We start from the raw sequence: 69,820 nt of genomic DNA, 5'->3' as shown, positions 1-69,820 counted from the left end.
TATCATAATGAAAATCTGACTTTTTTCACTGAACAATATTTTATTAGGATCTCCCCCTTGTGCTGCAGAACCGTAGCACATTTATTTTTACAACTGTGTTATATTCCATCATGAGGATATCTACAATTTGATTATCTATGCTCTCATTCATGCCATTTGGGTTATCTCACTTTTTTTATTATCACAAACATTCTTTTGTATCTTTTCATTTTTCTTGCATACCTAGGAATTGTTAGAGTCAAGGGTGTAATAAAGAGTCTGATCCCACTGTTTGATGTTTGACGTTTTCGAGCCTCACTCCTCCCTCTTCCCTTTGTGCCTCTATATGGACAAGCTGATAAGAAATGCCAGTGTCGGGGCTCCTGGGTGGCACAGCGGTTAACCGTCTGCCTTCGGCTCAGGGCGTGATCCTGGCGTTCTGGGATCGACCCCCACATCAGGCTTCTCTGCTGGGAGCCTGCTTCTTCCTCTCCCACTTCCCCTGCTTGTGTTCCCTCTCTCGCTGGCTGTCTCTATCTCTGTCGAATAAATAAATAAAATCTTTAAAAAAAAAAAAAAAAGAATTGCCAGTGTCCCCTCCTTCAGTGCAGGAGAGACATTCAGGTCACACGGCAAGATCTTCATCTCAACTCCAACCCCAAGCCCTAACCATCATAAAAGCTCTAAGCCGTGCTTGGACCAGCTTGGGAAGCCTTCCTTGCTTTTTCCGGAAAGTCTCATCTAGAAGTATAAACCTTTTCGTACCCTCTTATGTGTGTGTGTGTATGTGAGTGTGTGGTGTCATCACTTTTGACAATCGAACCAAACTCTGGGTAGAAATCCATTCTGTCTCTGCAGATTGTTGAAAACCACTAATGCTGCGGGGCACCTGGGTGACTCAGTCGGTGAAACATCTGAATCTTAATTTTGGCTCAAGTCATGACTCAGGGTCCTGAGATCAAGCCCTGGGTCAGGCTCCACACTCAGAGGGGCGTCTACTTGAGATTCCCTCTCTCCCTCTCCCTCCATCCCTTCCCCCACTCATGCACACACACGCTCTCTCTCTAAAATAAATAAATAAATGGAATTTTTAAAAAACATGCCATTTTACGTGGCTTTTATGAAGTTAAAGTGAAGAAAGCCAATATAAGTTCTCTAGCTTTGTAGGTATCCTGTATTAAATCTTGGTTTGCATGGCCTTTCCTTTGCTCAGAGACACGCCCCTGAGCTGGTGCAGAGTAGACTCACGAATCCACAACTCTGGAAGGACTCTCAGTTAAATGTTCTTTCTTCCAAGACAAGGAAAGAGATAGCAGAAAGTGTGTGCCCTTTTACCCGTGAGCCTCATACCTTGTAAGGCTAGGTGAACTGCAGAAGTCTCTGTCTTTGAGCGATGTGCTTCTGATGGCCCCAAATAAGATGAGCCCACAAGAGCGGCCACCACCAACCCCGCAGCCAGCAACTTCCCGGGACCCCGTCCTCCCAGTGCCCCCTGGCCGCGCGGTTCCTGCTTCCTCCCACCGGCACTTGCTGACAATGAAGGTAACACCCACCATTTCAAAAGTTTGTGGCTTGTCCTTACTCCATTATTTCACGCTCATGAAATGCACAAAGCAACAACAGCAACAAAAATCAAGAGAGGACGTAAATGGAAAAGCTGTCTCTGTGTCATAACAGACTTCTCAAAACCAAAGAAGGGTAATAATAGAAAAGAACTGTTTTAATTCAGTGTCAGGTTTCTTACAAAGAAACCCTGCGTTACTGGGTGTGAGGATGAGCTCCATAAAGTAAGCGGAACGTTGGCGTAAGAGGGTGAGATTTCAGAGGTTACACCTTCAAATTTGTCTAATGCATCGTATGACTACTGAAGACTAGAATATAGATTTTTTTCATTATTTTCAAACTATTCTTCCTTCCAAAGCCAAACTTACTGATCCTACTTTCAGTATCTACAGTATTACAGTCAGTTAATTATAGGTTATTAATAAATACAAATTATTTTGCAAAGTTCGTGGCACCAGGGGTTCTTCCCAAGGAAAGTCCTTGCTTGTATTTGAAAACGTGAATGGGTCGGGCCCCTGGGTGGCTCAGTTGGTTAAGCGTCTGACTCTTGGTTTCAGCTCAGGTCGTGATCTCAGGGTCCTGGGAACGGGCCTCATGTCAGGCTCTGCACTGAGTGTGGCGTCTCCTTCTCCCTCTATCTCTGCTTCTCCCCCCACTCTCTCTCTCACCCTCTCTCTCTAACAAATAAATAAAATCTTTTTGAAAAAAGTGAAGGGGTCATGCCTCTGTAAGTATTACACTGGGAATCATTATTATTGAAATTAATAAAACATAATATGGAATTTTTGGTTGACCTCCAATAAGACTAAAACATATTTTCAAACTACATAGTTTTAATTAAACAAACAAAACACTGCTTCTGCTTCATGTGAAAACAAATCAAAGAATAGCTTTATATATCACATTCAAAAATTTAATTCTAAATGCTCGTTTGTTATCTATTTCTATAATTATTATATATTTGTAATTTTGTATTTTTTAATTTTTCAGAAATATGGTGATGCTCCAGAATTCCAAGGATCAAATGATGTTTGTGTATTTTGGACACCAGCCCTTTATCAGATACATGTTTTTGCAAATATCTTTTCCCAGACTATGGCTTGACTTGTCATACTGTTAACAGTGTCTTTCTCAGAGCAGAAGTACTTAATTTTAATAAAGTTCCATTACATTTTATACTGATTTCTATGATCTATTTTAAGTTAATATATGTGAAAGGTATGAAGTCTTTGTCTAGATTATTTTTTTGCATTTGTTCCAACACCAAAACTCACACAAAGAGAAAGAGACAATCTGAATAGGCCTATGTCTGTTAAAGAATTTGAATCAATAATTAATAATCTGCCAAACAGAAAACACCAGGGCCAGATGGGTTCATTTTACCAAAACATTTTACCAAACATTTTAGGGGATAAAGTTATGCTCATTCTATAAAATCTCTTCCAAAAAATAGAACCAAAACAAATACTTCTAAATGTAATTCTGTGAGGTCAGCATTATCCTAACACCAAAAACATAGAAAATATTATTTAAAAAGGAAACATTCAGACAAATATCTTTCATGGGTATAGATACCAAATTCCTCAATAAAATATTAGCAAACCAAATCCAGTAATATATGTAAAGAATTATATACTGGGACCAAGAAGGATTTATTCCAGGTATGCAAGACTGGTTCAGTGTTAGAAAATTGATTAGTTAAATTCACCATTTCAACAGGCTAAAGAAGAAAAACTGTATGATCATATCAGTAGATGCAGAAGGAGCATTTGACAAAGACATAGAAAGTATATAGATTGGAAAAGAGGAAATAAATGGTCTTTTTTCCCAGATGACATGATCGTCTCTGCAGAAAATCTTATAGAATCAACAAAAAATTCTGGTAACGAAAAAACAATTTTGGTAAGATCGCAGGGTATATTTTCACATATAAAAGTTGATTACTTTCCAGTATATCAGAAATGTACACTTGGGGTTTAAATTAAAAACACAATATCCTTTACATTAGCTCCAAAAGAATGAAATACTTAGGTATAAATCTAACAAAATAGCTATAAGATATACACGATTAAAAGCCACACACCTCTGATAAAAAGAAACAAAAGGATATTTAAGTAAATGGAGAGATATTTCATCTCTTTTTTATGGGAAGATCAACGATTGTTAAGATGTCAGTTCTCCCTAACTTGATCTATTGAGTCAATGAATTCAAATCAAAACCCCAGCAAGTTATTTTTCAGACATTGACAAACATATTCCAAAGTTCATAAAAAACCAGAATAGCCAACACAATATTGATGGAGAAGAACAAAGTTGGAGGACTGCCACTACCCAACGTCAACGCTTACTATAAAATTACAGTAATTAAGACCATGTGGTATTGGCAAAAGAATAGACAAATAGATCAATGGAACTGAACACAGAGCCCAGAAATAGAACCACACAAATACAGTCAACTGATCTTTGACAAAGGAGCAGAGGCAATGCAGCCTTTCACAAAAATTAACTCGAAAAGAATCAAAGACCTAAATGTAAAACATAAAGCTATTTAACAAAGGAGAAAAATCTAGGTCACCAGGGGTTGGGCAATGACATTTTAGACACAACACTGAAAGCACAATTCTTGAATGGAAAAATTGATAATGTGGATTTCACAAAATTAAAAACTGCTAGAAAACCACAGGCTGGTGGGCATGCAAAATGGAACAGCCACTTTGGAAGACAGGTTGGCAATTTCTCACAAGATTAAACATACTTCAGTTGATATGATGCGGCAATCACACTCCTTTGTAACTACCTTCAGTAGATGAATGGATAAACCAAGGTGATAGACCCAGACAACAGAATACTATTCCTCAATTTAAAAAAAAAAAAGAGCTATCAAGCAAAACAAAACAAAAACAAAAGACATAGAGGAACCCTCAAAGTATACTGGTAAGTGTAAGAAGCCAGTCTGAAAAGGCTATGTACTATATTATTCCAACCATAGGGCATTGTGGAAAAAGCAAAACTATGAAGAGAGTAAAAAGATCCGTGGTTGCCAAGAGCTAAGGACAAGGGAAGGAATGATGAATAGGTGGGTTGCAGGAATTGTTAGGGCAGCGAAACTCTGTAGGAGACTATGATGGTGGACACATGACATTAGACACCGTCAAAACCCCTAGAATGTACAACACAAAGAGTGAACCCGAATGTAAGTTTTAATTAACAATAATGTTTCGGTATTGGCTCATCAACGGTAACAAATGTACCACTAATACACCATGTTAATAATAGGGAAAAGGAGATGGGGGCGTTGTGAGGGTGAGGGGAGTGTATGGGAACTCTGTACAGTCTGCTCAATGTTTCTATAAACCCAAACAGCTCAAAAATAAACTTCTTAAATTCGAAAGTGGTGGCAGAGAGAGTTGGAGATGTACACGGAAGTGTTGACTCATGAAGATTTTGGAGACTTGAACAAAGTGAATTAGTGGTTGAGTTAGGCTCAGGGGCTTGGGGAGATGTGGGGTCATCGCACAAGGGTATGGGATTCCTTTTTGGGCTGATGAAAATGTCCTGAAATTAACTGTGGGGATGATTGCCTTCTCTGTGAATATACTAGAAACTACTGGATTGTTCACTCTAAGTGGTATACTGTGTCATATGTGAATTATATCTCAATAAAGCTGGTGAAATAAATCGAAGGGCCTAGATTTGTATTATAAAGTTAAACCAATAGCATTTAATAGTTTGTCTCTCACCAGAGTGCATGCTCTAAGGTCTTAACATCTGACTTCTTACCAGAAAGTCAATAATGTTTAAAAGTATAAAACTCCAGAGTGAACGTCAATGTTTTACTGATTTCAGTGAAGGTTAGGAGAATCACAGGAGGAAGAGACCCTTAAAACACTTTCCTTCCAGACCACAGGCTGTTCCAACAAGATTTTCAAATGTCATTATTAATGGCACGGAAACTGTATACAGTGTTAATTTGGGCTGAAGTTTTGAGCATTTACTTTTGAATAAAAACAATTACAGTCATCCCCCCTCCCTAAACACACACAGACAGAAGAGCACATCCTCCTTCATGAAGCAACCAACTCAACTGAACGCCACTTCGAATACAGAAGACAGAGTGCGGTACAAACACCCAGTATTGCCATCAGCTCGGTCACAGCGGCGGCTTTGTCATCAGAAGTCATGGGAAGAAGGAAAGAAGAGATGAACGTTCGGATTACAGGCATTCACAAAATAAGCTCTGTCTTACATGGAGGGCTTGCTGAGAAGAGAAATTAGACAACAGAAAGAAGTGTGAGAGCCACAGACAGGAAGAAGGTTTGGAAAATGAATTCTCCCAATTATTGGACCTGGTTGTTTAATTTCGTGGCATGTATCTGACAATTTGTTCTGCATTGTGTGCAATTCACTCTCACAGGAGTGCAACTGAATTAGCGTGATTGTTTTAAATGGAAGCTATTTTATAAAAGAGTGTAAGACCTAAAACTGATAATATGATTACTTGCTGATGATTTTTAAATATCACGTGGGAACCTGTGAATAGGGATGCTTAGCAGCTGATATTTCGCGGTGATCTGATATGCTTTCTCCTACAGTCTCCAGTTCATCTCCGTATCATCAGGTGAAAATCACATCTCAGTGTACCCTCCAGCTCTAGACGACACCCCCTCCCGAGTGGGGATTAAACTTCAGGTCCTGGGGGACTTGATCTAAACTTGAAGAGTCACACGTAGATGGTTTGGGGGCATCGATCAATTACTTGTTTGAATTTAAAAGACTAAAATAGCCATCGGCAGTAATGTCACTGGGACAGGACGTCCATGCTGGTCACTTCTCACACGTACGTCTCACAGGTGTGACTTTACCCAAATGTTATGAGGAAGGCATGTAACCACCTGACCATAGAAATCTCTGGTATTGTGAATTCCAGTCATACTCATCAAACATATTACCCTAAAAACAAATGTATAGACCGCTGAATTTCAAAGGCACCTTTTAAAAAGCTTTCTTATTTTATAGGCATATTGATCAATTATTTATTTTCTGAAAGGGATGGAGGAATTTCTGCATATAAGTGCATACTTAATTTTTTTTCTTAGACACATTGGAACAAACACTGCAGGCGAAAATGGATAATGCTTGTGCATGGACAGTCCACACAAGGCAAAATGCAGAGTTTCATGTGTTTTTATATCTTATAATCTGTAAAAATTGAAATAAAAAAAACTAGAAGGTAAACTCAGAAAATATTAACTAAATTATGTTTGTAACACACTGAATATTATCTATTAGCATATATTTTAAGAACCCTGACTCACATAGGAAATATTTCCAGAGAAAAGACATGTACATAATGTTTTAAAGACTAGAATAAAATTATTTTCATTATATATATGTAAGTGTACTTGTTAGCCAAAATCCATTTATAAACCTTTATTTTATTCATCAGACTCAGTACTCCTCTTCCAAAAAGATATGCCCATGTAAAGTCAATAAGGCTCAACTCTTAAAATAAATAAAGATGCATTACAAACCATATTCAATTATTTAAATTTGTATTTCATCCCATAAATTGGACTATATTGTGTTACATAATATTCCATAAGTACTAAATACATACTAAAAATTGGAAATTTTTTATCTAGATGATACATTTGACCAGAAGGAATAATGTGAATTATTACAAATATTTCAAAAAAGAAAGATTATTTATAAAGCCTTTTTCATCTGAAGTCCAGATCTTACGATATGGATAGACCTTCATTTAACATGTTTATAGTTTTTTGGTTTCCTTTGAAAAAAAGATAAGAAATTCCTCAAAGGAAAAAAAAAGGAAACAAAACAAAACAAAAACAACGCACAAGTTAATCCTGTTTATGTTAGTCCTTGTTTTACTAGACCTTACTTAATTTAAAATCAATTTGAAATCTGTTGTGATACGTACTGCTTAATTAAGTAGAAGCAATTAGACAAATAATGTTTCCAGTACAGGTGTGCCCAGCCATTCTGGTAAATCTATTTAAAGATGCATTAAGACAATAGGCTGAGATTCCTGAATAGAATTTAATTCAAGGAGTTCTGGCTAACAAGAAAGGTCACTTCGAAAAGCTTGTGCCTGATACTATAAACACGAATTCGAAATATTGCATGGTATCTTTGGGTCTAAATTTGCCTCAACTTTTGCAAGCATAATATTGCAACTTTTAGGACCAGCAAAATATAATGGAAGCAAATAAATCTCTATTCAATTAGAATTTTAAAAAAATTTTAGTCACAAAATAATACAGGCACGTAGTTTAAAAAGTCAAATAGCTAAAATGTTTACTCTGACAATTAACTTTTCACAGCAGGTGTGCGACTTTGGACAAGTCACTTAACCCCTCTGTGTGTCAGCTCCTCCTCTGTCAGATGGGGATAATAATGTATCGAACTCATAGGGATGCTGTGAGGATTCAAGGTGTTGGTATGTAAAGCACTCAGGACATCTGACCACAGCAGGTGCTTCCTACGACCCACCATTATTGTCAATGTCCCCACCCGCAGCCCTCAGCAGTGACCTCTTGACTCCTCTAAATAGCCCTCATCTCTCTTGGAACAGACTTTGAGTTCCTTCTTTCACTTAAATGTGCTCTGTTAAAATTTTAAAATTTGGAAAGCACCCGCATGCTTTCTTCTTCTCATCCTCCTGGGGAGAATGTGGAATTCTTGTTTCCCTGAGGGTTTGATCCAAAACACTCAAAACACCTTCAATGTCTGAATCATCATCCTTTGGGATGGAGTCTGAATTTATACCTGGATGTACACATGGATCTTTCTAGCTCAGAACGTAGGCTACAGAGTAAGCCCCTGCTTCTGTCTCATGGCTCCTTCTAAAGCTGTGTTTCTCTAGAATTTATAAAGATACAGAAATGCATGCCTTGTGATGCAACTGTCTATTTCACACCCTAGGAGGTGGTCCTTCTGCTGGGAAGAGTGTAAAGACTCATCGTCGCCCCAAATCCTCACCTGACTCAACTCATGGGTATTCCAGCATCATGCTCAAGGTTCGCGCTGTAGCATACTCAGGGATGAAGGACAGACGCAAGAAATCACATCCCACAAAGGCACCTGCTAGCGCAGGATCTCGGGATCCCACCCACACTGCTCTGGATGAGAGGTACTTTTGTTTCAGGGAGAGGCTGGAATTGCCTGGAGATGGGAGTCTCAGGCTCAGAAAGTTCCTGAAAATGAGTAATACAGCGGCATGACAAATTTCCCAATTGAGGATGGGGAAGGCCATGTCTGAAAATGTGCTTGGGACATTATTGAAATTCTTTTACGCACTTTGATGTCCTTCAGGCTTTTGAGGTGTTTATCAAAACCCCAGAGCCACGAACTCCTCTTTGTTTCCATCATCACCCAACTCAACTTCTGTCTTAAGTTACAGATCTTTAAGGGCATACACCACGATTTCCTTAGTAATGACCTTGCGAGGCCAGCCCCAAATCCCATCCACAGTAAACCCCGGACTATAGATGTCGCAATTCCTTGTGGCAGTAAGCGTTCTTAGATGTGGACAACAGAATTTGACAATTTTTCTTAATAAAAGGAGGATTTATTAAAGGATACACTGAGCTCACAGAATCAGTGGCGGGGCTGAAGGGCTCTTCTTGGGAGATTAGTAGAAACCAAACAGCCCCTGAGTCAGGGCTGGAGTGGGTACGGAGGCAGAAGGATCATATTTGCCTTTTAGTGGGAGCCTGACACTCTCTTTATCTCTGCCCAGTCAGCACCAATCCGGGGCTATTTTTCATTTATTGAAAAAACTTGCGAGTGCACAGCCAAAGGAATTGACCTCAGGGTCTCGTAAAGATATCTGCATTCCCACATTAATTGTCACACTATTCACAACAGGGAAGACATGGAAACAACATAAAGGCCCATCAACGAAAGGGACAGATAAAGGTACGGGGTATGTGTATCACAGGATGCTATTCCGCCTTCACAGGAAGGAAATTCTGCCATTTGCAACAACATGGGTGAACTTGAAAGACATCCTGCTAAGTGAAATATGCCACACGCAGGGAGACAAATACTGCATGACCTCACTTGCATGAGGAATCTGAAATAGTCAGAAGCAGAGGGTGGAATGGTGGATGCCAGAGGCTGGGGGAGGGAGAACCAGGAGGATTTAGTCAAAGGTACAAGGTTCAGTGATGTCAGATGAACTGAGTCTAGAGGTCTGCTGTAGGGCATCGTGCCTATAATTAAAAACATTGTGCATTAAAAGTATTGTGCATTTACAAATTTGCTAAGGGGATGTATCTTATGTCAAGTGGGTTTTTTTCTAATTCTATTTATTTAATTTTTTATTTTTTTTATTATGTTCAGTTGGCCAATACAGAGTACATCATTACTTTTCCATGTAGTGTTCAAGGATTCATTAATTGTATATAACACCCAGTGCTCTTATCACAAAATAACAATAAAAAGTAAAGAGGGTGAGAGGGAAAAAAACAAAACAAAAAAAGCCTCGCCTAGCACGGAGTGTGGGCCACCCCCCCATCACCCCCCTCCCCACCCCGCAGGCAGACACACATACACCTGGAGGGGGAGGGAAGCTCGCTCATAGTAGCAGGCAGCACATTGCTTCTCAATAGAAGATCACATCCGGGAAATTTCCTCCAAGCCAGGAGGTAGGTGGGAACGGAACAGTCAAAAAAAATAACAAGCATGGCTTCCCAAAATTCATACACATTCTTATACACACTAAGAATTCCAGAAATTATAAGTGTTCACGATGAACACCGTACAGTTATCTTTCAAACAGTAAAGACTACGGCACTCCTGCTTCCTGCCCCAGTCCTAGCATCACTGGGCACCACCCAATTCTCTCCTCCAAGATGGTCACAGGTCCATCTCCACACTCTGAAACCCACAGAGTAACAGTGAGTTTAACCATCCCCAAAGAAGTCGGTATAAATGGTTTTACAAAGCAAGGTGAGGGGGCAGGGAAGATAGTTCTGGAGCCAGGAAGGAAATATGAGTCAGCACGTGCTTCGGCAAAGGTCCTGGCATCGTGAGGTGATGCCCTTCAGCCACTCCCTGCACCATGCTCACTTTGCTCTCAGGCCGCACTTTGCTCATTGCCTTCTTTACCTGGTGACCCCACCCGACCTTCATTTCTGAGAACACTGAGACCTTCATGGTCCGGCCAGTGCGGTATTGCTGCTGCTTCATTAATTTTGACAAGATACAGAATGTAAGGAGGCCAAGACACAGGATCCCTTGATATTTAGGGTGGATTCCTCCTGCCCATCCCATGACCCTTTTCCCCCCAACTTACCCAGTGATTTGCAGAGACTGGGATGCCAGGAAGCAGTCTCCGCCTCCCTGCAGTGGAACCACCGTTGTGCCTGCTGATGGACGCAGCCTTCTCGTGGGTCTGACAATTTCTAAATCCAGAGTCCCCAACTTAGTGGCAAGAAGAAAAGTGTTGGTGAGCAGGTTGTCACACGGTTCGTAAGTGAAAGCGAAAGCGGTTGCTAGTTCGAGTCATAACCGGGTCCTATAAAACAGTACGCGGGGGGGATCAGCCAGGATGCAAGCCTAAGCACTGACCGGTGCCGCTCAGCGGCCCCTGGACACGTCCCCCCTCCCATCCAGCCGGAGAGGCCACTGTCCGTGCGCGCTACGGTAGCCACTGGAGAACAGCTGCCATCACCACGACAAAATCCAGCTGCTCCTTTATCTTTACCCACTTGTTCCTGATGGCGTCCTGGGTTGGAGGACCCGGTGGGCTGAGTCCAAGGCTTCTGCCTCCTCCTAGCTGGCTTCCAGAAGCACCAAGAAGGTAGGCTGTGCCCCCTTCATCCATCGTAGCATGCACTCAGGACTCCAGCCTCTACCAGCTGATGGTGCAGCTGACATGCGCATTCCTGATTCCCAAACACTTCCCAGAAGCCCGTCGGGACCTCCGGGAGCTTCCGGCCATGCGCTCTCGATTTGTTTTTTAGTGCGGGCGACACAGACTCCGAGGGGCTCACGTGGTCCTTCCCGGCAGCACTGGAATTAAGATCACACCCTGAGAACATGTGAATACCACACATTCTGGTTATTCGGGTCATGTCGCAAAAGCAGAATCGTTACAGGGTTTTCTTCTATGACACTTGGCGGAGAAAAAGCGCCCGGAAGCCGCGCACGGCGTCTGCCCCTGAGCCAGCCCCTCCGGGATGGAGCGCGTCCTGGGGAAAAGCACCTGCAAAGCCAGACAGCCACTGGTAGGTATTTTAGGGATAGTACTCAAAATAGGGAAGACTAATCCTCCCGCATATTAGGTCAGGCGGAGTTTTCTTCGTAAGCTACTTTTTAAGTCGTTTTTATCCCCCTCAGAAGTAGTGGGACAGAACCATAGCACCTGTGAGCTGAATGGACTCTGGGCCAAGCCGGTAATGACACAGACGAAGGGCGCAACCCCCGAGGCCGGCTGCCCCGGAAGCTCAGTCTAGACCTGGTGCCCAGGCACCGTCTCAGGCCCGCACTAATCAAGTGCCCACCACTTGCCCAGCATCACATTTGATGTTACAGAGAAATAATAGTCACAGCTCCTGCCCTATTCTAGAAGGTATTATCATGACTTTATTAGTGAGAGTGCATTAAAACTGCATTTTCAAAACGGTTTTATTTATTTATATGAGAGAGAGAGCATGAGTAGAGGGAGAGGGAGAAGCAGAATCCCAGCTGAGCAGGGAGTCTGATGCAGAACTCGATCCCAGGACCCTGAGATCATCACTTGAGCCGAAGACAGATGCTTAATTGACTGAGCCACCCAGGTGCCCCTAAAACAGCATTTTAAAAGTAAATCTTCCCAAATGTGAATTTGAACATGTGAATGTTTTTGGTCTTATACACTCAATAATATCAACTATGAGGACCAAAGGGGTACAATTAAAGTAGGAAAAAAACAACCCTCTCCTTTCTCGGTAAAAATGTGTCTCAGAATAACTGGGCTTACAAAAGCTTGAAATACAAAGGCTGATGATGAAAAACATGTGATTGGGATAGCTCCAATTAGACACTTTCTAAAATATTTTTCTTTCTTCTGACTGAAGTATTTTAAGCTGCAGAGAAGCTCGTTAGCTGTAATGGGAATCATCGAGGGCTGATTCTTGAGAGAGAGCACAGAGCCAGCCTGCCGTCAGGCACGTGTGTGGGGGATGCTGTCCAGAGCCCCAAATCTGGCAGAAACCACACAGGGTGAAGCCAGTGTGTGAGGACACAGTGGGACGTGGGGGAAAGAACAGAAGATGGCTCTCAGGCAAGGTCTCGGGTCAGGGGCCGAATAGTCTTGGACTTGGCCCAGTCCCCAGTCCTGGGCAAACTTGGAAATGTCACCAAATCTCTTCAGAATCTCTCAGAAAATGTCTCACCGTGAAGGTTCAATTCTCCACCAGCTCTGCAGCTCTGTTTCCATCGCTGAATCCGTTTGCCACAATTTACTATGTAAACTTTTTATATTCTTCATTAAATCTCAGGAGCATTGGACTTGTCACTTATCTTGACATCAGAGCTCCACAAAATTGCTTAAATTAATGAAAAATTCCATATAGCATGATATGGTGTATCTTAAGAGACTGCTTTTCTGTCCTAACATTATTCATTGATTACTAGATTTATCTGCACATGGTTAACCTATCTCGAAAGTGAGCTAATATTATTCAGCAGAGTAATATTTGTAATACAGTGTGTCAAAAGTTACATTAAATTCTCCCTGAAATACAGTCTCCTTATAAAAATTGTGCCTCTCTTATTATGTTACCAATGATAAAATGCCTCAAAGTTGAAATGTCTTGAACAAGTGAGCATTCTCAAAAAAAAAAAAAAAGCCACACTTCTATATAGACTTTCTCTTATTTTAGCACATTATTTTTTAAATGTTTAGTTTTGAAATAATTAGAGATTGCCAGAAAGTTGCAAAAATAGGGCAAAGAGGTTCCATGTAATTTTCATCCAGTTTTCCCACTGGTTACATCTTACAAAACAATAGAATACTATCAAAACCAGGAAACTGAAGTCCGTACAATAAATGTGTGTCGTTTTAAGACATGTATACCCACCACCACGTCTGGGTACTTCTCCATCACCACAAAGATCTCCCAGCTGCCTCCCTTTCACAGTCACACACACCGCCTCCCCAGCCTACCCCCAACCACCATCCCTACAACCTGGCAACCACCTACCTGTCTCCTTTTCTGTCATTTTGTCATTTCAAGAATGCTATCTAAACGTACTCATACACTAAGATTAGCTTTTTTCATTCAGCATAATGTCTTTGAGCTGCGTCGGGGTGCCTGTGCGTAGCAGCAGCGGATCCCTTTGATTATGGAATAGTAGTCCACAGTACTGCTATACTACAGCTTGCTTAACCATTCACTTATTCTAGAAAATTTGCTTGATTCCAGGTTATGGCTATTACACATAAAGCTGCTATAACCAATCATGTGCAGATAGGTGCATGGACTTCAGTTTTAATTTCACTTGGGCAGATGCCCAGGAGTGCAATCACTGGCATAAACCCCACTTGGACATGGTGTATAATTCTTCTGATATATTGTCAAATTCTATTTGCTAATGTTTTGTTAAGGATTTGTACATCTATGTTTATGAGGGCTATTGATGTACAGTTTTCCTTTTTTGTACAGTCTGGGTTTTTTTTTAAAGATTTTATTTAAATTCCAGTTAGTTAACATGCAGTGTTATGTTAGTTTCAGGTGTACAATGTAGTGATTCAACACTTCCATGCAACACCTGGTGCTCATCACAAGGGTACTCCTTCTTCCCTATCCCCTGCTTCCCCCATCCCCCCACTCTCTACCCCCTGGTGACCATCAGTGTGTTCTCTGGAGTGAAGAGTCTGGTTTTCATATCAAGGTAATATTAGCTTTATAAGATGAATTGGGAGCTACTCCCTTTTAGAATTTCTGGAAGGCATTTTGTAGATCGGTGCTAATTCTTCCACAAACATTTGGTAGAATTCTCCAATGAAAACGTCTTGGCCTGGAGATTTTGCTTTTGGAGGTTTTTTAAAATTATGAATTAAATATCCTTAATAGGTTTTGGGCTATTCAAATGATGTGTTCCATATTGGATGAGATGTGATAATTTCTGGTTTATGTGGGGGGTATATTGTAGAATTGATCCATCTTCATTAAATTACCAAATGTATGTGGGCGGAATTGTTCACAGTATTTTCTTATTACCACTGTCATGTCTTCAGGGTCTGTACTGATGCCCTGTATTCCAGACACAGGTAATTTGAGATCTCTCTCTCTCTTTTTTCCTGCCAATTACTAGAAGATTTCTAATGTTACGGATCTTTTCACAGAATCAGCTTATTTCCATTGCTTTTCTCTATTTTTTTTCTTTTTTATTCATTTCTGCTCTTATTATTCCCTTCCTTCTGCTTGCTTTGATTTTGTTTTGCAACTATTCTTTTAGTGTCTTGATATGATAGTTTAGATTTTTTAATTTCAGACTTTTCTTCTTTTCTAATTATATGTGTTTTATAAAAATAAATTTCCTTCTCAACAAAGGCTTTACCTCTGTTCCACAGTTTGATATATTATATTTTTATTTTTATATAGATAAATGTATTTTATCATTTCCCTTGGAATTCCTCCTTAGAGGTGTACTGTTTATTTTCTAAGTGGAAATTTTCCTGTTACCTTTACTTTGTATTTCCAGTTTGATTCTATTTTGGTTGAAGAACACATTCTACATGATTTAAATTCTTCTAAATTTGTTGAGGTTAATTTTATTGCCTAGGTTATGGTCTGTCTTGGTTTATGTTCTGACAAGAGTGTCTTTTCTGCTCTTGACAGGTGGAGTAATCTATAGAATCAATCAAATCCTGATTGATTCATGGTGTTGTTGAATTACTCTGTATCCTTGCTGATTTTCTGTCTGGTTTTTCTATCAACTGTTGAAAGAAGGATGTTGAGGACTCCAACTATAACTGTTGATTCGTATATTTCTCCTTTCAGTTCTATCGGTTTTTGCTTCTTAGCTCTGTTGTTTGGTGCATATACAGTTAGGACTGTTACGTCTTTTTGGTAGAATTGACCCTTTTATCATTATATAATGTCCATCTCTGTTGAGGGCTTGAATAGAACAAGAGATGGAGGAAGGAGAAATTTACCCTTTTTTTCCTGTCTCATTGCTTAGGCTGGACATCTCATTTCATTTTCTCCTGCCCTTGGGCTGGGACTTGTACCAGCATCTCCCCTGGTTCTGAGGGGTTTGGACTTGGACTAAATTATATCACCAGCTTTCCTGAGCTTCCAGCTTGCAGACAACTAACTGTGGAACTTCACAGCCTCCAGAATCATGTAAGTCAATCCCTCATAATGAATTTCCTTTCATATATACGTATGTGAATTTAATCATATATATATACCCTATTGGTTTTATTTCTCTAGAGAAACTTGATTAGCACAGATTTTGGTATTGACAGTGGTTCTAGAGAAATGGAGTTAAAAGGATAAGTTTTCTGAGTTGTTTCTAGAGTTTCTGGAATTGGTTCTCTAGTCTGATTAGATTTTAAGATGTGAATGTATCTATTTCTAGTAGTAAAGAGAGCAGTGATAGTCCATGGTGTGAAATATTTATGGAGGTGTGCAAAATATCTGCACTGGATCCTCTTAATATTATGAAGAGCTAAAGGACTTTGTGTATAATACTTTTGAACATTTTTGGGAAACTAATGTATATGATTTTGGTTGATTGCTCCTAATGTCATTGGACAAGATGCCGAAAGAAAAGAATGAGCTTAGGGATTTGAATTTCCAGTTCAAGTGCCATATAAATGACCTAAGAGTGTCCCTGTGTGTCCTAAAGGAGACCATTACTTCCTGTTGCTACAGAGCACAGAACCTCATCATGCACCTGGCTGAATTACAATGCAAGTTGAACTCCCAGGCTTAAAAGGTGTCTACTGTTAAAGTGAGGGCATTGATTGGGAAACAGTGGGATCCTATAAGCTGGTATGGGGACTTGTGGGAAGATTGTGATGAAGCTGGGGGCATTAAGCCTCTATATTGTGGTGAGGCTCTTTTACCAGCAGTCTTGTCCTCCCCATGCCCAGCAGAAGTGACTCAGAGGAGGTGTGCCACACTCCAAAATAAGAACCTCAGTCTCATGATTGATATAGACACAGTCTGGAGGGACGTGTGTGGGAATGGGTACTAAGGATGTGAGATACCGGAAGAAGGAACTTTTTATTAAGGTTGGATCTGAACTTACGGGCAGACCTGTAAACAGAGCTTCTGCATTTAATGCTGCAGTCAGGGAATTAGAAAGGGCTCTAACTGGTTCATTGATTGACTGAAACATGGACCAAAAGGTGACCCACTACGAGTACATTGGAAGTGCTGGACATGCCTTGGTTTGATTTAAAGGGAGAAATTCAATTCTTAGAGAGATTGGATGTTAGGGTGGATTTGTCATGTGAGACCTACTCATCCAACCAGAGGGATCCAGGAGACATACTGTCCACCAATACTATGAGAAATGCATTTGTGAGGGGCGTTCTAGTATCCTTGAAGAGTTCTGTGATGGCTTTCTCTGGAGGTTTGCCCCCCCCTTGTGTGAATTGCAGTCACGGGATTGGGAAACCTAAATGCAGTGGAGTAATTGGGTCCTAGGTTGGAAGGGACCAAGTGGCAGCATTCAACCACCAAAGGCAGAGTGTGGCTACCTTAATGGACAGCAGAGGCAAAGAAGGAATCAGAATAGTCTGACCCAGGCAGACCTATAGCATTGGCTAATTGATGATGGTGTTTCTAGAAATGAATTGGATATAAAGCCTACTAAATTCTTGCGTGATTTGTATAAGCAGAAAAGTTTTAGATCAAGTGAACAAAAGTCCAAATTAAATCATAAAACAGAAAGTCACAGCTGCTCAATCAATTCCCAGACATGAGCCAGAAGCTCTTGAATGAAGGGAAGGCTGGGTCTTCCAATTTACTGATGAAAGTTTATATTGTTAATCCTTGTCCCAAAAGAGACCCATGGCCTTTTACCAGAGTAACCATGACTTGAGAAAAAGGATATGAGCAGAACTTTAAAGGACTACTGGACACTGGCTCTGAAGTGATACTATTTCAAGAAACCCCAAAACATCACAGTGGCCCAAAAGTCAGAATTAAGGCTTATGGAGGTCAGGTGATCAATTCTGTCTCACAGTGAGCCTCGTGGGTCCCTTAGTGGGTCCTGTGGTTATTTTCCCAGTTCTGGAATGTATATTTGGAATAGACATAATTTAGCAGCTGGCAGAATCCTTACATTTGTCCCCTGACCTGTGGAGTGATGGCTATGGCTGCAGAAGAGGCCAAGTGGGGGCCATTAGAGCCACTGCATCTACCTAGGAAACTAGAAAAGCAAGGGTACCACCACATTCCCAGAGGGACTGCAGGGATCAACGTACCCCTTGAGGACGTGAAGGATGCAGGGGGTGGTCGCTCCCACCACATTCTGTGTGGCTTGGAGAATGGCAGGGGATTATCGTATGTTTAACCAGATGGTGACTCCAAAGGCCGCTGCTGTGCCAGCTGTGGCTTCACAGCCTGAGCAATTTCCCATACCCTCTGGTACCCAGCAAGCAGCTATTGGTCTGGCCCATGTCTTTTTCTCCATCCCTGTCCATCAGGCCCACAGCAGATACAGCTCTTTCTCAGCTGGAAGGCCAGCCATGCCTCTTCCCTGTCCTGCCTCAGGGGTGTCGCAACTCTCCAGCCTAACTGAGTTCTCGGGGGCTTGACAGCCTTTCCCTTCCACAGGATATCACACTAGCCCATTATGTTGATGACATTCTGTTGACTGAACCTGGTGAGAAAGAAGCAGTAACTTACCACTCTAGATTTATGTGAGACATGTGTGTGTCGGAGGTGGGAAATAAATCGGACAAAATGCAGAGGTCTTTTACCTCAGGGAGATTTGTAGAGGTTCAGGGGTGTGGGGCATGATGAGAGATCCCTTCGAAGATGAAGGACAAGTTGTTCTATCTGACCCCTCCTGCAACCACGAAAGAGGTGTGATGCCTGTTGGCCCTCTTTGGATTTTGGAGGCTACGTGTTCCTCATTTGAGTGTGTGACTCCAGCCTTTTTGCCAAGCGACCCAAAAAGCTGCTAGTTTTGAGTGAGACCCAGAACAAGAGAAGGCTCAGCAATGGGTCCAGGCTGCCGTACAAGCTGCTCTGCCGCTTGGGCCATATGATGCTCCACTTGAGCCATATGGTGCTTGAAGGGCCCGTGGCAGAGAGGGTTGCTGTTTGGAGCCTTTTGCAAGCCCTTCTAGGTGAATCAAAGAACAGGCCTTAAGGATCTGGGGGCAAGGCCCTTTTATCATCCATAGGTAACTATTCTCCTTTTGAGAAACAGCTCTTTGTCTGCTACTGGGCCAAGACACTGAACACTTAACCGTGACTAAGTTACCAGGTGACCTCAACCGTCCATCATGAACTGAGTGTACCTTACCCACAAAGCCATGAAGTTGGGCTTGCACAGCAGCACCCCATCATCCAGTGGGAGTGACATCGGTATATGATCGGTACAGAGCAGGTCCTGAAGGCACACAGAAGTGACGTGAAGACATGACCCAAATACCCATGGTCCCCACTCCTGCTACACTGCTTTTTCTCTCTGTGTGCACCTAGGGCCTCTCAAGGAGTTCCCTATGATTAGTTGACAAAGGAAGAGAAGACCCAGTCCTGGTTTACAGATAGTTCTGCTTATTATACAGGTCCTACCCACTGCCCCAGCATGGTAGACCCTCTCTGGGACATCCCTGCATGACTGTGGTGAAGAGAAATCCTCCCAGTGGACAGAATTTCAGGCGGTTCACCTGGTTGAAGGATAAATTCTTGGAAGGAGAAATAACCAAACATGTGATTTCATACTGAATCATGGGCTGTGGCCAATGGTTTGGCTGCACGGTCAGGGACCTGAAAGGCACATGATTGGAAAATTGATCATAAGATAAAATGGGAAAGAAGTATATGGATAAACTTCTCTGAATGGGTCAAAAATGTGAAGATATTTGTGTTCCATGTGAATTCTCACCAAAAGATAACGTCATCAGAGGAGGATTTTAATATTCAAGTACATAAGATGATTTGTTCTATGGATACAAGTCAGACTCTTTCCCCAGCCACCCTTGTCATTGCCCAGTGAGCTTATCAACAGAGTGCTCATGGTGGCGTGATGGAGGTTATGCGTGTGCTCAGCAACATGAACTTCCATTCACCAGGGCCAACCTGGCTATGCTCACCACTGAGTGCCAAATCTGCCAGCAGCAGAGCCCAGCACTGTCTCCAGTATGGCCCATTCCCCAGGGTGGTAAGCCAGCTAGTTGGTAGCAGATTGATAACACTGGAAAGCTTCCATTACGGAGGGGGCAACATTTTGTCCTCCTGAAATAGACACTTGCTCAGGATACAGATTTGTCTTCCCCGCATGCAATGCTTCTGCCAAAACTACTATCTCTGGACTTACAGAGTGCCTTATCCATTGGCATGGTATTCCACACAGCATCGCTGCTGATCAGGAAACTCATGTCATAGCAGATGAAGTGTGGTAAGGGGCCCGCGGTTGTGGAATTCATGATCTTACCATGTTCGCCACCGTCCTGAAGCAACTAGTTCAATAGAACAATGAAATTTGAAGACTCAGTTGCAGAGCTGCCTGGGTGGCGATAACTTGCAGGCAAAGCTTGTCCTGGGCCAAGGTTCTCCAGGGAGCCATATGTGATCTGAATCCATGTCTGATATGTGGTGCTGTTTCTTCTATAGTTCATAAGTGCAGGAATCAAGGGGTCGAAATGGAAGTAGTACCATAATTACCCCTCGTGAGCCCTTAGAAAACTTTTGCTTCTTCCTATGACCTTATGCTCTCCTGGTCTTAGTTCCAAAAGGATGAATGCTTCCACTGGGAGACACAACGATTCCATTTAAGTGTGAGTTAAGACTGCCATTCAGCCTCATGCCTCTGAATCAACAGGCAAAAAAAGAGATTTTATTTTTATTGATTCTACCAAGGGAACTACTTGCAGACTACCAATTCCACAGTGAAGGTGAGGAAGAGTGTATCTGGAATACAGGAGGTTCCTTAAGGCAGCCCTTGTATGGCCTAATGCTCTGGGATTAAGTTCAATAGAAAACGTAAAACAACCCAATCGAGGGGAACTAACCATGACCCAGGCCATTCAGGAATGAAGACTTGGGTCACCCCACCAGGTGAAGAAGCATGACCAGATCATGACCTGCTGAGGCGCCTGCTCAAGATAAAGGGAATATAAAATGGGTAGGGGAAGAAGGTACAAATACCAGCTATAATCACAGGACCAGTTACAGAAATGAGGACGATAATTGTCTAGAGTATTTACTCCTTTTATGTTATGAATTTGTGTGTGTTTATGTATGGGTTTTTTTTATTCTCATTATCACATAACGTTAAGATGTATTGATTTTATATCCCAGTACATAAGCATTATTGGTTTTACATTAAGTTATATTACTCAAAGACTTTACCTCCTCTTCTGAGGATGGGGTTAAGTACATTTTCTGTTGAATGTAAGATTGTTGTATCACATTAGAATCAGATAGGATTAGGACCTTATTATTGTCTTTATTGAAGGTTAAGTATGGTTTAAGGAGATTCATATGAGTGTCATGTTGACACGGGTTTGTTATTTGTGATGGTTAACTTTATATGTCAACCTGACTGGCCATGCAGTGTCCAGATTAAACATTATTTCTGGGTGTATCTGTGAGGGTGTTCCAGATGAAATTAGTATTGAAATTGGTGGATTCAAGAAATAGATTGCTCTCCCCAAAGTGGGTGGGCATCACCTAATCTCTTGAGGGCCTGAATAGAATAAGAGGCAGAGGAAGGAGGAATTTGCCCCTGCTTTTCACTGTCGAGCTGGGACATCTCATCACATCTTCTCCTGATCCTCCGACTAGAATCTACTTCACTGGTTCTTCTCGTTCCCGAGTCCTAGGGGTGGGACTGAGTTACCCCAACTTTCTTGGGTCTCCAGCTTGCAGACAGCAGATTGTGGGACTTCTCAGCCCCCATTATTGTGAGTCAATTCCCCCCTATACACACACACACACACACACACACACACACACACACCATGCAAGTTCTTTTTTTCTGGAGACCCCTGACTAAAACAACATGTATCCACCGTCATAATATCATACAGAATAATTTCTGCTCCAAAATCCCCTGTGCACCACCTGCTCATCCCTCTCTCCTCCCAAACCTCGGACAACCATTGATCTTTTTACTGTCTCTATAGTTTTTCCTTCCAAAGTATCATAGAGTTGGAATCACACAGTATGTAGCCCTTTTAGGTTGTCTTCTTTCACTTAGGAATATGCATTTAAAGTTCTTCCATGCCTTTTCATGGCTGGATAGTTCATTTCTTTTTATCAGTAAATAATATTCTATTCCATGGGCATTAGCACAGTTCATTGGTCCATCCACTTAGGAAGGACATGTTGGTTGCTTCCAATTTTTGGAAATTGTGAATAAAAGTTCTACAAATATTCATGTGTAGGCTTTTGTATGAGTGTTCAACTCATTTGAGTATATACCACAAAGTCTGATTGACAGATTGCATGTTAAGTGTATATTTAGTTGTTCAAGAAACTGCCAAGCTGTCTTCCCAAGTGGCTGTACCATTTTGCATGCCTTCCAGGAGTAATTAGAGTTCCTGTAGCTCCGTATCCTCACCGACATTTGGTGGTGTCGTCATTCTGGATTTTGGCCGTTGTGATGGGTACATTGTGGTATTTTATTGTTTGAATTCATAATTCCCTAATGATGTATGATATTGAGCATCTTTGCATATGCTAATGTGACATGTTTCTATCTTCTTTGTTGGTGTGTCTACTAAGTCTTTTTGCCCATTTTTAAATCAGGTTGTTCAATTTTTTTAGTGTTGAGTCTTAAGTGTTCTTTGTATACTTTCATAGGAGTCTTTGATAAGATGTGTCCTTTACAAATATTTTCTCCCTATCTATGGTCTGTCTCCTCATTCTCTTGGTATTCATTTCTTTTCTAAGTTTCTAAAATTTTTATTTGTGAGTTTCTTTGGGATAATATCTCTTGCTTTTTGTTCAATTTCACTAATTTTTTTCTGTTATATCTGATCTGCAGTTAATCTCATCCGGTGTACTTTTTATCTGAGCTATTTTAATTTTGATCTCTAGAAATTTGATTTGCATCTTTTTTATACCTTCCTTGCCTCTACTTCACATGTTCAGCCCTTCCTGTAGCTTCTCAAAAATATGGAATATAGTTATAATATCTGTTTTAATTTCCTTGTGTACCATTGCTTTAATTTCTCCATTTCTGGATCAGTTTTAATGGATGGTTATTTTTCCTTCTCATTGTGGTTCGGTTGTCCTGCTTCTTGGCCTGCCTAATAATGTCTAATGGATTCCAGTCATTGTAATTTTTACTTTTCTGGTGCTGAATATTCTAGTATTTCTATAAACGTTCCTGAATTTGGTTCTGGGATGTAGTGAAATTACTTGAAAATAATTTTGTCCTTTTGGGTCTTTTTTTAAAGCTTTTTTAGATGGGGTCCAACCAACGTGTAGTTTACATTAATGTGTTCCCCACTTTTTAGGACTGAGTACTATTCTGAGTTTCTCATGTATTGAGGGTTTCCCATTCTGGCTGGAGAGACCAAGCATTTTTCTCTGCCCTGTGTGAGTCCCAGGGATTTTTTTTTTTTTTAATTTGAGGGAGAGGGAGAATGCATGAACGGGGGGGGGGGGGGGCAGAGGGAGAGGGAAAGAGAATTCCAAGCAGACTCCGCACTGAGCATGGAGCCTTACACAGGACTCCATCTCAGGACCCTGAGATCATGATCTGAGCCAAAACCAAAAGTCAGATGCTCAGCAGACTGAGCCACCCAGGTGCCCCCCTTCTGATACTTTGGGGTGGTTCTTCCCCGTGCCTTGGGAAGTGTTCTTACATGAGTATGCTCATGATTTGTGCTCATAAATTTCCATAACCCAGTTTCCACTCACCTATGCTGCTTCCCATGCCCTCACTTACTCTGCCACATTCACAGTGGGGCTTGTCCAATTTCTAGAACAAGCCTGGCTCTTGGCATGAAGATTTTATTTCTTCTACCTACAATGTGCTTCCTCAGCCTGGCTTGACTAGCTCCAACTGGCATTCAGCGCTGAGCTCCAATATTGCCTTTTCTTATGCAAATGTGATTCTCTCATTTTCTCTCAAATGCTGTTTCTTACCTTCGAATCGTTTTGTGATTTAAAATAACCAGTTTGTGTATTTTGTGGTTTTTTGAAAATGTGCTTTCCTAAACTGTCTCACCCAGTAGTTGATAATCGCAAGGGGACAGGAGCTCTAATCTTTTTGCTCACCACTAGATCCCTTGTGTTTTGGTTGACAGAACACTTGGTTAATATCTGTTCAAATGTGGATCTCCGGCTTGATCACTGATTAGAAGTCTGCATCTATCAATTATTGCAGCAATGTATGCCTTCTATTGTATGATTTATAATACCAACATATTTATGGTTTATAGATATGTAATACCTGCTGTGTGTTTATTTCTCATTTTCTGCAAGCTGATCTCCTAGGATCTGTGATCAGAAATGATATTTAAGTCAAAGTCCAACTTTATATGTTAGATTCTTTAGGTTTTCCATTCATCAGTTTTTGAGTTTTTAATGACATGGAAATAAATTTGGTAGAGGCAGAACTACATTTTTCCCAAAGATATTCTGATATTAAACACTAATAATACCTTTTTCCATTTTTTCTGATTCTGAAAAAAAAGTCCCAGCTGTGCAAGTCTTAATAAAAAAAATTTCCAAATCTTGAATCACTAGATTGTACACCTGAAACTAATAGAACACCATACATTAACTTAACTGGATTTAAAATAAACACTTTAAAAAAAAATCTTCCAAATCAATGAAAAACAAACGTGCAATTGAAATTCTAAAATTTAAGAAGATATTTGTTAATTATATTATTTCTCTGAACAAAATATCTTCTTATCATTATATCTATTTAATTTTGTCTATGAATGTATACTAGTAATTGGCTTTTTATAGGCATCTGAGAAATCACATTGGCTTAAAATATCTATTATTCCTATTATTAAAATTTAACTGCAAATAGGTTAGGAGAATATGGATGTAACATAGACATATAACACAATTTAATTCGTGGGAAAATATTTTGCAAATAGTAAGCCACTTGTATCAACTCTCTCCTAACTCTGGGATCCAATTCTTTTTTTTTCCTAAAGAAAGAGGGAAAATCCTTAAAACAAAAATCTATTAATTTTTTATCACAACGGTGAAGAACACAATTTCAGAATTATTTTGACTTTGGGGATTGCTCTTCTTTAGGCGACTATGATGCCTTTTATTGGTTTTACTGGTATGAAGAGACGTGGAATTACTCATCAGAACGTCCTGCACTCGAATGAGAAAGGCAGCAGTGACATCTGTCTGCAGTGTGGACTGCTCGTCTGGCAGGAGGCACAGCTCACAGATCCTGACGGAAGCATTTTGGTCCCATCAAGACATAAAAACTTAGATGCAATCTTGATTCCAGGAAGGAAGGGAGATTATAGAGGAAATTGGGCTGAGTGAATCCTTTTTCCTCCCTCAAGGGGGATAAATGTGTTGATTCCAAACATGTGTAAAAACAAGTAAGCAAACCCTTCCTATTTACCAACTCAAACTAGATGGGCTTCAAGTGCTCATGGAAAAGTTCTGATTTTGTGATCATTTGGGACCTTAATCTAAAGACATGCTTCTCTTTTCAAAGCAAGCTCTTCAGGAAGCCACGTTTTATGCCAAATTCTCTGCCAGGTCTCGGAACCCATTTTCTATAGCTCGATAACAATGAACCTGTAAAATCTTGAGCTGGTTTATGTGACTAGTTAGTATGATGTGACATTTTTCCAAGTTTATTTATAGTTTCAAGAGTTTGACCTGTCTCCTTTAGAAGTCTGTGAGGATGGGGCACCTGGGTGGCTCAGAGGGTTAAGCATCTGCCTTCGGCTCAGGGCACGATCTTGGGGTCCTGGCATCGATCCCCCCATCGAGCCCCTCATGGGGCTCCCTGCTTAGTGGGGAGTCTGCTTTTCCCTCTCCCTCTGCCTTACCCCACTCTCCACCCCCTGTCCCCTGCTTGTGCTCTCTCTCTCTCTCTCAAATACATAAATAAAATCTTAAAAAGAAAAATTCTATAAGGACTTTGAGAGGGACTCCATGCAAGTCTTTCCCACACATTTCTGTGAGTATGTTTTGTTTGGCTAGGCCAGCACCACTACGCCACAGACCCCCTTCCTTCTCCTAACATGGGTCTAGAGTCACCAGTTGATGCCACCTGTCTGGCCTTTGAAGTCATCTGAGTGTGCAAATGAGACTTGCTTCAATCCCTTACGTGACAGAGGAAGAACTTAAAGCCCGAGTATGTCAGAGATCTGCCTGAGGTGACAGGCCTGCTTTGCGAGACTTTCACGGGTGTATTAGTTTCTCACAGTGGCTATTAACAAATGCATAAACTTTGTGCTTTAAAGCGTGCGAAACAGTTTTGGAGTTCAGACATCTGAAGAGAGTCTTCTGAAGTGAGATCAGGGGTTGGTGAGACTGCTTTCCTTCAAGAGGCTCCAGGGGAGAAACTACCATCTTCCTTTTCCAGCTCCTGGAGGACGCCCACATGGCTTGGCTCATGGCCACATCCTCCACTTTCGAAGCACATTGCTCCAACCCCTGCTTCTGGGGTCACACCTCCTCCCTCTCTCTCTGACGTCTGTTCTGTCCTAGGAGGACCCCGGTGATCACACTGGCTACTCCAGGATCATCTCAAAACCCTTAATGTACAAAGTCCTTTTTGCCCACGTGGGGTAACATAGACTCAGGTTCTGGGGATTAGGACGTGGGCATCTTTGGGGCCATTATTCTCAACAGAATGGGCATATTGTCAACAGAATGGGCATATTTGCATCGTGGACTATTTCCTCCATCATGAAGTATTAAAAGTTGTATCGTATGACTGCATTAGTATAAAGACAAATTTAATTCAGCCCCAATTTTTAATATATTCATTATCATTATATTTATTTTTTTTCTCATAATTTTAGAAGAAATTAAAGTTAAGCCTTTTTGTCAGCCTGCTGTACCTCAGGGATAAGTAGGTCCCAGATGAAAAAGCTAAAAATGCAACTTGAGTGTTTCGTCTTCCATTTCCTTCCTCTTTACACTAAGTTTCCTAGGTCTGGCTTGGAATTTCAGATGGAACTGTGCTGTTTCTTGCAAGGTTCTTTGGAATGTGCTACCACGAATGGATTTCTTCAACTTGATGAAGAGTTGACTTGGTAATGTGATGTTTTGGCTGATGCCTGCTGTCATTGAGGCTGTCCTTAGACAAAATCCAGCAGCCACCCACTCAGGGAAGACAGTCGTCACACCCACACAGGTCTTTCCTCACCAGAAAACACTTTCCCGGAGAGGTGTGCTAATCCATTTCCCGCCTCCCACGCTCTTCTACACATTCCGGTTTATGCCAAGACCCAGGAGGAAATTAAATTTTCCTCTCAAATTAGATTTTACCTTCTCCAAATTGCTGGCACTTTCTCTGGCACACGGTGTGAGCCAGGAATCTGACAGTTTATTACATGACTCTGTGGCGATCAATGGTGACACACTCCCCCAGCTAAGGAACGATGATGAGATGGCCCCAGGCCTCCAGCTACGGTGGGTTTCCTGAGTTCCCTGATTTAAGAACCAGCCTCCAAGGGGATGAGCTATACTCCCCATGGCAGAAGTCTTTTCTTCCTCATCTACACACTGGGGTACAGTTTTCTTTATCTTGTCTTGACCCAGTTTTGAGGCTCCAACTAGAGGTCAATCAGTTACTCTTCTTGAGCAGTTGGTTAGCTCCACACGCAGCCATTTCCCTTGGGTGGTGGGCTGTCATGCTCCAGCCCACTGGCCCCCACGCCAGGCCAGGTACCAGGCAACTCAGGACAGCCTTTCTGCCCTACACCATACTCACATGGCTCAAACTAGCCAATCCTAAGCCTGCCTACCCTGCCTCGTCTGTTCCCCTCCCACAGAAACCACAATAAAGGTCCTTGTCGACATTCTCCCCTCATCCCCTCTGCCTCTCCACCTCAGTCTTGTGACTCCCATGTGGCCCTCTGGTGGGGACCTGTGAGTATAATAAACTCTCTCTTCAATGGAAGTCATCTCCTTATCTGTTGGCCTTACTATTAAGACTCATACATGTCTCCACATCAAATACGCATTGAAATAATGAGAGTTTTCACAATCCAAAGGCTTGTATATATGAGTCCATGCATTTAACAATGGAATTCGTGAGTTGAAAGAGTGAAACCTGAGTATGCATAGTAAACCATTTGGAGTGCAAACACGAATGAAGGTATATTTAAAGAAAGAACTAATAAACAAGATCTGATGTATAATCACCTTATAGGGAGGCAGACAAATGCTCACTTTACTGAATATTAATCACATGTAAAGAATTTTGTAAGGACTGTCTTATTTAATCCTCCCCACGAACACATAAATCGAGAGTTGTTATCTCCTTATTGGGGATTTAGAAATGGAGGCTTGAGAAACGTAACTAATTTCTTACAGTCGCACAGTAAGTCAGTCCTATAGCCAGATCTTTAGCAAGTCTGAGTTGCCACCACCGTTACAGAATGCAACATTATACGTCTAGGCTTCTGCAAACATTTTTGCAAAACAGGAGTTGGGAAAGGAAGCCAAAATTCACAGTCACAAGTTGAACATGGGGGAAAAAAATCCTTAAAAAGATGCCAAGGTTGGAAACTCATCTAAAGAGAGAAGAAGTTGTAAAGTGTGTTGGATTTGGTAGGAACAAAAGTGGTCTCCATACCCTCACAGAAAAGTCAAGGGCGCTGGTCCCTTTGAAGTGTGTTTACTTTATCTGTGAATGAGAAAAGCCTCTGAAATGTAAGGCCAAGGGTAGGGAACCACTGTTACAAGATGCCTAGTTTTCTGTCTTGTCCTGCCAGTTTCATCCAATTCAGGCTTTGACCTTGTCATTTCCATCCTAAGGACACTGTAAATAAAATGTGCGATTGTCATGATCTCGACTGATTCTTTTCCATTAAAACTATGGTCTAGAGCCTACTAATTCTTTGATCGAAGGCTTTGCAGCACAGGTAAAATACTTTGAAATTTTTACGTCATTATTTATAGTCCACTAATTTCAGTTCTTTTTTCTCTTAATTTTATAGAAGTAATAGCTTTATCAGTCCTGCCCTGTGCAATATCACATACTGGTTTACTAAGTCTAGTTTTTGTCATGGTACCTTTCTTTTGACGTATATGGTCATTAGTTTGATCAATCGGTTAACAATTATCCAAAGTCTTAAAGGTTTAAGATTTGTCAGTTTTTACCCAGTAAACTGTTTACCACTTGCAGTTTTACCTTTTGTCAGTATTATTTCAGGTCAATTATTTCCACCAGTTATAAAAATTTGCATGTTTATTATTGCTATTTAAAATATTACCCCCCCCCAAAATATATTATCAAACTGGGGCACCTGGGTGGCTCAGTCGGTTAAGTGCCTGCCTTCAGCCCAGGTCATGATCTCAGGTTAAACATCTGCCTTCAGCTCAGCTCATGATCTCAGGGTCCTGGGATCGAGGCCCACGTCGGGCTCCCTGCTCAATGGGGAGTCTGCATCTCCCTCTGCCTCTGCGTTCTCTCTCTGTCTCTCTCTCTCTCAGATAAATAAATAAATAAATAAATAAATAAATAAATAAATAAATATTCATTAAAAATAAATAAATAAAATATTATCAAACCATGTGACTTGATAATATCTTTACTACAACCAATTAATAGTATCAATTCTAGTTTTTCTTGAATTCTTCTACCAGCACGAGTTACCATGAATTTGTTAGTTTTAGATGTGACTGGCATCGTGTTCTTATGACAGATATTCCAAACTGTTCATAAATGATTATTTGGCTTGATAAAGTTTACCCTACATATTATCTTGAGATGAAAAAAATCATTATAGACCTAAAAACAGCAAAATAGCACTCTACTTTCATGAAATAGTAATTGTTGGGAAAGGTGATCGTGCCATCTGCCAACTCTTGCTCAAGAGAGTGGCCTTAGACTTGGAACATTTCCTTCTGTGGAGATAGGAGCCCACGTAGCCTGTACTGCCTCATCTGTCACCTTGTTTGGGAATATCTTCTGTTCCAGACCTGACATGCGATTCTGTGTTCTGCTTCAGTGTGAGTATGTGTCATATGGCACCTGGCCAAACCCACCATGCTCACACTGCTGAAGCCAGTCTTGCCCTGTCTCTTCTTATGAGAGTAAAGCATTGTTCCATCCAGTGCCTGTGTGAGTCGTGTCTTTTTTGGCAGCCCCAGGACGTGCCAACCCAGCAGGGCGCTGACATCCTGGGACTGCCGCTCTTGCGGGCAGGATCCTCCAGCAAAGGCCCCTCCCCTGGGACTGGAACAGGTGTCACTTACTTGGCAGTAATGATGAGACTCCAGCTTTGTTTGACCTGCCATGCGAGACTGATTGTTCAGTAAGTACAATATTGATTTTGTCTTAGATTTAGTAGAAGTGCTTGCACTATATGTTTGAGATTCAAAGAAATGTCTATAAATTGGAGATGATTAAATCAAAACCAAAAAATATTCTAAGCCGTAGAGAGCACACCAGTCTTCCTTCCTTCTTCCTTCCATCTTCTTTCCTTCCTTCCTCCTTCCCTCCCTCCCTCTTTTTCCTTTTTTTCTTCCTTCCTCCCTCCCTCCCTTCCTTCCTTCCTTCCTTCCTTCGTGTTTCCTTGACAATACATTTTTATTACAAAACCACTGAACAAATATTGGTATATTTACATAGGCTGTCAGAGATGCACTATAACAAATAAAGGATCTGAGCTTTGTAATTCAAAAGATTGGGGTTAAATGCTAGTTCTACCATTGAGTAGGTACCTGACTTTATTTTCAAGATTTTATTTATTTTTGTGGAGAGAGAAAGAGCATGTGTGCACACACCCATGAGAGTGGAGGGAGGGGCAGAGGCAGAGGAAGAGAGAGAATCTCAAGCTACACGCCCTGATGAGCACAGATGGGGCTCAATCCCATGACCCTGAGATCACGACCTGAGTCGAAACCAAGAGTCGGATGCTTAACTGACTGTGCCACCAGGCTCCCCAGATACCTGACTTTAACACACTTATCTACTCACACTTGGCTTCAGTTCCTTCACTTGTAAGTGAAATGAACAGTTTCTCAGAATTGAGTGGAGACTAAGTGAGCTAATGAGTATACATTTAAACTCACAGTTACTGGAACATATTAAATAGTCAATACATGGTAACGAATAATGATTTAGTAATTAGGAAAGCCTAAATTTTAATATGAGAGCACCACCCTGCATTTAATTTTTTCTAGCTATTTTCCTTTTTTCCTGTGCCCTAAATCCAAGTAGGTCTTCAGACAAGATGACAAAATTTAGGAATAAAACATGTTGAGGGAGAATTTTACCTCTACACTGCTCAGATGCCTTAGTCAATTAGCAAGATAAATATGACCATTTACTTAATGCTCTGTTTCTCCAACGGGTGACTTGATTCTCTTTCTGTGCGTGTCTATCTGTATGATTGAGGTGGGGAACGAGGGACTGGCATTGGTGTCAGATGCTGTGCTAAAAGACTTCTCGTCATTTCTCTCTCGATTATCAGAGCATCTTTCTGATGCAAGTATTACTCATTTAATTACTTATCAAGAAATTAATACTTGGGGGGCGCCTGGGTGGCACAGCGGTTAAGCGTCTGCCTTCGGCTCAGGGCGTGATCCTGGCATTCTGGGATCGAGCCCCACATCGGGCTCCTCCGCTGGGAGCCTGCTTCTTCCTCTCCCACTCCCCCTGCTTGTGTTCCCTCTCTCGCTGGCTGTCTCTATCTCTGTCGAATAAATAAATAAAATCTTTTAAAAAAAAAAGAAATTAATACTGGGAGGATGTTCACATCTTCCCAAAGACAACATACCCAGGAGGAAGTGGACTGGGTTTCGCATTCCCATTTGATTCTGTGTTCTGTCTACTGTACCAGGTTACCATGGACATAACGGTAACATCTTCATAGTCAAATGAGATGATTATTACGATTACTGTTCAAAGAGCACCTGTAATAAGATACACTATTTGTATCCATTATAGATATGTTTGATTCTGTGGATTGCTTCTAAATTCAGTGTTTCTCTTCCACAATCTAGAAACTGCAGGCTTAGCTGGGCAGAATCAAATCCTTCACTCAATTTGCACGTCGTGTTATTCTCACCAGTTCCCGCATGGCCAGCTCTCCCATTGGCCAGCATCAGAGAAAATGAGCTTTTTTCCCCATCATGATAAGTGTACCGAAAATGAGCTTCTTACAGAAAGAAATTCCAAAGTTATCAGGGAAAGTAGGCAAGACCTGGGAAAGTTCCAAGGTTTCCTGTCTCCTGTGATAGAAGAGAAATAGCTGGGGGTTTTCATTCCTTTTGGTCAGTGTTTATCAGGAAGGTCAGAATTTGACCACAAAGGCTTGAGTTCTCATATTGTTTTAAGCTAAATTGGTAGGCCCTATTGATTTTTAAAAATGTATAGCGGACTGACTTAGCGAGGATTTTTATGACTCAAAAAAGTGATTTTAGTTGATTCATAGCAAATCCCTTTTTTCTGAAACAATTTTAATGCAGTTGAGCTTTTTTTTTTTTTTTAATATTAATCCCGAATTACAAAAGGACTAAAAGGGAGGTGAAACATTTGGTGTTGTTTCATCTGGGTAACGTAGGAAAGAGATCAATGAACTTCAGGATATTTATATTTGCATAAATCTACATGATACACAAAACATCGCACACCCTGCGGTGCCACAAGGCACATGTTTTCCTGCAAGTGTATTTTTTTTTTTTTTAAAGATTTTATTTATTCATTCGACAGAGATAGAGACAGCCAGTGAGATAGGGAACACAAGCAGGGGGAGCGGGAGAGGAAGAAGCAGGCTCATAACGGAGGAGCCTGATGTGGGGCTCGATCCCATAACGCCGGGATCACGCCCTGAGCCGAAGGCAGACGCTTAACCGCTGTGCCACCCAGGCGCCCCCCTGCAAGTGTATTTAGAAACATAACTTTCTTAGTTCCAACTCTCTGATTCGTCTGGAGTCCCAGCTTCTTCCTCCACCTCTGCTTTTACATCCGATTTATTTCTCTGCTGATCATTTCCACTTGGAGGTTGATATTTATGATTTTTCTTCTGACAGCATCTTTGCTTTATGTCTTTACCTTCTTGTTCAAAGGAATTATTTTTGTTATAGGTCCTGCTTTCAGAACCATATTCATAGAAGTAAAATAAACTCACAAATTTAATAACAAATCTTACTCATCAGGAACAGTCTTTTAAAAGTATGTATATATATATATATATATATATATATGACCATCAAATAGAGTCTTGAGAGTTCTTTACTGTGGTGGTTCCATCTGTATTTATACTTTAAATGGTTTGATGAAGTAATTAGAAATGAAAGGAATATTTCAATGTTCTGACTCTTTTCTAGGTGCCTTAAAGATTTCTCTTTGTCATTTTTTTAAGTTTATCTATTTATTTAAGTAAACTCTACACCCAGTGTGGAGCTTGAACTCATGACCCTGAGATCAAGAGTTGCATGGTCTTCCGACTGAACCAGCCAGTTGTCCCACTTTGTCACTGATCTTTAATGGTTTAACTGAAAAGGACCAAGGTCTGGTGTTTTGTTTCGTTTTGGCTCACCAAAAACCTCTGGGTTAATATTTTTCATCGGTTCTGGAAAATTCTTGGCCAGTATTTCTTTAAATGCTGTGAACTTTGCTTCTGCTTTATTCTGTGTCTTCACTCCTATTGAGACTCCAATCACACATCCCTTAGAAATTTTGAGCATGTTCTACATGTCTCTTATAATTTTATTTTCCCCATGCTTATTTTCTTCCCTGTTTATTTTGGATATTTTCTATCGATTTATCTTCAAGTGCAACAGTCCTGTCCAATCTGCTCTTACATTCATCCACCGATATCATAATTTAAGATAACTGTATTTTTTCAGTTCTAGAATGCTCATTTGATCTTCATACATTCTAATCCTTTATAAAACCCTCCATTTTCGGTCTTCTTCGTCTATTTCTTAAATACATCGATCAGTTATTTCAAAGCCCTTGTCTGCCACTGTTAATAGCTAGGTCATCTGTGATTCTGTTTCTATTGTCCCTTTTCTCTCTTGGTTACCGGCTATGTCATCTTGCCCCCTTGCATGGCTGCACTCTGAGAGTGTATCAGGCATCCTTAGAGGACCCAATGATGTCTCCCACTATTGAGGGGGTTTTTCTCTGTCAGACAACATGTGGGGGCTGATTCCCCACATCTAATGTTGGGAAAACACTTAAAAATAAAGCCTGCTGCCAACCCAGAAAACATTTCTACAAAGGTTTAAAAAAAAAAAACAAGATGACAGTTTTCTTATTGAAAAAGCATTAAATTAGACAGCATTACACAACCATTCGACAAGCCACTAAAGAGGTTGCAAAGAGAGTAGAATCCCACTCTTTTCTATAGCCAGGATTACTCAATACATTGCATTCTTGTAAATTGTCTTTTATCTCTCAAAAAGAAAATTAGAACTTGTGGCGTCTTTTTCATAAATAGAAAGTTACCCTTTGGAGCTAAGGGTCTAAACTTGAACCCCATAAGACAGAAAAATGGGGTGTTACAGTTCTTGGTGTTTGTATTTCAAAGAAATAGCCCCGAGATCTTCAAGAAAGACATTCCCGGGATGCAAGGAGTCTGATTTAGCTTTTACACAGATTTATCTACATCTCACAGAGGCAGACAGAACACTTACAACTTCAAATTTCCTAAACAAAATGATACAGCAATGTTGGGAGGACGGAGTTCTCCTTCCCTTATGTACCAGGGAAAATTTTAAATTTCCTTTTTTTTTTTTCAGATGGGTATTTAGCCTTATGCCAGTCCAGGTTACACTCTTACACTCGATCAGAACTGGGTGGCAGTTTGGGTAATTTCAGTGAGATTCAGTCTACCTTCAGTTCATCTCTCGTCCTTTCAGTTGAGAATCTTTAGAGGATCTAGGGCATTGCAGAAGATCCACTTCCTTTTTTTCAGCTTCCTCTTGAGCCAAACAGACAACAGCTTCAAAATCTTGCAAATGTCTTGAGTGAAGAACCCACTGAGTGCTTCGGGCTCCCCAAGTCTGCGAATTTGTCACTTTAATCTCATGCAAATGCCCCCAGCAGAGGTCTCCTGCCAAGTGCAGTAGAGACCCTCAGGCGAGGAGCAAGGGTAGACTCGCAGTGTCCATGCCCTCCTCCCTGTGGAGGTCTCATCTCACGCACCTCCTGCCGCTGGCCTTTGTTTCCTGAAGACCCTGAGGCTACAGGAGATCTTCCTCTGCTTTTCAGAAGCTTAGGCATCACAATGTCCCCTTCCACTCAAAATTCAGCAAATGTCTGCTGAGGAAAACCACCCTGTGTCCAATGCCCTGGAAGACTCCCGTTGTCAGACTGCATGACTGCCAGAGCTTTGCTGGTGTCTCGTGTCCCCAAAGGTGGACGTTGACCTTGGCCCAACCCTGTTCCTCAGCCAGTGCCCAGAAGTGGCAGACACCCCCAGGGGGGAAGACAGCTGGCTCTTGGGGTGCCTGGAATGGCCATCCCCCTGTTGGGACTGGCACTTCACTGGGCCCTCCTGGCTCCCACGGCCCTCCAGTGCCATTCAAAATACGGTCTCTCTGGTGCACACCTTTGTTGGAGAGCGGAGGACACCGTGCCTACGGGGATGTGCCAGAGGGCAGAAGCTTCCCCCCAGATCACTCTCTGAGGCTTCTCTTCTGGGATAAAACCCTGAGCCTGTTTTCTTATTAAAATAAATAGATAAGTAAGTGATCCACATTTTTCCACAGTTTGCAGCAACCAGTTCTTCGAAAGCACAGATTACAGCAGTGTCCTCTCTCTCTCTGGTTTTTTTTTTTTTTTTTTTTTTGAAATGCCCACATGCCTTTCTGTTTTGTTTCACTTTCTTGGCCTCTGATATTTTTCTCAAAGGACAGCACCTCCATCCCAGGATCAGAGACATCATTTCGCCAGTCCACCCACATCGGCTTCCTCTTAGCTCCTTGGCCTGAGATGTTACTGGTTTCAAAAATAACTTATTAATATGTGCCAATGAAGTATGAAGAAAGCAGAATTGCTTTTTTTTTTAAGATCTTATTTATTTATTTTGGAGAGAGAGAGAAAGAGCACGCAAGTGGGGGGAGGAGTAGAGGGACAGAAAGAAAGAGAATCTCAAGCAGACTCCACACTGAGTGCGGACCCTGATGTGGGGCTCGATCTCACAACCCTGAGATCATGACCTGAGCTGAAATCAAGAGTCAGACACTTAACCGACTGAGCCACCCAGGGCCCAAAGCAGGATTGCTTTTATTTGCATAGCAAAAGAAAGGAATGGTTTTATGAGAATAATAACTCCTTAATTTATTGGGCTTGTTATGTTTGTACTTCTCAGAGAATGCATGTTCAGTGCATGGCATATAACGGCTCAGAAAACTTAACATTTGATTAACGAGTTATAATCGTATAGACAGATTGAGCGAAGAACAGATTGCAAGTCACACACACACTGAAGTATAAAGAAAATAATATATCTTGGATAAGTCAGAAGTCACTTTCGGGTGAAGCAGTTCCCTTTTTAGTTTATTCACTTATTGGTTTGTTCACTGACCCAACAAATATCGATCACTCCTAGATTGAAGGCTCTGACGCCCCCTGACCAGGGGCTGTTCAGAATCCTGGTTGGTGGAGAAAGTGATTAGTAACCACTTGTAGATGGATTTGAAGATGACAGACATTCTCTAAAGTGCTGGACAGTCGGAAATCAGATTATCTAAGGGGGAGAAAGCAGGGTGTTCACAGCAAAATATGGGACGCTCACAACTCCAACCATCTCTATTAAAGTGCTAGCAAAAACGATGGAGGCCAAAAGTAGTTTACATGCTTCATGTATCATAGACATCGGTTAGTAAACTGCTCCACTGAAACGCAAATATCATAAATAATAGAAATTGGGATCAATAATACCAATATCTTGCTGTCTGTTCCATAATGACATATTCTTATGCTTTGAGGTATAAAAAAAATTAGGAGTCTTTATATTTATTGTAAGAAAGACCATAAAATCTTGAGCAAACGGGAAGACAACACCATATGAGTGTTCATTATTTAAAACTGCAGCAGGTGGGAGCCCTGCCGGCGAGCTGCTGGAACGGTTCCCCGGTTGGAACAAATCGAGCCAGCGGCAGGGCACTAATGAACCGGAGTCGTGTTTCAGGCACAGCAAACACGCAGGAGCCTTCGAACAGCGAGGTGGGCTGTGTCTCCCCACGGTGCGATCAATATAGAGTAATTCCCTCACACCTTTATATTCTTCGTGTAACACCAGCAGCACCTGACTGTCGGTTGTTCCTGGCTCAGAAACGCCTGCGGCTGTGGGCACCTGCGCGTGGTGGGTGATGGTGAAGTCCCACCCCCGGCGGTCTCTTCCCGCCGATAAATAAAACATATTAAGGTCGGGATACGAGCATTGATCCAGGAAAGCCTTTGAAGGCCACATCTACTGAATGGGACTGGGAGTCAGGAGATCTGGGGGTCCTCTCTCAGACCCACCACACATCACTGGATACCGGCCAACTTGCACATGGGGAGCTAGTGACCGTGGGCTGCGCCCAGACAGCCCTGCTCCTTCCTTCCCTCCCTCCTCTGCTCACAGACACCCACCCAGCCCACGCCGGGGGTGCTCTCGCTAGACAAGATGGGGGGAAGAACCACTAAATGCAAGAGGATGGGAGACCCAGAGCCCAGCAGAGGGGTCTTCTCAGGATTTCCAGTGCTGGGAGCAGAGGGGAGACGGGCAATGAATAACAAGGTGTCAGAAATGGTGAGCAGGAGGGAGAGGCATAGAGGAGGGGGAGGGAGTGCCTGGAGAAGGCAGCTGTTTCCTGCCAAGGAAGCCCCCTCGACAAAGGGATGCTTGAGCAGAGATCCCAAGGTGCTGAGGGAGGCCGCTTGCACATCTGGGAAGCTTGCTGCAGGCAGAGAGGAGAGCAGGTGCAAAGGCCCTAAGGTGGGGGTGTGTCAGCTGTGTGAGGAGCAGCAGCTCGTAGTGGCTGAAGAGCAAGGGAGGGGAAGATGACAGGAGGTGAGATCCGAGCGGGCCCGGGTCATATTGGACCTTGTCGGCCACTGGGCAACTCTGGCTTTTACTCCGAGTAGATGGGGCACCATGGGAGGCTTTGAGCAGAGCAACTGCGATAAAACATGGGGAACGTACACTTGGCCTTTGTCCCTGTTTCCTGGCACACAGCTCCGAAGACCCTTGGAACCTTCAGAGTAATGACAGTAGCTTTTGCTTTCCAGTAGCATAGCTGGTGGCTCCAAGATGAGGGCTGACGGCCAAGGGGGCCACCTATGTGGTTAGAGGGCTGGAACTTCCAGCCCCCCGCCCTGACTTCCAGGGAGGGGAAAGGGGCTAGAGGTTGAGTTAATCACCCATGACCAACAAATTAATCAGTTGTGCCTATGTAATGAAACCTCCCTAAAAATTCCTAATTGGAGGGGCTCGGAGACCTTCTAGGTTGGTGAGCACATGGCAGTGCTGGGAGGGTGGTGAGCCCCAAGAGAGCATGGGAGTGCCCTGTCTCTCTCCACAGGGCTTGCCCTATGCCTCTCGTCCATCTGGCTGTTCCGAACTTGTAGCCTTTCTAATAAATGGTAATGGTAAGTAAAGCACTTTCCTGAGTTCTGTGAGCCATTCTCGCAAATTATCAAACCCGAGGTCAGGGAATCCCCAGTCTGTAGCTGGTCCAGCAGAAGTATGAATGGTGCAGGACTTATGACTGGTTTCCGAAGTGGGGGGCGGTCTTGTGGGACTGTGGGGTCTGCCCTAAGTTGGGGTTAGTTCACGTCAGAAGTGATCTGAGTTGTTCAACACCCAGTTGGTGTCAGAGAATCAGAGACTGGATCGTTGGTGTGGAAAACGCCCATACATTTGGTGTCAGAAGCGTTGTTAGTGAAAACGGCTTGGGGACGATACTCTGATGATTGGGGAAGGATCGCCTGCGGTGGCTGCATTCCAGATGGAGCGAGGCAGCTGAGCGGCCAGTCCAAGGCGGCCGAGTCATCTGGACAGGACGCAAGGAGGGGAGGATGGCAGGCCCGCAGCTGCTGGGACACTGTCTCAGAGCACCTGAGGCTCAGTCCAGGCTTTATTTCAGACAAGTTGATCTGCATGTGCCCGTCCAGTTCTTCACGAGCCCTCCCGTCTAGCGCGGGGGTGAAGCACGCGTGCAGAAAGTGGTACGCGCTCCTCGTGGAGAATCAGGACGGGAAAGGAAAGGAGATCCGGCAACCAGGGGGACTGGCGAGAACAAGGCAGCTGGGCCTGGAGCGCAGAACGTGCTCTTGCTTGAGATTGTCAGGATGCGATCTGGTATTACAGAACAATTTAAATGAGCCCCTTAACTGTATTGTCTGTGGCCAAGTGGTCAATCTCTATACGCGATTAAGGTTTCATGTAAACACCTGTGCACCTGTCCTCTGTGTCCCCTTGTTTCTCACCCAGGGCCTTGCCCACAGTGGCGTGGTCCTGCAGGGCAGGCAGGATCCCACAGAGCCACTGAGGGAGACAGGTGCACCGTCTGAATTTCTGTAGGCAGGGACCCCAGATGGTGCCTGTGCTTTCATTCACACTGTTCAGCCTTCCTTCCTGCAGTCTAAAGCAATGACCTTTATCACAAAGCATGTGGAGGGTTTGAACATGGGCAGACAGGAAAAGCAATTCTAAGCAGCGGGTCAGCCCAGTCACAGAAAGGGGCGCAGGAAGGAGAGGGGTTTGCAGTGACTCTCAACAACTTCTGATGAGCGTTGATGACTGATTTGCCTGGAGTGCGGGGTGCATGTACTTTTGGGGAGTGTCTGGGATTGCAGTGGGGAGGGCCTTGCACGGCAGAGACGCTCGGCTTCACCGTCTAGGTAATAGGGAGCCAGAGGAGGCTTTCAAACTAAATGGACACATGATGGAAACGTGGCTCGCACATCTCTCGGCCAAGTGTGGTAAGGACCCAAGTGTGGCGGGATGGGTGTAAGGCGCAGAAGGCAGGACCACCAGAGGGGAGAGGGTGAAGGCAGCCCTGGGGATTCGATGCAGGGAACTGGGAGGCTGGGCCAGCAGCCTCCGCCAGGAACACTGGAGGAGGAAGAGATTTGGGGAAAATTTCGTTTGGGTCAGGAAGATTTCAGCGAGCGGATGCCACACCCAGGACGTGGAACAGTCCTGTGTTTCTGAAGGCCAGGTGACCACATTAGGTAGGAAACAGTCTTTTTAATTTTCAAAATCAAACATCTACTCTTAGGATTTACTCATGTAATGTGGAATATCCTGTGGATAAACGTGCTCACATTTCCAATTTATATTTAATTTGCAGTATCTCAGTTCGCTATAACTTTCTGAAGACTTCTCATCCTTTTATTAAATTATACCAGAATACATGAGTTAAGAACTTAGATTACTTTCCCAGTTCAAGGTCCTATATGCAATTACCCTCTGTTGTCTTACATTATTGCTTTTTTACCTATGTTATTTCTTTAACATTTTATTTCTCATTACCCTATATCTACACTTGTCTCAAGAAAATCTAACCAGAGCTAACTTGCGGGACAGCTTGTGACAATTTGAGGAGTCGAGGAACTTTTTTTTTTTTATGGCAGTTGTTCCAGAAGGGAGAAGCCCAGCAAAGCCCAGTTGATTCAATCACCTCGAAGTCTGAATTTTCTGTGTGTCTCTACCCTCTGAGCACTTTTCTTCCCTTCATGAAGGAGAATTCAACCTTCACATTTTGCTATGGCTTTCATTGCATGAGCAAGGAGCGATTTTTGCCATCTCCTCTCTCTCCCTCTCTCTCTCTCTCTCTCAGGCTTTCCAGGACCATTGGCTCTTTTCTTTGGGCATAAGAAAGCAAGGTGGGTCAAGGCACATTTCCCTTTATCTTCCTTCCTTCAAAGACTGCTGGTGACCAGGAAGGCCAGTTGGGAAAGTGGGGTGCTTAGGGGATAAATAAATTCCTTTGCTCTTTTCATTTTGTGAGTTCATAAAGGTTACCGGTGTCCAGGGTTATAAATCCAGCTTCTTCCATAGCCATGACAAAGTGAAAGCAGTCCAGAAGTCCTTCAACAGGGGAGTGAATTCACAAACTGTGGTACAGCCATACAGTGGAACACGACTCATTAACAGAAGGAACTCCTTGATTCAGGCGACAACGTGGACGACTCTAAAATGCATTTCTGTGAAAAGGCCAGGCCCGAAAGGCTCTCTAGTCTATGATTCCATCTGTCAACATTCTGAAACTGGGAAAGCAATAGGGATGGAGCACAGATCAGTTAGTGTCCAGCCTTGCAGGTGTCAGGAGGGTACCGTGACAGAAGCAAAGCATGATGGGAGTTTTGCGAAAAAGGAACCGTCAAGTGTCATGCCTTTGCTAGGGGATATGTGACTGTACACCTTTGTCAAATCCCATAGGGCCTCACACCATAAAGTCTGCAGTTAACTAATGCTCACTCTTCACAGTTACACGTTACCTGGGAAAATCAACCAGGGTGTGGAAGTAACCAAAAGGACCATAAACTTTAACAAAGGATCCTAGCTCTGTTACAAACGAATAACGTAATCGCGCCGGCTCCTTGAAAGAATGAGGTCATTACCTTCCACCCTGGAGAATTCCATTCCTGAGAATTAAGAACTCACTTGTGCAGAGAGAAAAGGAACTCAGCACGAAGCCACCACTTAAGCTACAGACTCGTAAAGTTGGGAAGGACCCTAGAATCATTTCACTCACCTCCTGCTTCCAGGTTCGCACCTTCGTCTCATCCCTAAATGAGATCAGTTCCAGAGAAGAGTTAGAAAACATTCTCTACAGCCGAAATGTTATCTTTCACCCTTGGGATCAGCACACATCTGTAACAGGAGAGCAGAGACGGGGCCAGCCTGGGCAGGGGATTCCACCTGTGCTTTTAGGGTGCAACTCTTAGCAAAGCTCAGTACAGCCAGAGATGAACGGGGAGTTCCTCTAATTGAATCACTGGTGAAACGTTGGGGTTCTGCTCAAGCCTTCCCTCTATTACCTCCATGGCCAACGCAACCCTGAGGAAAACTGCAGGGAGCCGGTGGCTGCGGGACTCAATCTGAAAATCACTGATGGAAGGAAAATGTAGAGAAGCAAGAAGGGAACAGAGGAAGGGAACAGAACCCGTTCTGTGCACCGTCATCACGGTGGCCTCTCACATGCATAAGTAGATGGGTCACTCCTTAACGGTACGTCGTCACGGACTCCCTGCATTTCACCGCACTTTTTGCCCTGCCCCTATTCTGGTGACTCCTTGGGGAACACTCCCAGTGCACGGGGAAGGTCTACGATATTGGGCGTGGTATAAAAATGCTCTCATGTTCCAGTTCTTTGCTAACTGTTCAGACCTCATCCACCCACTGACACCCGATTCGCAAGACGCCCTCCCATCCGCATCCAGTTTCTCAAGCCCACGTTCATGCTGCATCGCGGGCTTCTGCTGGTGCCCTCGCTTGCCCTCAGGCACCTACACTTGTAACTGTCTGAAGTAATACTTAACAGACAAGCTTTAATGGGAGTAATGAGTGGGCTCAACCAGGGGAGTCTTAAATTCCTTTGGACCTGGTCCCCTTAGAAAATCCTTTGAACCTTTCTAAAGGAATTAAAAAAAAAGAGAGAGAGAAAAGAAGAATTTTTTAAAATTGCATACAAGTTTGATATAAGCGTGGCCTCTTTCCTCCCCACTGTGGGTCCCTTTGGCGACTTTGCAAACCAGGCTGGACCCCAGGGACAGGCATCGAGGCCGGCCTCCTCCGGGGCTGGGAGCTCTGCAGTGCTTGGACCGGGGAAATAAGCTCATCAAGCCCTTTGTAGGGCGAAAGGCTGTTTCTGTTTGTTTGCTTGTTTGTTTAGCAATGCTTCGGATGGACTGAGGAAACTAGCAATACCAAGATGAGTTAAAGAATGTGGTTGGAGGCCACCAGAGCGCAGAAGAGATGGATTTCATATGGATTTATAAGAAATGGACTAACGAGGAAGCAGTAGACAGGTGCTGGGACCGGATGTCACCTGAAGAATGTCCTTTCATTTAGGAGACTTGCACCCCACCCACCCAGCACCCAGGAACACCCCACCCAGCACCCCACCCACACAGCACCCAGGAACAGCTTAAAACAGAGGTACACTTACAGCAGATTTTGGAGTAAAATTGTTTCAAGATCACCGAAAATACCGCTCTACCTGTGGGTGTGCCCAGTGTCCAGGACGCTGGGCATCCAGGGTCCCTTTCTGTGTGTGGCATTGTAGGACCCCCTGTTTGCTCTTTAACTCTTAGTTTTAATTATAGTTTAGTTTTTGCACTGATGTTTTTATGGAGAGACTATTATGTAGTCAAATTTGTCAGTGATAAAAATGCGTTCTACACCACATTGCTTAAGAAATTATTCCCTCCTGTTTTTTATACTATTTGTAAGGTGTTTGTGGGGTTTTTTTTATTTTATTTTAAAATGAATTTTACTTTTTATTTAGTTTGGCAGAAAATTTGCAAAGAGCATAGAGTTCCCCTATGGTCTTCACTCAGTTTCCCATAATGCTATCTAACATAATCTTTGTAAATTTATCAATACTAAGAAGTTAACATTGATACCTTATTATCAGTCAAGCTGCAGACTTGACTGGAATTTAACTAGCTTTTCCCCTGGTCTCCCAAAAATCCACATTGTGTTTAATCACTGTGTTTCCTTAGGTTTTCTCCAATGAGATAGTTGATCAATCTGTCCTTGTTGGTCCTGATGCTTTCAAAGAGCCCAGGGTGGGTATTTCATAAAATGCCCTTTGGTTTGGATTTGTCTAGTGTTTTCCCATGAGAAGATGGGATTTCTGGGAAGATCTGGAGAGGTATAGATTTTTGGAAGGATACCACAGAGGTGATGTGCTTCTGTCATTATATTAGATCAGTCACATGACCTATTACTGGTGACATTAACCTTTATCCCTTTGGTGCCTGTCTGGTTTCTCCACTGTAGAGTCACTATTTTTCCCCTTCTATTCACTGTTTATTAGAAATGAGTCATTAATTCTAGCCCACACTCAACAGAAGGGGAATTAAGTTTCACCTCTTGGAAAGAGAAAAATAATTTGTGGACATATGTTAAAACCATCATAGTAAATAATAAATATTTGGCATTCATCCATGGATATTGCCTGCAGCAATATCACTGTGGTGGTCTAACGGTGATTTTCTATTTCCCTCATTCTGTCTGCATTCACTAATTGGAATTTTTCTGTAAGGGTGATTTGCTCCTTCTCCCATGTTTGTTTATTAATTCAGCTGTTGGATACAGAGTTGAACTCCAAATAGATTAAAGATCAAAAGAGGAAAGAAGAGAATATAAAGCTAACCTAGGGAAAGGGAAAACATAAACACAGCAAAAACATTAAAGACAATTAAGCATTTCTAATCAACAATAAACACCCACAGAGTGTTAAGAGACTTCAACGTACAGGGTATCATATCCAAAAATAATTTTTTTAAAGATTTTATTTATTTATTTGAGAGAGAGAGGGCACAAGCAGGGGGAGGAGCAGAGGGAGAGGGAGAAGCAGACTCCCCGCTAAGCAGGGAGCCCAATGCGGGCCTCCATCCCAGGACCCTGGGATCGTGACCTGAGCTGAAAGCAGACACTTCACCAACTGAGCCACCCAGGCATCTCATATCCAAAAATTCTTACAATTTAGTTACCAGGATGACAGCAACAATAGAGCTAGGGGGTTCCTATTTCTAAAACTCCACAAAGGTATGGATGGGCAATTTCCAGAGACAGACACTAAAAATCCATTTAGTGAAGAGACGCTCAATCCACTAGTAAGCCAGGAAACGTATGTTGAAACAATGAGATCTGGTTCACATCCATCAAAGTGACTAATAAGGTGGGTAATAATAACATGTGTTGGCCAAGATGGGAGGAAACAACCTTTCGAGCCTTTCTGTGTGAGTGTAAATCACAGAGCATTCTGGAAAGGACTCTGGGGAGCATTCAATGACATAAAGAGTGTGTCCTGTGACTAGTTATCTCATTCCTGGGCATATATCTGAGAGATACTCTTAAATTCCTCCATAAGGAGACACAGAAAAGGGCTTGGTTTATTGTGAAAGGAATTAGAAACAACTTACTTCGTATCATTAGGTGCACTGATGAGAAAAATTTAGCTGGTGCTTGCTGTGGAACACCCCGACAAGGAAAAACCCTGAAGCTGAAAGAAGTACATATAGCAGCGTAGGTAGATGGAGAGCGCACAGGGGAAAGAAGACGGAGAACGAGATTTCCAGCACGTAACGCTTCACACAGAGGAAGAGCACGTGTTCCAAGCCATCACACGTTTTACCAGGTGCAGCCTCTTTAGGGACACACAACAGACAGATTAAGAGGAGTGTTTTGTGGAGAAGGGTACAGAGACGTGAGGAGAGGTGTGGAAAAGACTGTGAGGAGGGTGTTTGCAGAACGGTGGTTCTATTAATCTCTCTACGGAGGAAAGTGACTAACTTACTTTAAGTAACTGAATTTCTTTTTAATTAGGAAGCTGTGATTTTCAAATGCCCTATGGCCCAGGAGAGACTGATGCCTTAGCCGAATGGGGTGAAAACAAGAAATCCTACATACAGTATTTTCAGGATATGGATAAACAAAACGTGGTCTATCCATAGAATGGACTAGTATTTGGCCATAAAAGGTAAGAAAGTACATGACACAAAGGTCACATATTATGTGTTTCCATTTATATGAAATATTTAAAAAGGACAAATCCATAGAGACGGAAAGCAGATTTGTGTTTGGGAGGGGGAGAGGGGGAGAGGGAAAAGGGAGTAACTGCCTAATGGTTTGGGATCTCCTTTGGGCCAGTAAAAATGTTTTCGATCTACACAAAGGTAACAGCTGCACAATATCATGACTGAACTAAATTCCAGTAAATTATAGACTTTAAAATAGTAAATTCTATGTTATCTGAACTTTACTTCCATAAAAATATAATCTTCACAGTTATCACGGAAAGGAGCAAATAACTCCTCTCTGAAGGGACACAGCCTTGTCATAAATCCCAGTTTACTAGATAATTAGTCTCAGTCTCGAAAACTGGGGGAAGCACAACTCTGAGTGACTGTTTAGAGCAGAAGAACCAGAATATATCTCAAGTTTTTATACCGCATAGTTTGACCAGGAGAAAATAATGGGTTTTAATAATTTTTAGACTGTGCATCATAATTAATAACATGTAATACTTCTTTGTGGGATCGATATATGTGATTATTATACATAATATATTAAATATATTTATACATTATATAAAATTACGATCATATATAGTTATATAATTATACGTTATACATATAATTTTATATAATTTTACATTATGTATATAATTATATACATTATACATTATGTATAACGTATATTATAGTTCTATAATTATACATTGTTATGCGTATGTTTGTGGGTGTGTGTATATATAGAGAGAGACACACACACATGCTTATATATATGTTAGGGAATGATGCAAGAAGTGGAGTTTGATATCTTACCCTGCAGACTCACTGTGGTTTCATTAAGGGTCTTTCTCTTTAGCCCATGAACAATGGATAGCCATTAAAATGTATTAAGAAGAGGATGGACAAATTCAATGAACATTTTGAAAAGACTATTCCGGCTACACGTGGAGAATAGATGACATCAGTCAAACGTGGGTGCAGGTGGGTCCGTGAGGAGTCCCCTGCCGAATTCAAGGAGAACAGGCAACTTGGATTTGGGTGATGTCAGGGGAGAAAGACTTAACGTGGCTGACTTTGAACCACCCTTAGAAGACCAGAATGACTGGATCTCGAGAGACAAAGACGTCAGGGATTCTGTTGGGATTCTGGCTGGCTTAACCGATCAGACATTATGCCAGGAGTGAGATCCTGGTTCAATTTCAAACATGGTGGGATTGGAGTGCTTGATGAATCCTAACATGGCTGACAAGTAATCAGTGCTTCCAAGTGGAGGCCGAGTCTGTAACAATTGCTCTGTTCATAGGTGTTAAGTGAAGCCAGAGGCGTGGAGGAGATGGATTATTGGATTTTAAGGTGAAACCAGCATCCATTTCTGGTTACTGATTTAGGGGAAGATCTTTGAGCATGGGTGAATTTAAAGTCTGACACCAATATTTGAGTTAAAGGGGAATAAATATTAACATTTAGTCCAAACTCAAAGTTGTATTTGAATATCACCCAACATATTCAAGCCTTTTGGCATATTCTAATTAACGATGTGTAACAAGTACCGATCTCACTAGCAAATAGCCTAGACTTCTCTGAACCAGACTGAACCCGTAGATCACCTCCTATGTTAAGTCCCATTAAAAAGTAACATTACAGGGGTGCCTGGGTGGCACAGTCGTTAAGCGTCTGCCTTCGGCTCAGGGCATGATCCGGCGTTCTGGGATCGAGCCCCACATCAGGCTCCTCCACTAGGAGCCTGCTTCTTCCTCTCCCACTCCCCCTGCTTGTGTTCCCTCTCTCGCTGGCTGTCTCTCTCTGTCTAATAAATAAATAAATAAATCTTTAAAAAAAAAAAGGTAACATTACAGAAAGCCAATGTTTATTCCAAAAGTTAGACCCCAAAGGAGGCAGTCCCACAATGCCTTGCTTTCTATCTCCTTAGGGCAGGGGGTTGAGGATAGAAGGAATATGAGGTGGATCAAGACACATTGGTCAGGACGGACCTGCTAAGCTGAGAGTCTGCATCTATTTTGCAGCTTTGGGTTGGAACGGGTTCTAACAGTTTGTTCAATCTTTTGGTTGACCGAAACATAACCCAAAAGGTGGCTTCCGCTAAATATAGGTAAAGCACAAGACTGGCCTTGGTGTCCCACAAAGGCAGGGATTCAAAGCTTAGGGAGTTTCTTAGCCAGTTTGGACCGCTGTACAAAGCACCGTGCATGGGGGCGTAGTAACGACAGATATTTATTTCTCACAGTCATGGGATCTGAAGTCTGGAATCAGGATGCCAGCGTGCTCAGACTGCCAATTTTCCCCTGTGACCTCATATGGCAGAAGGAGGAGGGTACATCTCTGGAGTTTCTTTCCTAAGAGCCTTAATCCTATTCACGAGGGTTCTCCCTCCTGATTTAATCATCTCCCCAAGGACCTCCTCCCAAGACAGTCACACCAGGGATTGGAATTTCAGCATATGGATTTTAGGGGACATAAAGATTCAGTCTGTTGTGGCGGGCTGGGGAAGTGAAAGTGTAGTTGTCATTGAAGACATTCTGACCCACCCTGGAAAGGACCAGAACTCAAACCTTTCACCACGACTGTGAGAAATAAATTATTATGAGTGGAGCCCCAAATCCTTGAAGGGTTCTGTGATTGCTCTTCACTGTGGGCCAGACCCTATGGTGGGAACCATGGTTATAATTGGGAAACCTAAATGCAATAGAATGAATTGGTTCCAGGGTGGCATGGGTCAAGTGGTGGCACTCCACAGCCAAAGCTATGTGGACCTGGTGGCCATAATGGACAGCAGAGTCAATGCAGCATTCCGAATGGAGACTCACAGAGACCCATGGCATGGCCACTTTATTGCTGTGTTCCTAGAAATGAAAGACATGGAAAGTCCAACACTTGATCTGTATGAGTGTAAGAATACTATGACCGGTCAAGTGAACAAACCTTAACCTGAGTTCTGAAAACAGAGAGTCATGGCCTCTCAGTCAATTCCCAGACTTGAGCCAGTTTACAGACCCAAAACTCCTTGAATGGATGGAAGAACAGGAGGGGTGACTGCTACATTGCCAATAATTTTACTGTTAATCCTTCACCCAGACGTCCCCAAAGGAACCTCCAGCCCTCCACAGTGTTACTATGCATTGCAAAAAAGAAATAATCTGACTTTCCAGAGACTATGGACACTGGCTCTGAATTGACATGAATTTCAGGAGACCCAAAACATCACTGTTGTCTACCACTCAGAGTAGAAGCTTATGGAAGTCAGGTAGTCAATGGAATTTATCTCAGACTGATCTCAGAGTCTGCCCAGTGGATTCTTAAATTTATCTTATGGTTATTTTTCCAGGGCTGGAATGCATAATTGGAAAGACTTTCTCAGCAACCCCCAGAATCCCTGAATTAATTCTACGGCCTATTGAGTAAGTACTATTATGGTGAGAAAGCCAAGTGGAAGTCACTAGAACTGCTTCTACCGTAGGGAAGTAGAAAACCGTAAGTTATGGCACGTTCCTAGAGGGATTGAGAGATTAGCGCCACCATCAAGGATTTGAGGGCTCCGGGGGTGGTGTCAGCCAGTCCCTCCCTCGTTCAGCTCTCCTATTAAGTCTGTGCAGAAAACAGATGGATCCCGAATAATGACTATGGATTCTCATAACTTTAACCAGATGGTGACTCGATTCTCCTGCACAGATGTAGTTTCATTGCTTGGACAAATTAACACATCCCCTGCAATCGAGTCTACAGCTATTGACCTGAAAAATGCTTTCCCCTCCAATCTGTTAGTAAAAACCACCAGAAGCAGTTTCCTTTTAGCTTACTAGGCCAACAGTACCCTCCCCTGTCCTACCTCGGGGGCATATCAACTCTCCAGCCCTGTGTTATGATTTAGTTCCCAAGGATCTTGACTGCCTTTCCCTTCCACATAAGAAATCACGCTGGCCCATTACATTGGTGATTGGCCATAGTGAGCAGGAAGTCGCAAACACCGTAGAGTTATTGGTAAGACATTAGTGCGTCAGAGGATGGGAAATAGATCAGACACGTTTCAGAGGCCTTTGACCTCAGAGGAATTTCTAGGGTGGGGCACGATGAGATGTCCCTTCTAACTTGGATAACTTGTTGTATCTGACCCGTCCTACAACCAACCGTGAAAGAGGCGTGATGCCTAGTGACCCTCTTTGACTTTTGGAGGCAAAATCGTCCTCATTTAGATGTGTTACTCCAATCCATTTATTGAGTGACCCAAAAAGCTGCTAATTTTGAGTGAGACCCAGAACAGCAGAAGGCTCTGCAACAGGTCCAAGCTGCTGTACGAGCTGCTCGGCCACCCGGTCCCCGAGACCCAGTAGTTCCAATGGTGCTTGAAGTGGCGATGGCAGATAGGGTTGCTATCTGGAGCTTTGGCAGGTTCTTATAGGTGATTTGCAGGGCAGGACCTTAGGATTTGGGGACCAAGTCCCACCATCCAATCTGGATAATTGCTCCTTTTGAGAAACAGCTCATGACCTATGAGAGGGCCTTAGGAGAGTTACTTAACCTTGGGCTACCCAGTTAATGTGACCTGAACATGACCTATCATGACACCCACCCATCAGGTGGTTGTCGTCTGACCCACCACGCCACAAAGTAGAACATTTAAAGCAGCATTCCATCATCCAGTGGGACTGATATATACATGGTGGGGCCCAGGCAGTCCTGGGCATGTAAGTTACACAAAAAAGTTTGCAAGTGTGCATGGTTCCCCACTCCTGACACGCTGCCTTCTCTCCCATTATGCGCCTATGGCCTCCTCATGGAGACTTACTTATAATCAGTTGACAGAGGAAGAGAAAAGTCATACCTGGATCATAGATTGTCCCGGCATATATACAGGTACCACCTGAAAGTGGACAGCTGCCTCACTACAGCCCCTCTCCGGGACTTCCACGAAGGAAAATACTCCCAGTGGGCAGAACTTCGAGCAGCACACCTAGTTATTCACTTTGCTTGAAAGGAAAAGTGGCAAGACATGCAATTTTATACCAGTTCAGGGGCTGCAGCCAATGGTTTTGCTGGATGGTCAAGGACTTGAGCATGATTGGAAAATTGGGGACAAGGGAAATTGGGGAAAAGGTGTATGGATGGAATTCTCTGAATGGCTAGAAAATGAGAAGATATTTATATCTCATGTGAATGCTTAGCAAAGGGTGACCTCACACAGGAGACTTTTAATAATTGAGTACCTAGGATGACTTGTTCTGTGGATACTGTTTCCTCTCTCCCCAGCCACCCCTGTCATTGCTCAAAAGGCTCATGAACAAAGTGGCTGTGGTGGGAGTGATTATGCATGGGCTCAGCAACACGTATTTCCACTTAGCAAGTCCAGCCAGGCTAGGAACCACTGCTGAGTGCCCAGTCGGCCAGCAGCAGAGTCCAGTGTGGCACCATCCCCAGGGCGACCGGCCAGCTACCTGGTGGCAGGTTGATTACATTGGACCGCTTTCATCATGGAAGAGGGAGTGTTTGTTTTGTTCCTACTGTAATAGACACTTGCTCTGGATATGTATTTGCCTTCCCTGCAAACAGTGCTTCTGCTCAATCTACTGTCCTTACGGAACGTCTTACCCATTGGCATGGTATTCCACACAGCGCTGCCCCGATCAAAGAATGTGTTTCATAGTAGACGAAGGGCAGCAATGGGTCCATGATGGCGGAATTCATGGTCTTACCATGTTTTCCACCTTCCTGAAGCAACTGGCTTGCTAGAACAATGAAATGACCTTTTGAAGACGTAGTTACAGAGCTGGCTGGATGGCAATAACTTGCAGGCAAAACTTGTCCTGGGGTAACGTTCTCCGGGAGGCTGGGTATGCTCTAAATCAATGCATCCATATATGATGCTGTTTGTCTCACAGTCAGGATTCATGGGTCAAGGAAGCTAGAGCTAGAAAGGAGAGGGGCACTTGTATTACCCTATGATGTCACTAGGAAATCTTCGCCCCTTGTTTCTGTGACCTCATGCCCTGCAGATCTAGAGACCACAGTTCAAAGAGACGAGTGCTGCCACCAGGAGACACGACCGGGATTCCATTGAACTGCTACCTGGCCACCTTGGGCTCCTCATGCCTTTGAATAAACACATACAGATGTAAGTTAAGGTGTTTAATGATCCTGACTACACCAAAAAATGAGACTGTTAATCCACTGTGGAGGAAAGGGAGGGTATGTCTGTAGTACCGGAGATTCCATAGGCTCTCTTAGTACCACCACGCCCTGTGATTAAAGTCAGTGAAAAACTACAACAACCCAATCCAGGCAGGACTACTGACAGTCCAGACAATTCAGGAATGAAGGGTTGGGTCACTGCAACAGATAAAGAACCACAACCAGCTGAGGTGTTTGCTGAGAGCAATAATGTAGAATGAGCAGCAGAAGTAGTAGTTATAATACTAGTTATGACCATGTGACCGGTTACAGAAATAAGGACTCTAATTCTTTTTTTCTTAAGATTTTATTTATTTATTTATTTATTTATTTATTTAGAGTGCAAGTGGGGGACGAGACAGAGGCAGAGGGATGGAGAGAGAGAATCTCCAGCAAACTCCATGCTGAGCATGGAGCCCAATGGTGGGCTCGATCCCATAGCCCTGAGATCATGACCTGAGCCAAAACCAAGAGTGGGATGCTTAACTGAGCATCAAAGGCACAAAGGTATTCCAGGACTCTAATTCTTATGAATATTTCTTCCTTATTTTGTTATGAGTATTTTTGGGTGTGTCTGACTCTATCTTTATTTTCTTCCTTCTTAGTCCCTTATCATCGAACATAAGATGTATGGAGTTTGCACCATAGTATTGAAGTTACAGGTTATCAAGGAGAAGAGGGAACATCTCCAAGGACTTTGTATCCTCCACTAGGGAATGTATTAGTGCATTTTAAGTTGTACATAGGATAGTTGTATCATCTTAGACAGAAGTATAACCTTGTTATTGTCTCTATTTGGAGATGAAGCATGATTTGAAGAGGCATGTATGGGTCCTAAATTGACAAGGGTTAATTGTGTTAGTTAATTATATGTGGCAACTTGTGTAGGCCAGAGTACCCAGATAGTTGATCCAATACCTGTCTGGATGTTGCTCTGAAGGTATTTTTTGTATGTGATTTTCACTTAAATTTTGAGAAAAGCAGATTACTCTCCATAATGTGAACGGGCCTCATCTAATCAGTTGAAAGCCTTAAGAGAAAAGACTGAGGTCCCCCAATAAGAAGAAATTCTGCCTCCAGACAGGGTTCAGACACAAGCTGCCACGTCAGGTGTTCCCTGGGTTGCCAGTCTGCCACCAACCTGCAGAATTCAGACTTGCCAGCTTTCACAGTGAGCAAATTCTTGAAAATAAATCTCTTTCTTTCTGTGTCTGTCTCTGTCTCTCTCTCTCTTTTGCTCTCTCAATACACACACATCCTAGAACCCTAATACAGAAAGTACTTAACATTTGTGATTAAGAAAATGATGACTAAATTATGGAAGATGGGCATCATATTTACTCAGAAGTTATTGGTATGTGCCTTGGTTACTAATTATAAAATTTCTAACAAAAGTCTCTAGTAAATTCACAATAAGCACCTTTAAAGAAAGTATAGAAAAAGACTAGGCTGTAAGCTAAAACCTAGAAAAAAAAAAAAACAAAATGAAAATCCAGTAACTACGTGAAATAGTAGGAAAAGCGATAATAAGAATAAAATTAATCAATAAAAAACATACACTACTGCAACTAAGCAGGAGCGTATAACCACACATCTACAAAACTCAGAATGTGATTTGCTTCTCCAGGAGGCACTGGAGCCAGGATGGTCGGCTTCTCCAGACTGAGCAAGCCCATCTGGCTTTGATCCTCCCGCAGAGAGCTACCAGCTGGAGAGCTCGTCCGTGCTTTTCTTTCCTTTGGGGAATTGTTGCTAGACCATCCCTCACACACTCCGCATAAGCCTGAGCGTAAAGAATAGCAGTGTTAACCAAAGTTGTGGTTATCGAGAATGACTCTCATCCCCAAGCTAGCACAGTATTATGTCACAGAGATGAGCCTGGTTAGGAAGCTCGGAAGCAAGGCAACTCACGTTGGAATTCACACCGGGTACAGGGCACATGGCTCTGGGATCAGCTGTTCCTGGGATGGATTGGGAGCTCTGACTACCAACCTTATCAGGGTAATGAGTGGTCAGATTGAGCAAGGTGGAGTTGCATAACGAAGAAATAAATGTGGGCACCCATGGCAGGCTGATGCATAAACGAGAGGACAATGGGGCACCTGGATGGCTCAGTTGGTTAAGTGACTGACCGTAGATTTCAGCTCAGGTTATGATCTCAGGGTTAGCAGGGCTAACCAGCGCTTAGCAGGGAGTCTGTTGGAGGTTCTCTCTCACTCCCTCTGCTCTTTCCCCTGCTCGTTCTATTTCTCTCTCCCAAATAAATCTTTTTTTAAAAAAGAATGATAAGAAAGCCTGCCCAATTAAACAAAATGAAATGCCAGTGAGCCATCGTGACATCTCAGTTTTCGAAATAATAATGAAGAAAGTAGAGAACAACCCATCCTCCAAAACATGCCAAACACCGGGGGCAAAAAATCTGTCCCCTTTAAAAAATGTCCCCTTGGGAAGTATTTTCAAGGACATCTTCTCTTACCCACTCATTGGATTTCTTCTGAATATTTATGGCACGGGTATATAATGAATGCCTTTACATAGGGCATGAATATGAAAACTGCAGGAGCAATCAACCCGGCATCAGAGAATGCGTTGCTAAGGCAATGTCTGGGGCTCCGGAACTTCTTGGCATCGGGGCTGGATGTCGATCTGGCTGTGACTGTGATGGTGTCTGTGGGGTGCTGTCTACTTACAGACACTACTAAGGGGCCAGAGCCACTGACTGTCACTTACCTACCCTGGTCTGTTTAGGGAGAGGGCCAGGGCTCAGAATTGTTAACGTAAGTTGTACATTTTTATTAGAGCAGTAATCCAAAAGTAGAGCTTTCTTTGAAGAGTTTAAATACCGTTTTCCATTTCTGATGTTACGTGCCACTTGAAGGGACAGTCAGCACTTAGCATCAGTGGGACACCTGGGGGTGATCCGTGGGTGTCTGCTGTTGAATAAAGTTGCAAGAACCTCTAGGAGTTCCAGAGAAGCACGCATTTGCTCCAAATAATTTTTTTTAAGTGAAATCGGATTAGGAATTAGTTTCAGTCCCTTTCTGGCTCACATTGGCCATTTTTAAAAAGGGGTAGAGAGAATGTAGCAACAGCATGAATTTATCAATTTCCACATCAGACCTGTGAAAACTCACGCTCTACGTTCTATGTTCTCCAGAAAAGGACAGACATCATTATGATCACACAAAGCATGAGCACACAAAGTTCACGTACTTTCATATCATCAGCTGCACAGGTGGAAACACATGTGGCCAGCCAGCGGGCTAGGTAACTCTAGCTGGGGTCACTGGAGCCAGGTGAGTTAGTCTGTGTCAAGTCTGCCCATGGACCTGCATTTTAAAGGAAACTCCCTGGAATATAGCATAAACATCATACTGGAAGCATCAATTGAGAGAGGAACCCCGGGCGGCTTCCTGCGCCTGCCTCAAACAAATACGAGTAAATATCTCAGTCAAGGAAGATCCATGCATCATTTCTTTTCTCTTAAATGGCGGAATCAGAATCTATAAGTGCCTTGGTGTAACAGAACAGGTCTTATCAACTTGAAATTCAGTGTGTTCCAGTGTCCTAGTAAAACCTCCTTCAGATCCACTTCGACTTGCTTGGTCTTCTGAGGTTCCAAGAAGTTAATTAGTACCATTTCAGAAAAATCTCCCCATGGGGGGAAGGGGCTCAGATGGTTAAGTGTCCACCTTTGGCTCAGGTCATGAACTTCAGGTCCTGGGATCCAGCCCTGTGTCGGGCTCCCAGCTCAGAGGGGAGTCTGCTTCTCACTCCCCCTCTGCCTCTCCCCCTGCTTGTGCTCTCTCTTTCTCTCTCTCTCGCTCAAATAAATAAATAAAATCTTTTTTTAAAATCTCCTAATATCATATATAGTGAGGGATGGTCACTTCTTTTCTTCATTGATTAAAGACTAAAATAACTCAAATTGTTGAACCTTCGTCACATATCCTATTCTGATCCTGGTAGCCATTTGGTTGTCCTTCCTAGGATCCGTTTGGTAGGTTGTCTTTTCATCATGTTGGTGGTTTCCTTTTCTGTGCTCCACAGTTTTTCAGTGCTCTGAAAACATACAAATAACCTATTTTTAAAATTCAATAGCTCCTCCTGGAATATTCTGGAGAAGAGGACAACCACTCACACTTCACCAGCATATATGAGAGCACCTGTGATCCTGCTCCTTCTCCAACATCATTTTTTAGTTTAGCCGATGTGATGATTGAAAACGCATTACCGTATCCTCCGATGTGTGCAGTTTGCTCTGTCAATGGAAATCGTGGGTAGTGAGGCAAAGTGGATGCAACTTAATTAATCAAAGAAGCTAAAAGTATATAGATTATATGCCGCAAAAGCATCCTCTGTGTAGTGAAAAGGACAACAAAAATCCTTCAGACCTCATCGAACTGGCTTCATTTACAAAAATATTTATTTTGGAAACTAAACTACTCTCTAGATACGAACATGAATATTAAGAAGGTTAGTTCCCTGGGCAACATTTCACTGCAAGCCTGGGAGAAATGCAGAATCATTTGGAAGTTCTTGTCTATTTCAGGGAATGTTCTGTAATCTGGGACTTGCATCTCTCTGGGCCAGAGTTAGGGCAGGTCCTCAACTGACCTTTCTGGATTTGAACAGATGACACAGAGGCACGAACGTGCTCAATGTTACAACCTGGGCTGTTGAGTGAGCACTTCCTGGTAAAGCATTTATCAAACCTTGGCATTCATCACAGAAATGGTAGGATGGTACACCACTGTTCTATCAGTTCAGATTTTATAATGTATCAGACGAAGCACAAGGAAGAGGAAAACAGGGGTGGAATCCATCTCCCTGAGCGTCAGTGGTGTTACAAAGCATGTAAGGAGCAGGATGTCACGTCAGCTCCAAAATAGTGCATTTCGAATGTCTGCCCGTTATAAATACATAGAAATGGTGTGTTTTTCTTATACAAAGATACATACTACACCTAACTATGTAGATAGGTGTTCATAACTAAACAAGCAAAATGCTCCAGACAGGGAAGCCCTATCTAAATTTCTTCAAAAGCAGCTGTAGATCTCAAATGTTTACTTTTCCCCATGTTTTATTTATGAAGATCTCCTTTCTGTTGGTCACTTGGTGAGCTCAGGGCTTGTTAGCCCAAAAGTCACTGGCCTAAATTCAAATACATCCGCACCCCCTCTTCTTTGCTTTAATAAAAGCTCATCCCCAAGTGTGAGGTCTGGTCCGATGTGTTTTCTGTTGAGTCAGGGTCACCTGGCTCCAAGAGCCTGGATCGTGGGCCAGCCAGACCCAGGTCCTGCTGCCTGGCACAGTCCGAATGCAGCCGGGGTGACAGCCACGGCCCAGGACCTTCGTTTACTGCTGAAAATCTCCAGCCAAGAGGAAGCAAGTGCCATCCGCTAAGAACCACAGATCTGCATTTTGTTACTTTAGGTTTGGAAACCATCAGAAAGTGATCTTAGTTGAATCCAGCTTGTCGTAAACAAGTGCAACGTACTGCTTCAAAACTGAAAGTCACATTGGGATCTTTAAGTGTTGAGAACAAAGACGGCTCTGGAGCACAAAGCCTCCTTACAATCAGTTTTTTGCCTCCCTTCCTGATGAAGCTGTTGGCCATTTTAGTTTTGTTACGTTCAATTTTATTTCCAATGGGGTTGTTTACATTACCCTGTGTCTTAGTGTTTAAAAGTTACAAGCTGACATTTATAAATTATATAGAAGATGTAAGGAGTAATGAAAAGAAACCCACAGACATCCCAACCTGTCTAAGAGATGCAATATCATCCACATTTTTGGAGGCGTCCCTACATCCTTCCCCCGTTCATCCATCCTGTTCATTATTCTCAGTGTTTTCTGTATATTTTTACCAAAGTAAATACATCGCTAAATCATATTTTATTTTGTATAGTTTTGAAACTAGAACAAATGGAATCATCCCGTACAATTTTTCTGCAAGTCGCTTTTATTTCTTGCTCAGTAGTGTGTCTACATAATTTACTCTCACGACGTTGCGTTGTAGTTCATGTATTTTAACGTGAGCGCTATACTCCGGCGTATTGCTGAGCACATACCTTCCTCTCGATTAGACTGGGTTGGTCCCCATTTTTTGCTATTACAAAATGGCGGGGTTTCTCTAGCTCTAGCAGTGGAATCGCTCTTTCAAAAGGCCCACCCTCTTCAGCCTGGACCAGGTCATGGTAAAGCGTTTTCCAAAGTGATGGCTCTGACGCACAGCCCCACCACAGTCAGAACACACGTGCACGGGCATGACATCGTCACACAGGCAGCTTTCCACGATGCCAGCAAAATACTCCGTATCAAAGACATTCTCAGAACCGAAACTACTTCCTAGATACTAACGTGAATATCGAGATACTTGGAGTCTTGGGTAGTAGTTCGCTGCAAGCCTGAGAGAAATGTGGAATCATTTGGAAGTTCTTATCTACTTAAGGGAGTGTTCTCAGAAGGAAAGGAGAAATGGGGAGGAAGACAGAATATTTGTGGAAATAATGGCTGAAACCTTACCATATTTGATGGGAAACCTTCATCTATAGATTCGATATTTACCTGCACTAGAGTAAAAACAAGCAGATCCGCTCTTAGATACATCACAGTCAAACCATGGAAAACAAAGGAGGAATTTTGAAATTGCAAAACAACAACTTCTCTTCATACACCAGAGGACCACATTAGATTAACCACTGACTCCTAATCGAAATCAGTGGGGGAAAGGCCCTGAAATGACAAGAGTCAAAAAGCTGAGAGAGAAGAAGTTGTCCAGGTGCCTGGGTGGCTCAGTCAATTGAGCATCTGACTCTTGATTTTGGCTCAGGTCATGATCTCAGGGTCCTGGGATCGAGCCCCAGATCAGGCTCCATGCTCAGTGAGAGGGTCTGCTTCTATCACATGCACACTCTCTCTCTCAAATAAATAAATAAATAAATAAATCTTTAAAAAATCGTCAACTCAGAATTCCCTATTTAGCAAATCTGTCCTTCAAAAATGAAGGCAAAATAAAGATATTCCCAGATATATAAACTTACAAGAATTACTAAAGGAAACCTTTGAACTAAAAAAAAAAAAACACAAACAAACCTGATTCTTAGATTTGAAAATGCTGGATTTGGTAAAGAATGTGGGTGAGCGTGTGTATGTGTGTCTGTACAGAGTGTTCTGAAAGTGTTTCTGCAGTTTACTCTTTATTGATCTCATAAGCAAAAATGCTAGAAATGTATGAAAACCATACTTTGGAGGTTTAACTATTTCAATTTGTTTTATACTTATTTAGCTTTATAAATTTTGAATAATCATTAATTTTCTAAGACCCTCTAGCTGAAAATAGTGAAGATTAACTAAAATAAAACATCTTAAGATGTTTTCAAAATACACACAGCTAAAGAAGCACAAACGAGATTTGAGTTTCCTTTGTACTAGGGTGATACAAGCAAAAACATGTTATGTGGGGAGACTGGAGTTGCAGACAGAGGGCAAAAGTTCCTCAAAATTAACCAAAATTCCAAGGACAACTCCAGATTTTTAAAAGCTACGAAATTGATGGCGTGCAAGTAGAGATCTCAAGAGAACCAGGTATTATCTGAGTTCCAAGCTGGATGAATAGCCAATTGACAAAGTCTGTCTCTAGCAGGGTGAGAAGGTAGGAGTGTCAGGCCCGCGAGGTTGGAGGGATGATGAAGCTGCAGGGGAGGGGCTGTGGTCGGGCTACTTGTGTCCCCTTCCCCTCCCTCAGGAGTCCTTTGTGACCAGACCACAGCTCTGTGATGTGGGCCTGGGGCTTATGTCCGCAAGTTCACGCCCAGTGCTCAGTTGCCTGAGGGCAGCAGTGCGATCTGGCACTAACGCTTTTCAGAGGAAAGAGATGGAGAATTATCTCTTCCCTCAGAAATGCATTACTGGTGGTTGGCTGAGCTCCAGTCACACTTCCTGGGCAATTAATATCATCCTTGCCCTCCTGTGTGGACTGGGGCTCTTTTTTCTATTACTCTCCTTCCAGCCTAATGCATCCTTACCACCGCGGACGAAACACAGAAACAGCAGGAAGGTAAGGAACCCTTGGCCCAGACCCAGCAGAGTATGATTCTATCTTCTTTTCTATAACTATTTCCACTTTCCTGAATCACTGGAGAGACTCCTGAGATAGGAACGAATAGAACACCGTCCATCAAGGGATAAGCCAGACTAGGCAGGGGTTAGAGGGGCACAAGGATTTCTACCCGAAGATCTCAGGCCAGGGGTCCAGGTGTGGTGGAGAGCTCCAGGACAACGTCCCAAACACAGTGACCAGTGGCCGAGGACCAGAAACTACCAGAAGCTAAGAGCGGCATCTCTAGCAGAGGTCAGGCCCCCGAGCACAGGTTCACCAGCCACCTTCCCGGGGCAGGTGTCTCAGAGAATGTTCCTCTGTCGGGGCTGATTGAGGGCAGTGCTGAGCCAGAGGCCCCGAGCAGCGGCTGGAGTGGGGCTCTGGCCTCGGGAAGCGGGGTCCTACGTGAAGCAGCTCAGATGCGCCCACAGGTCCGGGAATGTGTGTGTTTCTTGAGCAGAGGAACAGTGACAAAGAAATTTCTCATGTAGAAAGTCCTTCTGTACATTCTTCAAAGAAGGAAAACTGAAAACACTTTTATCCATTTTGAAAAGGAAATGAGTAAAACAAAGGAAAACCACAGCCCCCCCTTAGTGAAATGTAGGAAGTCACCTTGTTCACCAGCAGCGAGCATCTGCTGCTGGGGGTGGGGGTCCCAGCCTCCCCGTGTTCTCTCATCTCAGCCTCAAGTGGAGCCACGGAGACGGAGAAGCAGCAGCAAGAAGAAAAACCAAACTCTGAAAGGTGAGCGCCTGCCAGTCAGCCCTGAGCGCCCCAGTTCCTCCGTCCCCCCTGCTCCGAGGGCCCAGCCCCACAGTCTCCAGGACAGGGCCCGTCCCTCAGGAAACGGAGCCCAGGGGGCGTGGGAAACTCCTGGGAGGACGAGCGGAACCTGGACGCTTCCCAGATTCTGGGCCAGAACGAAGCCCCAAGGGGCTGGAACGGGTGTACCGAGCAGGGGTCCCAGGGCCTTTTCGGGGAGGTGGGACCTCCAGCTCCAACTGTGGACAAGTTGTCCAACTTCACTCCTCTGTGAGGAGGCGACCCGCTCCTTTCTCCCCCAGCAAGGACATGAATGGGGAAGCACTTTGTAAAGGACAAAGCGATCCCCATCATGAGCCTTGTCATCACTGTGAGGGCACGTGGCCCTGGACACTGATGTTTGGGGCTCCCGAGTCTAATCCCCCAAAGGTCTCCCCTAAAGGGACATTGCACCCAGCCTCCTGTAGGACCCCTGGGCCCCCGCCTTCAGCTGTGACCCAGTCTCCTGTTTCTAGCTTTCAGAGATTGCCTGCAAGAACTGGAAGAGGTTCAGGACCTGTTTTCCCTTCTGCAAAGGTAAAGAATCTTCCCCCTTTTCTCCTGGGTGGTCCTCCCAGAGTCTATGGTGTGACCCCAGGGCTGCAGGCACCCTGGGGCTGTTCTGGGGGGCTGGGAGGAGCCATGGGGACAGAGTGTGGCTGAAGCCCTGGGGTGAGGGACAGCGGGAGCATTGTGAAGTGGGTGTGGGGGCTGGGAGGAGCCATGGGGACAGAGTGTGGCTGAAGCCCTGGGGTGAGGGACAGCGGGAGCATTGTGAAGTGGGTGTGGGGGCGTGGCAGGCCGTGGGGCCCACCCTCCTGGCCCCGGCTGCTCCTGGCTGCAGCTCATACCTCCTGTTCCCTGCAGCCATCTGGGGAAGCTCGCTGACCAGGGGGGCTTTCATCAGCTCTTACGTCAAGCAGCCCCTGGGCACGTGCGCAAAGCAGCGCCTGCTGGAGCCCATCAACCGTGCAGGGAGCCTGTGGAAGATGCTACTCCCACCGTGGCCGCATCACCTTCCCCCGCTCCTCCGACAGGAGGCCCTCCACCTCTGGCCTCCACCGTGTCACCAGAACCAATGACCTCCTCAATTTCTGTTCATTCACACTACTCCCTGAGTACTTCCTGGCCATCGGAGCCTTCCCTTCCCCCGTTTGGACTTTCACACCGGCCACTTGCTCTTCTCCCTTCCCCGCCATGTCTCTCTCCTTCGGAGGCCGGCCGTCCACCTCTGACAGCCTCCTCGGCCCCAGCGCGGCCAGACTCTCTTCAGACTCTCCCTCAGTGTAACTCAATGGCACCTCCACTGCGCTCCATCCCACAGAGCTCGTCTCCACACACCCTTTGGTTAGCTTCTCCTGTCCCAGCCATCACGGGCCTGGGCCGCTCAAGCTGTCCCATTCCAGCCCTGTCCTGGTGGCAGGAGACTGCCAAAGCCTGGGGCCTCTCCACCTCAACACGCTTGGAGTCCCATCAGGAGCCTCTCTCCCACAGCCCACCAGGGGCCTTGTTCTGGGGAGACCCCACACACAGACAGGGAGAGATGAGAATCCCCCCTTTCATCAACCCTGACGTCCAGAAGCTTCTGGAGATACTAATCGCCAAGAGAACAGAACTGAAGATTTGGAAGGAGAAGGAAAAGAAGGAGAGGTCAGACGGCCACCTGAACTCTTTTGGGAGAATATTCAAGTCACCAGGTGACAAGCAGGACACCATGGGTTGCCAATCCTTTTGGAGCATGAGCGGCAAACCAAACCAGCTGCTCGGTCCTGAGAAGCCTCCACATTCCAAGATTTCGGCGGACAATTTACAGCAGAAATGCAGCCAGCTCTTCTGGGGTCTCCCCTTTCTGCACAGTGAGTCCCTGGTGGCCACTGTCAGGGTGACTGATTCCTCACTGGAGTTCCCGTCTGTCATATTCAATGAACTCTCTCATGCCTTGCCACTCCAAATTCAGACCAACGTAGCTCCACGTCTTTCACTGACGCAGTCCTTACCTGACACTTTGGTCCAGCCCCAACCCTTGACCCTGAGCTTGTCCCAGGCCCAGCCCCTGCCTCTGGATCAGCCCCAGCCCCTGCCTCTGACTCAGCCCCAGCCCCTGCCTCTGGATCAGCCCCAGCCCCAGCCCCTGCCCCTGCCTCTGGCTCAGCCCCAGCCCCTGCCTCTGACTCAGCCCCAGCCCCTGCCTCTGACTCAGCCCCAGCCCCTGCCTCTGACTCAGCCCCAGCCTCTGCCTCTGGATCAGCCCCAGCCCCTGCCCCTGCCTCTGGCTCAGCCCCAGCCCCTGCCTCTGACTCAGCCCCAGCCCCTGCCCCTGCCTCTGGCTCAGCCCCAGCCCCTGCCCCTGCCTCTGGCTCAGCCCCAGCCCCTGCCCCTGCCTCTGACTCAGCCCCAGCCCCTGCCTCTGGATCAGCCCCAGCCTCAGCCCCTGTCCCTGCCTCTGGCTCAGCCCCAGCCCCTGCCTCTGACTCAGCCCCAGCCCCTGCCTCTGGATCAGCCCCAGCCCCAGCCCCTGCCCCTGCCTCTGGCTCAGCCCCAGCCCCTGCCTCTGACTCAGCCCCAGCCCCTGCCTCTGACTCAGCCCCAGCCTCTGCCTCTGGATCAGCCCCAGCCCCTGCCCCTGCCTCTGGCTCAGCCCCAGCCCCTGCCTCTGACTCAGCCCCAGCCCCTGCCCCTGCCTCTGGCTCAGCCCCAGCCCCTGCCCCTGCCTCTGGCTCAGCCCCAGCCCCTGCCCCTGCCTCTGACTCAGCCCCAGCCCCTGCCTCTGGATCAGCCCCAGTCCCTGCCTCTGGATCAGCCCCAGCCTCTGCCTCTGGATCAGCCCCAGCCTCAGCCCCTGTCCCTGCCTCTGGATCAGCCCCAGTCCCTGCCTCTGGATCAGCCCCAGCCTCTGCCTCTGGATCAGCTCCAGCCCCAGCCCCTGCCTCTGGCTCAGCCCCAGCCCCTGCCTCTGGCTCAGCCCCAGCCCCAGCCCCTGCCCTTGCCTCTGGATCAGCCCCAGCCTCTGCCTCTGGATCAGCTCCAGCCCCTCCCTCTGGCTCAGCCCCAGCCCCTGCCCTTGCCTCTGGATCAGCTCCAGCCCCTGCCCCTGCCTCTGGATCAGCCCCAGCCCCTGCCTCTGGCTCAACCCCAGCCCCAGGCCCACCTTGCACCCTCTGTCCCAATTGGACCACCTTTTCTTCCACCCAAGATGGGGACCTGTGAGGTATCTTGCCCTGCATCCCAGAAGACACCATCTTTCATTTCAAATGCAATTCAAAACCTGGAATGTCACTTTTTGAAGAAGCAACAAGATGGGGACTGGACCTTACCCGCTGTGGTGAAAAGATCTCAGGAAGTCTTTAGCCAAGGTCCTCCCGACCTTCCACAGGATGCCCAGGCCCCCCAGGGCCACGGGGCAGTCTCTGTTCTTCCCGGGGACTTGATCAACTCTGAGCTCCGGGAGCAGCTGGAGTGGCACCTTTGGAAGAGGTTGATGAAGCACCAAAGTGGCCTGCCCCGCAGGATCCAGCTATCTGTGAAGCTGGTACAGCCTCATGGAGAGTTCCAGAAGGTGCCAGAGGCACACAGCCGGCACAGGCCTGTGTGGTCCTCTGAGTCCACAGATGGAAGCTGCCAGGCTGCACAGAAGCCTGGTTCCAGGTACTCGGCAAGGACCGTGCCAGGAAAAAGCCTGGGTAAGGATTCAAGGTCTAGTGCTGGGAGGATCCAGAAAGATCTGCACAGGGCCTCAGCAAGCTCTCCAGAGAAGGCTCCAGGAATAAATTCTGAGGAGTCAGACACAGACTTGAGGCCCTTAACAAGCAGCGCTGACGAGGAGCCCCCAGAGAAGGTCCTGAGAGCCCATTTGGGCAGGAAGTTGGGGCAGATCAGAGAGGGTCAGATCCCTGCGGATGTTCACCATTCCAGGTTCGCTGCCAACCATGCCTCGGACCTCCCCGGAACGCCAAGCATTCACAGGAAAACTGGAAAGCCAGCATTTTCCAAGGGTTGGGAACCCTACAGGACCACCGCCCACGATTTTTCCATCCTCAGTCCGTACACTCAACGGATGCTAGAAGCACACATTATAAGGTTCCGGGTGAAGCACAGATGGAGCCTTCCCCTCAAGGTCCTCAAGCCTATAAATCTCTTTAAGTTGAAAAAGAGCTTCCTCTTTCCCCGGTCCTCCACTCCCCGCTTAGGCACCTGTGCATCCAAGACCCGTTCGAAAACCAAGTTCTTGGGAAAACCTCCTCAGCCCCATCAAGGAGAGGTGATGGGAGAGTCCATTCCCACCTCGGGGGGCCTCCTCCCTGCTCCCCAGCCCTCATGTGAGGAAATCCAGCCGGGCCTGGAAGGAACCTCATCTGGTGATGGCCATGGGCCCTGCGAGGCCCCTCTGGCTGGACAGGAGGCCAGGCCACCTTCTCAGACCCTCACATACAGCTTTGTGGGCAGAATCTGGCACAGTGAGACGGCACAGGGGACTCTTACGAATAGCAGCTTGGAATCAAGTCCAAGTCCAGCAATGGCCACAAATGAGCCACGGAGGGAGAGTGGGAGTCGGGCCTCACGAGACTCCTGCTGTAGCGTAACAGTCCTTGAGCTCAACTTGGAGTCCCAGTATTTGAGTGCCAGGGAGGAGGCCAGGGAGGTGAGGGAGGTCGAGGAGGCCCCTGCTTGGGGAGTCACCTCGGAACCCGGTGTGCTGGCCAACAACCAAAGCATCAATGCAGATCTGAGAAGATCAAGGTCTTCAGGGAAAAGTGACAACCCCTCACCACCTACAAAGTTGGTCGCCCAAGACCCAGAAGAGCGATGCCTTGATGCACAGCTTAGAGAGTTCGAGCTCGGGAAGTTGGTGCAGTCAGAGAGCCAGCCTCAAGATGAGGCTGCCAGCGTGCTCCTTCAAGACTGTGAAACCGGTGTCCTCCTTCAAGACTGTGCCACTGACAGTCTTCTTCAAGACTGTCAGTCCGATGTGTTCCTTGCTGCAGACATCTTGGCCTCTCAGGGATCTCTGTCTGGCTTCCAGAGTGGGTCCAGTGAAGACACATCAACTTCCCAGATGCTGTATGACCGCAAATCAAGTAGACAGAACAGCCAAAGGCAGCCAGAGCCCCCGGGACTGCAGGACCCATATAAGAGACCTAGGAAGTCATCTGTCCCCACTGATGACAGAGGGTGCTACAGGAGGCCCCGCCCAGGAGAGCCTGAAAAAGAGTTGTCAGAACTAAAGATCTTCCAGATCAGTGAGATGAGACATCCCGTCCAGGAAAAGGAGTCAGCACAGTCGTCAGGAAGCAAGGTCTGTCAGCTCTTGCTGAAGAAGGAGGAGGCTCCTCCTGAAAGCTACTTCAGAAGAAGGTTGAGGAACTTTCTTCAGTGGTTTTTTCCCAATAAAGGCAAAGGACTGGAAAGTTCCCTTCAAAAAGGCAAGTCTTCATCATCCCGGAGTCGGGCAAAAGTCAGAGGCAGATCGGGTGTGGACAGTGCCCCTGCAGAGGCTCAGGTGGTCCTGACAGCTGTGGGACAGATCCTCGAGGAGAAAATGGTGCCTCACCATGGAGTCAGGGCGCCGGACTACAGCTGGTGCAAAAGGGATCTCCAGGCTTCGGCAGGTCCCAATGTCTGCTACCACAGGGTCCTCTCCTATCAAGAGCAGAGGAGGGTGATGAGAGAGACAGCCTCCTGTCAGCAAGCCACCCCCAAGAGCCACAGCTGTGCCAACAAGACCGAGTGGATCAGAGGCAGGGACAACAGGTGGGCCTTCCCAGCCAGGGTGCCGGGGTGCCCAGGCAGACCCTGCCAGTACGCGTCCACGGTGCTGGGACCTTCAGGCCGCCCTGCGCACCCCCACTGCCCCAGGCACTGCCTGCTTCAAAGATACGTCTCATCTGGCCAGTCAGTGTGTGCTTCTCATGCCTTTCCTAGTAGGGCAACTTTTCTCCAAGAAAAAATGCAAACGGTGCAGAGAAAAACTTTTTTTTCTCATGTTAGCACATCCTCTATGGGCTAATGGCGTCTTCCTACCACAATATTTGTTGCTTCCCAAAATATATGTTTTTTTCTCATGAGAGGTGCTGGCCTCTATTTGTGCCCTGCTGGGGGGAAGGGAAGGATCAGGGTCTGCTCTCCCCAAGGGCCTGCTTTGGCTTCCAGAAAGGGATGGGGCCTTGGAGGGAGGGTGGTACACCCCCACCCCCTTCCCACACACGCCCACCCCCTCCCACACACGCCTTCGGTTTCCGTGACATCATCATTAGGACAAGATGAACAAGACCCCAGCCCAGGATCTGGCTCTGCCCATCCTCTCCTCTTTCTCTCTGCCTTGACCTTGTGCGGCTGTAGGGACGGTCTGCAGAGGCAGAAATCCCCTCAGGCTCCGGGACGTGTGGAAGACAGAGTCATATGTCAGGGTGGGGTGTGGAGTTTGGAGACATGCAAGGTTGGCCCTGAGTGCAGAGGTGGGAGAAATCCTGCCCCCCATCTCCTGGCAGGAGGAGGGGACAGCTACCCCAGGAACACCTCTCCCTGATGAAGCTGGGTTGACATCAGCCTGGAGCCCCTCTTAGCTCAGTGTCACCCCTCTCCTTTCTCACACTCTGGAGCAGCAAGGGAGGAGCAGACTCGGTTCCAAGGGTGTGCAGGTGGGGAGCACAGAGGCCACTAGGACCAGTCTGCCCTGCCCCAGAGGAGCGACGGGCCCTGCTCACCTTCTGGGGATGGAGCAGGGGTGTGTCTGTGAGGCAGGGGGACACCGCACCTAGGCCAGGATGCCAGGAAGGAGGCAAAGGGACTCTGTGTGCCCATACCTGGTGTGACGACCAAGGACCCGTGGTGTCCCACTGCCACCTACAGGCCCAGAGAAGTCGGAGGCCCCATGGCTCTCCCCTCAGGGTCTTCACCCCACTTCAGCTGCCAGCCCAGGTGGAGAGAAGCCACCTGAGGCTCCCACACAGAGGCCAGGTGCCCAGAGACAGCAAGACCTTTGGGCAGGAACTGCACAATTTGGTAAGCCTGCATGGAACGGAGCCTTGGGACAGACTTGTAGTCTGTGACCTTTACTAGCATGTGTGGCCCAAGGACGGCTCCCAGGGGACTGGGGGGACTCAAAGGCCAAGAGACTGGCCTGGGTCACCTAGCAGGTCTTGCCTGGCTCCCCATCTTGGTTACCCCAGAGCCGGGAGGGAGAGGAGTCCATCAGATAGGGTTTGTCCCACACCCGGCTAGGAGGGACCTGTCCAGAATGAGGGTGCAGTCCAGGAGGGACCCCCCTGCTCCCAGCCCAACATCATCCTTTGGGCCCCCCACACACACATCACTCGCATGGTGGAGAGTCCCGTTCCAGGAGGGACCCCTGATCCAGATGGCAGCAGGCATGGCTCTGCCCCCACGCTGTCAAGACCCCACATGTGGGAGGGGACCCAGGGTGCAGGGCAGAGTGGGCACGGGCCTGCTCTGCCACCGCTTCTCTCTGGAGCCAGGTCCTGCCTCTAGGCCCCCAAGGTGAGCCCAGCAGTGACAGTGCAGCCAGGACCTGGGGGAGGCGGGACAAGGTCAGAGGGCGCCCCGGGCCCTCAGGAGCTCAGAAGAGGGTGACCCAGAGCAGGGTCCCTGAGTCTGGCTGCTGCTAGGTCCTCCCAGCGGCACCGGAGGTGAGTTCTGGGATCTGGGGAGCCCGAAGTGCACCCCACGCTCCTGTCAGGAGAAGTGCTACGGACAGGATGCTGGTGGAACAGCCAGAAACAGGAAGGAGCAAGTCCCTTTGCCCTTCTCCTGCCAGACGGTGCAAGGAGGCCAGAAAGGGAGAGCCCCACGCTGAGAGACCCCCAAGAGCCCTCTGACGGAGACCCACACAGAGACCTCTGACGGAGACCCACACAGGGACCCCACAGCAAAACGCTACACAGAGACCTCCCACAGAGACTCACACCCAGAGACCCACCGAAAGACCTATCGCACAGACGCACACAGAGAGGCCTCACCTGCAGGGACTCCACACTTAGAGACGAACACCAGGAATCCGGCACAGAGCCTCCTCTCCGAGAGGCCCCACACACAGCCTGCCCAGAGACCTCACAGGTGCTCTTTAGGGGCCGAGCAGCCACGCAGTGACAGGGCCTTCACAGGGGATCTGAAACCACTCAGCTGACAGCCGCACAGGACGAGAACCCGTGGCCGTGCCCGCCCGAGAACCCCTGACTTGGGACATTGTCGGCATTTTCCCACCCGGGCTCTCCACTTGGGAAACGCTCATGAATGTTGATCCTTCATTAGGTCCTTGCCCCCCAACAAAAGAATTACAGATTCCACCTGCAGATCTGCGAACCACCCCCCCCCTTTTCATTAGCTTGAGCTCGGCCTGCAGGTTAGAGAAACAAAAGCACAAGCAAGATGCCACCAACCTCCAATGACAGGAAGTATCTTATTTGTCCAGTTTTACTAATGTCTAGTCAAAGGATGTCCATGTCTCATTCTTTATTTCACGGGAGACAAGATCTGAATTTAAGACGCCGACCTCCTTCCTTTGGAGACGTGGTAAAGGCTTGTGGCTAGTGCTGCAGAAATAGAAGAAACCAGCAGAACTCTGGACTCTCACCTCCCAGGGCGGCTGGGGTGTTATTTTGCGCATAATAGCGGTGTCGGGTTTGTGAGTTTTGTCTTATTTTTAAATGAAACAGGCTCACAGTTATGTGAAGATTTTTACAAATGAGTAGGTATCTAGAAATATTTCTATTTTATCCTCTGGTAAAAATTGTGCTTTTTAAATTCTTTTCCTTAAAATGTGGTAATGCCCTCAAATGGTATTATACGTATTTCCAGATGTGACAAACCCCTAATGTTCAGACTAGCTTAAACTGATGTACTACTTGGGAGGGTTCACTTTTTAAATAATTCTTTAAAAATGCACATTTTGCAAGGCTCAGGCAATGAGGCTGCATTTTGGATTCATTATAGGGCTAAAAAAGGACAGGTTGTTTCAAATAGTTAGAAAACTTACAAAATATGTCATTTAATCTATACGATATGCACATGGCCTAATTACTGGAAGGGACATCTTCATATCTAAATTGAAGAGAGTGTACGTTCATAATCAAAGGATACAGTAATAATCAGTGTACGTGAAAGTTCATAAAAAGCGTGCACTAAATCATCAAAACCCTCACATTAGAG

General features: G+C 44.8%; 1 long non-coding RNA gene across 1 annotated transcript; it reads left to right on the top strand.

The window, feature by feature from the left end:
* The first annotated feature begins 29,994 nt into the window (after positions 1–29,994).
* On the top strand, positions 29,995–47,373 carry LOC130542369 (uncharacterized). Its single transcript, XR_008956868.1, has 3 exons — positions 29,995–30,190; positions 45,386–45,539; positions 46,430–47,373. It is a non-coding gene; the product is annotated as an uncharacterized LOC130542369 (long non-coding RNA).
* The last annotated feature ends 22,447 nt before the right edge of the window (positions 47,374–69,820 follow it).

Source organism: Ursus arctos, unplaced genomic scaffold, assembly GCF_023065955.2.
Source record: "Ursus arctos isolate Adak ecotype North America unplaced genomic scaffold, UrsArc2.0 scaffold_33, whole genome shotgun sequence".
NCBI classification, from domain to species: Eukaryota; Metazoa; Chordata; class Mammalia; order Carnivora; family Ursidae; genus Ursus; species Ursus arctos.
The sequence above is the reverse complement of the archived record's forward strand: the minus strand, read 5'-3'. Positions and strand labels throughout refer to the sequence as shown.